The 68,609-nt window shown below is 34.7% G+C and overlaps 1 protein-coding gene across 1 annotated transcript; it reads left to right on the top strand.

The window, feature by feature from the left end:
• The first annotated feature begins 38,839 nt into the window (after positions 1-38,839).
• Ufl1 (UFM1 specific ligase 1) lies at positions 38,840-66,867 on the top strand. Its single transcript, XM_004862504.4, has 19 exons — positions 38,840-39,037; positions 40,185-40,330; positions 41,295-41,323; positions 41,986-42,083; positions 42,574-42,688; positions 45,087-45,217; positions 45,537-45,595; positions 49,206-49,352; positions 50,801-50,976; positions 52,040-52,219; positions 53,523-53,643; positions 57,354-57,473; positions 59,933-60,050; positions 61,188-61,351; positions 61,431-61,561; positions 63,311-63,391; positions 63,683-63,768; positions 64,307-64,487; positions 65,131-66,867. The coding sequence occupies exons 1-19, from the start codon at positions 38,961-38,963 to the stop codon at positions 65,344-65,346; spliced, it is 2,376 nt and encodes a 791-aa protein (XP_004862561.1). The 5' UTR covers positions 38,840-38,960; the 3' UTR covers positions 65,347-66,867.
• Positions 66,868-68,609: the final 1,742 nt, after the last annotated feature.

The raw sequence follows: 68,609 nt of genomic DNA, 5'->3' as shown, positions 1-68,609 counted from the left end.
AACTTCTTACTATTCTATTTACCTTCTATTTCACTATTTATTTGTATATATATATACATTTATATATATATTTATATATAAATTTCTAATTTAACAGAAACTATGTGATATTTAAGCTTGTGTGTCTAATTTATTTCACTTTCTTTTTGTTAATATTCTATTTGAATAAACAAAACAGGAGACTAAAATATTTTAAGTCATGTTAGATTGCAAAATGGCAGGAGGTATGTAAGGTGGCATAACAAAGCACTTCTGAATCAGAAACTCAGTCTCCCTCTCTCTCTCTCTCCCTGTCTCTCTCTCTTTCTCTTTCTCTCTCTCCCTGCCTTTCACAAACACACACACACACACACACACACACACACACACGCACACAGTAAATGAAAAATAATGAGAACTACAGAGTCATGCTGAAGTAAGGCATCTTTAAAGGTGAGTCCAGAATAGGTATTTTAAAATTTATTCGCGGTGGGAATGGTTTGGCCAGGAGTCTGTCTGGATTCCCATAAGTGGTGTACTTTTTGCAAGGGAATTTTTGGTCATTTCTTTTAGTGGTTCCATACATAAGAGCAGGGAAATAATATAAAAACTATGCCCAAAAATTGTTAAACTGTTTTTCTTCATTTGAAGTTACTTTGCACCACTCAATAATTTATTAATTTAACAGTAATTCTAACTATGTTCTGTATAATGCATTCAAATTGTATTGGGCTTGCAGAATTCTGAACAATATTACATGTATGACCTCTTTGCTCACCAAAATCCTAATAGTTATGAATAGAATAGGATACATGTGACTCAAAATAATATAAAAAGACTAAAACTGTGAGAAATCAGGATTTAATGGATGCCTAGCATTAGTATCCACAAGAGTTTAATAGCTCATATCCAACTTAAATATTATCATATTTCTCCCTGAAATGATCTAAAATATAGTGTCATCTTGTCTTCAGATTGCAAAATCTTATTTTGTACTGTTTCCAGGATTTCCTTTGATAAATAGAAGTTCCTAGCTCTACCAGGGTGAGGTAAGGAAATTTCACTATGATACCCACTTTCATGGGAGTAGATTATACATTATCACAAGAAAAACTCAAAAGAGTGAGTTTTTCCCTAAAGTTTTTTTGCCACCTCAAAATATATTCTCCAATTTCCTTTCATTTCCAAACCAATACAATCTCCACATATTAAAAAGTTATCAAGACAAGTACAAGAGCTAGGTCCATCCGATGTGCTTATCTTGTGGCGCAGCATATTGCCAATTAACACTATAAGGCTTCCAGAGTCACAAAGGTGCTCCAGATATTTTTGGTACCTGAGTTACAAAAATTTTTCATAACAAATAAGTAAAGATAAAAATGTGTCTCAACTTTATCAAAAAGAAGGCTGAGATAAGTCTGAAGCCAAAATAAAATGCAGAATGAAACTCTCTGTGGAGGCATAATAATTATTTTTATTAATAAACAAATCAAGTTTTTATGGAAAGCTTGCATCCACCATGAACAAAAAATACTTAATACAGTTAAGTCAACGATGGACTTTTAAATTCTGTGCACCTTCTCTTGGGGACCCAATGAAGTTAATCTCAATTGAGTACTTGGATATTAGAAGTTAACTAGGGTCACATGAAATTTTAGCAAAACTTTTCAAATACTCAACATGTAATTTTCTCAAATAGCTCTGCAATTCATATTACCATTACCTTATTTGCTTTATAAAAGTAGACCATAGTGAATGTACTTTTTCTTACATACAGCTCCACTTTATTCAAGTCCTTTTCTGCCTATACAAAAAGAAAAATAAAAGGGTCTTCTCCCCCCCTAATCCAAGCAACATTTCAAAAGCAGATTAATTTTCATAAGATATTTCCACTATGCTTTCTCCTAAACTATATCCAGTGGCTGTTGGTGGTTGTCAGAACAATGTACCCTGCATTTCTTGCTTCCCATAACGGTTGTCCATTTTGCCCTTCCTATCATAGGCCCTGACACATGTCCACTCAAATCCTCTGCCATAGTTGGGCTTCTCTGCCCTTTGCAAGCACAGTATGTAGATTCACTACAGTTCTGTACTGTTTCCAAATTTTCTCTTTTTCTCCCAAGTTTACTCTCCTTTTCTCTACCAGTCCAAAATCCACCCCTGGTTCCAGGTTCAATTGAAGTAACATATTCTCTCTGAAGCTTTTCCTAATCAATCCATCTCACAATTGTCTATATTTTCTAGAGGCTCATATTATTTTGCCTTTGCTACCCAATATTTATAATATTTCTTGTATTTTTAATTAAGTACTTGAATATTTATGAATCTTCCTCCATATATGTAAATTTAATAAGAACAAAGACACTTTAAAAATTTTATTTTGCTTTTAATGACCTTTCCCCAGTGGACTGCAAATAGCAGGTGTTCAACAAATTCTGAATTTATTCACATAAACTCACAGAGTAGCAAAAGGGATTCAGGATACATATAAAACATTTTTTTCAGAGAAACCTGCTAAGCATTGCTTTAAGTTGCCAAGAGGAATCTTGTCCCCAGGGTGTCATTAAAAATAGATACACACTCTTTTGTGTTGGATGATATAAAGAAAAGTATAAAGACCCAGAAAAGAAATAACCATGGCTGTACTAGCCCCAGATCTCTGCTTCATTATTCTTTAGATATTTCTGTGCCTTCTAGACTATAAACATCTGAAAGAAAGAGATAACTTAAGACCTGTATGAATGATTTTGTTTCCAGTGAATGTTGGAAATGAAGTAAACCATTAACAATACTAGGTTCTGTTTGTGGTTCTAAATTACACCTGATGCACCTATGAAAGCTCTAACATATATGATATAACAATAAGATATCATGTCATACAGTCTTCATGATACATATTTTCTACTGAACCTTAGCCAGACCTTATCACCAGCCTTTCTAATTCATCCTTTTCATTTCATTTAAACAATTATTGATATAGTTAACTATAGTACAGTATTGTATAACTATAGTACAGTATAGTATAGTATACAGTATAGTATAATTAACAATAGTACAGTAACTTTCTATTTGATGTTCATTTGCCCTATTTTTAAAATTCCATTGTGATTTTCCTCTCTTAATTTTTTTTTAGTTCTTTTATTGGTACATTTTAGGTATACAATTCATTTACATTTATCATTGGGTGTTTGTACCTGTACATGATGTATCTTGGTTCTTATTTTTCTTCCCCCATTACCTGTGCACATTTCACCCCATCTGCCCTTCTGTATTTACATAGATTTCATTTCCATTTTTCTTCTTTTTTCAAATTTTTTCCTTTCCTTCTTTTTCTTTCTCCTTCCCCTCCCTTCACTCCTTCGTCTTTGGACCTTTTTTCCTATTTCAATTTATCAATTATTCATTTTAATCATTTTAACCCTTGTTTACAGTATCAGTTTCTCACACTAGTGAAACTATTCAGTATTTACACGTTTGTCCTATTTACATCACTTAAGAGTATGGCCTCGATATGCATCCATTTAGCTATAAATGACTCTAGTTTTTCTTTCTTTATGGCTAAGTAGTACTCCATTTTATTAAAATAAACCACATTTTCTTTATCCAGTTTCCAGTTGATGGGCACTTGGGCTGCTTCTAAGCTTTAGCTATTGTAAACTGTGCCGCTATGAACATGGGTGCACATATATCACTGTGGTATGATTCTTTTAATTTTGGGAGGAAGATACCCAGCAGGGGAAAACCTGGGTCAAATGGGACCTCTAGTCCTAGTTCTTTGAGGTATCTCCATACTGACTTCTGCAGTGGTTGCACCAGTCTACACTCCCACCAGCAATGGAGAAAGGTTCCTTTCTCCCAACAACCCCGCCAGCATTTGTTATTGGATGATTTTTTGATAGCAGCCATACTTTCTGGGGTGAGGTAGAATCTCAGGGTTGTTTTCATCTGCATCTCTCCAATGACAAGTGATGTTGAACATTTTTTCATATATTTGTTTGCTGCTTTTACTTTCTTGTCTGAGAAATGTCTGTTCATCCAGGTGGTTGGTTATGGGACTTTTCCATCTCATTTCCCCTAGGATTTACCCTTGGTGTGGTGGAAGTCTGAGTTTGTGTGTTTCTTAAATGTCTTCTCATTTTTTTTTTTTGGTACTGTCCTTGATTTAACTCCTGGGTTGATAGTTTGAAATTGCTTATTGTAGGTATCTTTGTTGCTTGTAATTAGAACCATTATGGAATGATTGCTTCTCAGAGGTGCCTTCCAGATATAGCTGGTCTTTAAGTTTTGAGTCTCTAATGACTCTGAGCCTATCTCATTTTCCTTATACTAGGAAGGTTCACTGACTAGATCAATAGCAACATCTTAGCCCAAGTGATACAATCAGCAACATCATTACATCACGTATATCTTTGAAAAATGACATTTTGTGGTAGTTATTAATCTGTCACCTTTAGCTCTGTGAATTAAATCAAGATCAAGGAGCAACCCAACATATAGTGAATAAACTCTTCAATATAACAACTTTACCCTTTGGGATGGGGAGTTAGAATGGATTGGGAAGGGAGGGATAGATGGGTAAAAGGATATGGGAAGGTTAACAGTGAGGCCAGACATCACAGGCAAGAAGGAAAAAGAGAATAATAGGAAAATAAAGAAGAACTCTGAATGAGGGCCAGAACAGGGACAAAAAGGGAAGATGAACAATGTGGAAGAGCAAGACAGCGAGTGTAAGAGAGAGAGAAAGGAAAGAGAAAAGAAAGAAGACAAGAAAAGAGAAAAGAAAAAAAAAGGAGAGAAAAACAAATATTTGCAAAGAGTAGGAAAAAATTAAAGATAAGAGGAGAAAAAGAAAAGAAAAGAGAAAAAAACAAACTAATAATACTAATTTTGGGAATAAAAAAAAATGATGTACGGCCTCTTTCAGGCTAGGTCTCTACTGTCACAATAGGCAATGCGGGTTGCAGTGTGCAGATATAAGTCAATGAGTCTCAGCAAGCTAGTTGGAGACCCATGAGATTCAGGCAGATTTCTGGCTGCAAGTCCCAAGTTGAGCTCCCTGTCCTCCTTTAGGGTTGAACTCTGCAGAGTTGTATTCCAGGTTCTAGCTGCTCTTCCCCTGAAGATAGTTCCGGTCCTGATGGGAGGTGAAAATGACTCCAACTTACCCAGTACAGAGGTCTGGTGGTCCGGTGTCCCCTGCATCTTTGTAGTGTAGAACCAGGTGGCCCTACAGAGAAGCCAGAGGAGTGGGGGTGAGGGGGGTCCAGTGGATTGTTGCTGGGGCACCAGCTGATTCTGTGCATTCCCATGGGACTTGTGACATTGCTATGGCATCTGCAGACCTGCCTGTCTGCAGTGGGCTGATTCTGCATATTCTGCAGGACTCTCCTCTCTTAATTTTGTAAGGAAAGAATTCAAATAATTTTTAGAGTATCATTTTCATTCATATATTTACTTTTTAGCTATACCTATTTGTATTATTTCTGAGTGGTTATTCTAATGATAATCTTATGGTTAACTGAGGCTTAATAGAATACCAATTCATATAAAATTAGAAACTTGTAAACTTAAAATTCCATTTGCCTGCCCCATCCTTTTTGCTACTATTTACAAATATTTAAATTTACAAATATTGATCTATGTTCTATATATTTTATTAACCTCAAAAAGTCAATTATCTTGTAAACAAAATAATAAAATAAAATGACATATAATTTTCCTATTTACCTCCTTATTTACCATTTCTTTTGCTCTTTTTCCTTTCAATATATCTTATTTTCATAGGAGTTACTTCTCTCTGTCCTAAAGACTATACTTTAGCATTTCTTAAAAGTGCATAACTGATGATAATTAGCTCCTATTTTGTTCATCTGAAAAAGTTTTTTTTCAGTTTTAAAGAATAGTTTTATTAAAGATAAAATCTTACACTGAGTTATTTTCATTTTTTCTCTTAATATCTTAAAAATTTTGTTATTTTAGTCCTCCAATACTTTTGATGAGCAAGCACCTGCCATTTATGTCACTGTAATTGTTTTTTCTGATCAGTTTTAAAACTTTAACTTAGTCTTTTTTCTCAGAACTTTGACTAAGATGTGCTAAAGATGTGATTCTCGAGCCACTGTCCATCCTGCCATTCCTGGCCCAGACGTAGGGGCTTCTGAGCCACTGTCCCACTTCTCCTGGTCCAAAGGAAGGGGCTTCCCAGACACCATCACTCCCACCACTCCTGGCCCAGAGGAAAGGGCTTTTGGGCCACCATCTGTCCCACCTCTCCCAGCCCAGAGGAAAGGTCTTTGGGGCTGCCATGCATCCTGCTGCTCCCAGCCCAGAGGAAAGGGCTTTTGTGCTGCTGTATGTCCTGACACTCCCGGCCCAGAAAAAGGGGCTTCTGGGCCACCATCCCTACAGTCTCTCCTGGCCCCTATCCCACCTCTCCCAGCTCAGAGGAGATGAGCCACACGGGTGCCAACAGCACCCCCCGTCCCCCCCAGTCAAAATGAGAAGACACGTAAATAAGTCTCAAAACCAGACTTCCAGATCACCTACAGCAACCCCAAAGGGAAATGAGATGGAACACTCTGACACTCAACCACATGGACCCACTGAACTGGCAACAAAAGGGGATCTGGAAAAAATGAAATCAGAAATAATTTCACAGATAACAGGAGAGATTGTGCTCCTAGTGCAAGACATGATTAATAAATCTAGAGAGGAGCTGAGGAACATGATGGAATCCCAACACAGGAAACAAATGGAATCCATAAAACAGATGCAAACAGATTTCCAGGAGAAGAAAACCTCTATTGAAAGTCTACACAGCAGAATGAGCCAATGTGAGGACAGAATTTCAGATATAAAAGATTGCAATTAATAAGCAGGAAAAGAAAAATTGCTTCAAAATTATAAGAGAACATGAGAAATCAATCCAGCAACTGCTAGATGATGCTAAGAAGAATAACATAAGACTGACTGGAGTCAAAGAAGAAACAGGAGATAGTACAGATGACATAAAAATACCCTTCACAGAAGTAATGGCAGAAAACTTCCCAAGCAGGGGAAAAGAACTTGACATAAAGATAAGTGAGACATATAGGACTCCAAATAGCCTTGATAAAAACAAATCTACACATAGGCATATAATTGTTAAGATTCCAGAAACTCAACAGAAGAACAAAGTTCTACAAGCAGTTAGAGAAAAGAAACAAATCACATACAAAGGAAAGCCCATCAGAATCACAGCAGACTTCTCAACACAAACTATCAAGGCAAGAAGAGCTTGGAGTGACATATCCCAGGCCCTAAAGGAAAACAGCCTCCAAACCAGACTGATGTACCCTGCAAAACTATCTTTCAAAATGGATGGAGAAATAAGATACTTTCATGACAAAGAGCACCTTAGGAACTTTGTGAATACCAAACCAGCACTTCAAAAAATTTTACACAATATCCTAGGACCAGACATTGAGGATCACAACCCCAAGAAGCAAAGCAGAATGAACCCATCTGGCATGACAAGAAATTAAATGTAAAGGGGGAGAATCCAACAAAAAGAAAAAGTCATGGCAATGACAAGTCAATACGTTTCAGTTAAAACCATCAATGTTAATGGTCTCAATTTACCAATCAAAAGAAATAGACTGGCAGAATGGGTCAAGAAGCAAAATCCAACAATATGCTGTATTCAAGAAATACACTTAATTCAAAAGGAAACTCATAGACTGAAAGCTAAAGGGTGGAAAACAATACTCCATGCGAGGGGAACCTGAAAAAAAGCAGGAGTAGATATCCTCTTTGTAGATCAAGAAGATTTCAAACCAACACTGCTTAGGAGAGACAAAAATGGACACTACATCCTTGTAAAGAGAACAATCCAAGAGGAAGCGATGACAATAATAAATAGCTATGCACCAAACACTAGTGCGCCCAACTATATAAAAGAAATACTAACAGACATGAAAAGTCATATATGCACTAATACAATTGTAGTGGGGGACCTCAACACCCCACTGTCACAAAGAGATAGATCAATTACCCAAAAAATAAATAATGAAATACTAGAACTCAATCGAACTCTTGAACAAATGAACTTAACAGATGTTTACAGAGTCTTCCACCCCACAAAATCAGAATACACATTCTTCTTAGCTGCACATGGGTCATTCTCCAAAATAGACCACATACTCACACACAGAACATGTTTAAGTAAGTGCGAAGTAATTGATGTTATCCCCTGTATATTATCAGACCATAGTGCGATGAAATTGGAGATCCATAGCAGAAGAAACTCAAAAAATTTCATAAACACATGGAAATTGAACAACACACTTCTGAATAATCAATGGGTCACAGAGGAAATTAAAGAAGAAATCAGACAGTTCCTTCAATTAAATGACAATGACAATATAAAATATCATAATCTATGGGACACAATGAAAGCAGTCTTATGAGGGAAATTCATAGCAGTGAATACGCATATTAGAAAAACAGAATGAGCCCAATTAAACAACCTGATGCTAAACCTCAATCTTCTAGAAAAAGAAGACCAGGACAAATCCAAAGCTCATATGAGGGAGGAAATTATAAAGAGCAGAGCAGAAATCAATGCAATGGAGACTAAGAGAACAATACAAAAAATCAATGAAGCCTAGAGTTGGTTCTTTGAAAAAAATCAACAAAATTGACAAACCCTTAGCCAACCTTATCAGAAAAAGGAAAGAAAAGGCCCAAATCTGGGCAATGAGGAATGAAAAGGGAGAAATAACAACAGACCCAGCAGAAATCCAGAGGATCATCAATACCTACTTCCAGAACCTATATGCCAATAAGATGGAAAACACAGAAGAAATGGACAGGTTCCTAGATAAACATGAATTACCAAAGTTGATTGAAGAAGACCTAAAAATTCTAAACAACCCAATGTCAACCAATGAAATTGAAAATGTAATTAAAAACTTAGCAACTAAGAAATGCCCGGGCCCTGATGGCTTCCCTGCTGAATTCTACAAGACATTTAGAAAGGAACTACTGCCACTAATGTTTAAACTCTTCAATGAAATTGAAAGCGAAGTAATACTCCCAAATTCATTCCTGGAAGCAAGCATCACCTTGATCCCCAAAGCAGAGAAAGACCCAACCGAAAAGGTGACCTATAGGTCAATCTCATTAATGAACATAGATGCAAAAATCCTTAATAAGATACTGGCAAATAGAATGCAGAAGATCATCAAGAAGATCATACACCCTGATCAAGTGGGATTCATCCCAGGGATGCAGGGATGGTTCAACATATGCAAATCAATCAATGTAATACACTATATCAATAGAGCCAAGGACAAAAACCATATGATTAACTCCATAGATGCAGAAAAAGCATTTGACAAAATCCAACATGCATTTATGATAAAAACACTACAAAAAATTGGAATAGATGGTCTCTACCTCAAACTGATAGAAGCCATCTATGAAAAACCAACAGCCAATATCATACTAAATGGTCAAAAACTCAAATCCTTCACACTAAAATCAGGAACAAGACAAGGATGTCCACTATCACCACTCTTGTTCAATATAGTTTTGGAAACATTAGCCACAGCAATTAGGCAAGAGAAAGAAATAAAAGAAATAAAGATAGGAAATGAAGAAGTCAAATTGTCATTATTTGCAGATGACATGATACTGTATATAGAAGACTCCAAGAACTCCACCAAAAGTCTTTTGGACTTAATAACCAAATTCAATCAAGTAACTGGATAGGTCAACACAAAAATCAATAGCTTTCATCTACACGAATGGCAGACTCACTGAGAGAGAAATAGGACAAATAATTCCTTTCACAATAGCATCCAAAAAACTGAAATACCTAGGAATCAACCTAAAGATAGAAATCAAAGACCTCTTGTATGAAAACTATAGCACTCTGAAAAGAGAGATTGAAGATGATATCAGAAAATGGATAGACATCCCCTGCTCCTGGGTAGGAAGGATTAATATAGTGAAAATGGCCATATTTCCAAAACTGCTATATCGATTCAATGCAATTCCAATTGAGATCCCAGCCGCATACTTCATGGACCTTCAGAAAACAATCCAAGAATTCATTTGGAACAAGAAGAGACCCAGAATAGCAAAAGCAATTCTAGCTAACAGAGACATGGCAGGGGGTATCACAATCCCCAACCTGCAACTCTACTACAAAGCTACTGTGATAAAAATAGCATGGTACTGGCAAAGAAACAGACTTGAGGACCAGTGGAACAGATTAGAAGATGCAGAAACAACGCCAGACACACTCAGCCATCTCGTCTTCGACAAAGGAGCCAAACACCCTCACTGGAGGAAAGATAGCCTCTTTAATAAATGGTGCTGGAAAAATTTGGCTTCAACTTGCCAAAGATTAAAACTAGACCTATATCTCTCACCATGCACTAAACTAAAATTGAAATGCATTAAAGATCTAAATATTAAAATAGAAACTCTGAACCAGTTGGAACAGAGGTTAGGTAGAACTCTTGAAGGCATCAGTGTAGGAAAAATTTTATGAACAAAACCTCCGTTGCCCATGAACTAGCACAAACAATCAACAAGTGGGATCTCTTCTTATTAAAAAGCTTCTGCACAGCAAGAGAAACCACCAGCAGTGTGAAAAGACAACCCACAATGTGGGAAAAAATCTTCACCTGCTTTTCCTCAGACAAAGGTCTACTATCTCGAATCTATAAAGAACTTGAAAAGATCAGACCTCCCAAATTTAAAGACCCAATCTGAAAATGAGCATCTGAAGTCAACAGACATTTCTCACACAAAGAAATAGAAAGAGCAAAGAAACACATGAAAAAATGTTCAACATCACTGGTCATTCAAGAGATGCAAATGAAAACAAGGCTGAGATTCCACCTCACTCCAGAAAGAATGGCTGCTATCATGAAATCAACCAATAACAAATGCTGGCAGGGCTGTGGAGAAAGAGGAACCCTGCTCCACTGCTGGTGGAAGAATAGACACACAAGTGGTGCAACCACTGTGGAAATCAGTATGGAGATACCTCAAAGAACTAGGACTGCAAGTCCCATTTGACCCCGCTATTCCACTGCTGGGGATCTTCCCCAAAGAATTAAAAGAATCATACCACAGTGATATATGTGCACCCATGTTCATAGCAGCACAGGTTGTAATAGCTAAAACTTGGAAACAGCCCAAATGCTCATCAACTGGAGACTGGATAAAGAAAATGTGGTTTTTTTCTAAGATGGAGTACTACTCAGCCATAAAAATGAGAAATTAGAAATATTTATAGCTAAATGGATGCACATTGAGGCGATACTCTTAAGTGAAATAAATAGTACACACATGCATAAATACTGAATAGTTTCTCTGGTGTGAGAAACTGAAAGTGTAAATAAGGACTAAAACGTATAATAAGTAATGTGAAATAGGAAGAAAAGGGGCAAAGGGAAAGGAAGTGGGAGGGGTAGGGGAAAGGAAAGAAGGGAATGGATTTAATATGAGAAAATGGAAAAATAGGAACAATATCTTTGTAAATAGGGAGGAATGGAGGGGTTGAAGGGAGGGCTGGGCAAGGGTGAAAAATAAGAACCAAGAGAGACTATGTAAAGGTGCAAATTGCCAATGATGAATATCATTATATTGTATACCTAAAATGTACCAATGATTAGAATGAATAATCGATAATGCTAAATAGGAAGAAACGGTCCAAAGGGGTAGGGGTAGTGGGAGGGGCAGGGGAAAGGAAAGAAGGGAAAGGAAAAATGATGAGAAATGGAAAAAATGGAAATAAAGTCTTTGTAAATAGAGAAGGGTGGAGGGGGTGAAGGGAGGGCTAGGAATGGGAAAAAAATAAGAACCAAGATACATTATATAAAGGTACAATTCCCAATGAGAAATGTAAATGTGTTGTATACCTAAAATGTACCAGTAAAAGAATTTAAGAAAAAGAAAAAAAAGATGTGATTCTCTTTATATTCATTCTGTCTGCAGTATGCTGAGCTTCCTAAATCTGTACATTGATTGGGGCCACTATTTATTGATATATTTTCATCCTCATTCTCTTTCTGAAATTCAAATTAGACATATTAGATCACTTGATATCATCTCATAAGTCATGGAAGCTATCCTCATTTTTCCCCAATTTTAGTTCTCCCTCTCTACTTCAGATTGGATAATTTTATTAACTTGTTTTTAGTTTACTGACTCTCTTCTGCTTCATCCAATCTGCTGTCAAAACCATCAGTGAATTCTTCATTTTAGGAATCATACTTTGCAGTTCCCAAATTTCTAGTTTATTTTACATAAGTGTCACTGTTACTGAGATCACCAATCTGTTAATTATTTTTAGGATGAATTTTATTTACAAAACAGTTTGATTCTCTTGTTTTACAAAAATTACAAAACACAGTGACTCTTAAAAATAGATATCCCATCTCAGACTCTTGTGAGCTACTTTTAAACAGCCAAGGGGCTGGAACTCAGGTGCTTTCTTCATTTCGAGAGCTGAAACAATCTGTTAATTTTTTATAACATTGTTTTCCTTAGGTCCTGCAACATATTTATTTTTCTTTTTAAATTTTTAATTTTTTTATTTTTATTTTTATTAGTATATGTTTGCAGTACATAATATATTTACAAAAGCAAATTTAAAGTCCTCATATGCTGCTTTTTCCCATCTGACTCATTTGCTTTACTTTCTTGATTATAGGTTACATTTGCGGGGAAACATTATCTCTCATCATAGAAATATCTTCCTTTAAAAAGTGTGGCTTTTTTCCTGTCAGAGAGTTGTTTTTTGGCTGGTCACCTAGAACTTGTAGAAGTTTGGTGCTACACTTTGCTGGAATGAACTGGGGCTTAAACTGGAAGGGCTCTAAACCTTGCCTTCCTCACCTTGAGGAAATTCCCATTCTCTGTCCTTTCAGCTGTTCCTTCCTAGTGGGTTTCTTTGTGTCTCTTCCATGGATGCATATTTCAGAAACTAGTCATGGATACGTGGGTATTCATTGAGGGGAATTCCTCTTCACCTACTGGGGCTCTTTTTTTCTATAAGTTCTTCCATTACAGGTATTCTTAATTTTCAATCATTCTATCATCCTTGAACTCCACTTTTTGATCCTTAAACCAATTATGACATTGATTTTCTGTGTAGGTCTAGATTCCATGTCATATAGACAGCAGAGTGATTTATATATTATTTAAAACCATATAAATGTGATTCTCTTCTAGTGAATATGAGTATTTTCTTTCATTTGCTAAAGTCCCTCCGTGTTGTGCCTGCTCCTGTTTCTTCAAAACACTCATACACACCAATATGAACACAGACACATATTCACACATAAACTCTCTCTCTCTCACACACACACACACACAAAGGTACACACAAAAAATATATAAACATGTATATATATATGTACTATTTATTACTCTTGTCTGTGGAAAGGTGGTCTAATTCTTTGCAATTACTAGAATGAGAATGCCATTATCAGCATTTATTTTCAAGCTATGACTCAGAGCTACAGCAAGAAACTCTAACTAGGTCTCAAGAGCATTTAACTCTTTTTGACTCAAAATTTTTCCCTCTTCAGTGGGAAGAGGGAAATTCAATATCCATAGTTATTTTATTAAAATCACAATTTTCATCATGCCACTCACCTGAAAACTGTTGCATAGCCTCTCCAGAATTCTTAATATGTCCTTTAACAACTTGGAAATTTACTTTCTGTCTCACTCTCCCACTTCATCTCTGCCAGACCACTGTCCTCCTACTCCCTATATAGGTCACTTCACTTAACCTTCAGGTTTTAAACTAAATAACACTTTCCGACCTGATTCCACATATTATATTAGTCAAGTGCTATAGTGAAATGCTCCATGTACACACTTTTGGTAAGATTTCAGTGGGTGTTACAAAGAAGAAACCATAATTCCTAATGAAAGTAGATTCATTAGAAGAGAAATTATATTTATAATATGTTAAAGAGTAAATTAAGAGACTTGTATGTTCTTATTCAGACATGGTATCAAAACCCTACTAAATGAATTTTTTATTAATTCACAAAGGAGAAAGATGATAGCATAATTTAGGAACATAGAAAGTTTAAGAATAAAATAGAAATTAATTTCACAGAATTGAAAAAAACTGGATAAACAAAAATCTTAATGTGACACAAAGTTTGCAGACCTGCAGAAAGGCTTAGGAATTGCAAGGTCAAGTGCCTGATAGTGGAGGTATAAAGTTCACAGAAAGACTGAATAAATGTCCAAGTAAAAAGAGTCACTCCCTTATCCCTCACCCCCACACATAGATTCATTGAATAATGGGAGAAGACAGGTAGAACCAGGCAATTCTAAAGAATATGAGCCAGGCAAGATTTGGTGATTGAATCACAGTTGAGGGGTTCAGTAAGTTATGGTACTTAAAATAAGAAAAGCAACAAAAGTCTACATTTTTAATGGTGAAACCCCAGTATCAGTCTCTTTCTTGACTGTGAAAAAAGTGGCTAGCCAGATTTCATGCATCACTATTACACCTCTAAAACAAGACTGAAGGAATCTATTCACAAAAGAAAGACTTAACAAATCCTTCTTCACTTGTGTTCCCCATTGAAAATTCTCAGCGGAATCACCCTCCAGAAAACCCCACAACCCTCAACATATGGAAAGAGCTTCTTGTTGGCTTTTACAGCCTCACTCTCTAATGTGAGCAAACAGTGAAGAACAGACTGTTGATGAGAGGGAACAGGATGAAGGATGAAAGGAAGAGAACAAAGGAGATTGCAAAAAGGAGCCTGCAAGAGACATAAATTCTGGACAAAAATGAGCTTAAAAATCATCATCAATATCTTCATAAAACTAAGATATTGTAGCAGGAAATTTTTTAAAAGGCATTGCGATTTGATGAACATTAGACATTAAATAATTTAAGGGCAAACGCCTAGTAGAGCTTAAATATTTCCAAGTGATGTGGTTGAAAACTAGTTGGACAATTCTAAAACCTACATAGAGAGTACTAATGGGTTAACAGTGGGTTTTGAGAAAGGATTTGGGAGGGGTATATCTTTGGGGATTATTGCTAGGATGCTATAAGCAAAAGAGGAAAGAGTATCTTCAATAGAGGCACTCAGGGAGTTTGTTATGTGTTACAGAGTTAGGAGGACCCAGTGAACTGTAGCTGGCTCCTGTCCAGGAACTTTGGAGAGCAAAAGGAAGTTGGAAGGCTGCTTTGGTGGTAGCAACACTGAGAGATGCAGTAGCATATTGGGGGCTGAAAAGGATGTGACTGGTTGAATTAGTTATGTTAGCCTAAACCATGAGAGCCATACCAAGGAGTTTGGTCTCTAAAAATACACTAAACTGCTCAAGAAAGGAGGAAAAATCAGAAATAAATCCCTTCTAGGCTTACCAAAGGGAAGTCATCCTGGGGCTGGATCAGTTATAAAATGATTACCCAGTTGCACAAAGAATACAGGTAAGGTGTCCATAGAATTAATGTTGATATGATTACTTGTTGCTCTTCCTTTTCATATAAGTTTCTCTGAAAGATGATTAAAGGTTTTTGTAACTTTATGAAAAATAGTGGGAGATAAAATACTTACCTAGTGCTTATTATAGTTTTATGAACTTCATATTAACTCATTTGGTCTTTACAACCCTATGAAATAGATAATATTCTTACCACCATTTTGCAAATAAGGAATCTGTGGCCCAGAAAAGTTAAATATCACCAAGGTCACATAGTTAATAAGTTGCGTAGCCAAGATTTAAGCACCTTACTCTGGCTTCAGTTTATTTTCATAAGGAATGTATTCTGTTGTCATTCTAGATTGATAAACTATTCCTAGGCTTATCCTTCATTATAACAGCTCTTACTAATAATATTCTGATGTGTTTTCAACCTCATTTCAACCAAATTTTAAGAAAGTAGATCTATTTCTTCTGTTGCCTTTATTTTTATTACAATTCTTCAGAAGCAAAAGGAATCTCTGGTACTCAAGGAGTATTGGTATCATTGGAATTAGCCTCCAGAGCACAGAAACACCAGCTCCTTCATGTTGAATTAAGCCAATCAGCAGATTTTTTACTTGATGAGCAGCTTGTTGGTTGAGACAATATTTAGGTAAAGTGCAATGTAATTTAGAGTTAAATTTGATTAGGGCTATGTTTTTAACATATAGAGTGTTTGAAAGGTAAATCTGGCTTAAGAAGTCCACAAAAAGACATCAATTTTCTATGTGAAGGTCACCATTTGGAATACAGATGAGGGGACCCAGGGATTTGTATGTAATTTGTGGTTTTGTAGTTCGTTGCAATTCTGGGTGTCAAACACCAGAATGATAAAACAATAAAAAGATGATATTGGCAAGCTGTGAAATCCTCAGAACCCAAACTAAGTTAATAAGTTAAATAAGTTACATAAGGCTCTGTATTACAATGCTCTTCATAAACTCCCCCAGAGGAGTAGTAAGCAGTTAGCACCCTCCAGAGGAGAACTTCTTGCCAAAGAGCTACAGGAGATTCCAAGACCACTGGAATCAGATCAACTCCTACTTCCTTTGACTCTGAGTGCTTACCAAATTTAACAGTCTCACCAGTTTTTGCAGATTCTTCTTCTCATATCTGAATTTTATAATTTTTAAGACTTTTCCAACTCAGTTTTACCTGTTATTGTTTTAGATCCCATCTTTTCTCCTTATTTTGTCTCTTATTTCAGGATCTCTTTTTTTCCATGCAGAACCTGCTGAGAGCAAAATCAACAAAGATCACTCATCCATACTTAATTTTCTTCACAGCAGGTGCTGTGGTGCAGCCGTGATTCTGGACAAAAATATGAAAGGACTTTTTTGGCACCTGCCATACTACTTTCCAGAAGATCAATAAATGATTAGAACACCTAACACAGTGAATGATTCCAATGCACTGAAATGATGATATAGGAAACCACTTAAAATTCATACATATACTTTTTCTTCAGCTGTCAGGGTTTCAAATTTAACATGCACAGTGCCTAGTCAGTTTCAGAATATTTTGTTTGAGTTTAAAGGTTGATTTTCTTTTGTTTCTTACTTTGCTATATCCATTTAAAAAAAGAAAGAAAGAAATTTTTGGCAATCAGTTTAATCATATTAAAGGAAAGAAATTCGGTGAGAGTTCATATAATCCATGTAATTTTCTGGATAACTAGTATTTTCTCTTTCTAATATAAGAACTTTAAAATATTTAATCATTTCAACTTCAACAAGAGCTTCCAAATTTCTCATAGACAATCCATTCTTTCTTAAACTCTGAATACTAGAAATAAGAATTCTCGCCATTTATTTGCTTTTGCTCTAAACGTGAAGTGTAGATTTGACAAGTTACCCTTCATCCCATGGCTGACAGAGAATCCCACAGTCTCATAGGATGAGTATGGTTCAAATTTGCATGTCAAAATTAGGTCTCAACACTGATCAGTCATCCTTCTACTTTTTCTTATTCATCTTCCTTAGATTCTTAATTAAGAATCTAAACTTTTAACCATGTCCTCAAGATTCCAATCCAACTATCCACTCTCACCTCACTCACATCTCCTATTATATATAGAAAATACAGGCACAAGTCTTTCAAATTCTTGTCTATTTCTAATTTAACATTTCAATATCAGCTTCCCTTACTCGGGGATAAACAGCCCTTCTCCCTTCAACATCTGCTCCTATTGTTCTCTCTTCACATCTACTCCAAGATCCCCATCAATTATCCCTCTGTTACATTTTAGATCTTTTTTTCTCTTAATCCACAAACATTCTTAAGTCTATTCTACCTTAAGGAAAGAAACAAAACTGTCACAGAAGTTTTATAGCATTTCTGATTTGACTGGTGTTCATGCTGATTTTTACTAATGAGGTTTGTTTCTTGAATCTTTATAATTTTCAGCTCACTTAACCTAAGACTATCATAATGAGGGAGTCTGAGTTAAATATGAATATTTCCAGAGAATAATTTTGTGATTTCTGTAAAATATCTGTCGCTAAATTAAATTAATTTCTTATTTTAAAATTGTACAAATCCAAACAGCAATTCCACATGAGGTTGGGTTATATTTAGGGTTTCTTAAGAAATGCATTAGGGGACCGGGGATTTAGCTCAGTAGTTTCGCTGTCTGCTGCGCAAGCGCAAAGACCCAAGTTCAATCCCCGGTACCAAAAAAAAGAAAAAGAAATGCATTAATTTAGGCCAACAATAAAAATGTGATATTTTCACATATCTTGAGGAAAGACTATTTTTCTTTGCTTGTCTCTTTCCCTGAGAAAATATCCCTTTATAGGAATGAAATATATATACCAACTTACATAGGCACAGGGTATTTTGGAGATACAAAAACACAAATTTAGTATCACCTTCAGAAACAAAAAAATCTGCTATTGGCTTATCAACCAAATTCCTCATTTTTATTTATTTTTAAATAATGGGGTCCCCTTGTGAAATTCAAGAAGCTGTTTTATTATACACAAAACATTTTGTAATAGGTGATTTAGTTCTTCATATTGCTAAAAGTAGAAATCACCAAGCTTCTCTATTAGTAAAGATTGGAATCCCACCTACAAAGGTAATGTCAAAATCAATCAATGCTTTTGCAGAAAGCTCTAAAATACCATGTTCCATATACCTACAAAGCAAGACATTTATTTTAACTCATTTTTTGGTAGAAAGAAAAAAATTAATCCAAGTTTTCTAAAAATTTAGATTAAAGAAATGGGTTTTTTAAAACCTATATTACAGAGGCAGGTCTGCAGACCCCGTAGCAAGGTCATGAGTCGCGCGGAACACGCCGATCCAGCTCACGCGCTGGCCTCTTCTCTGTACTGCCACCTGGTTCCACACTAAAAAGACACAGAGGACACTGGACCACCAGACCAATGTACTGGGTAAGTTGGAGTCATCATCACCTCCCATCAGGATCGGGACTATCTTCAGGGGAAGGGCAACTGGAACCTACAATACAACCCTGCAGAGTTCAACCCTACAGGAGGACAGGGAGCTCAATTTGGGACTCACAGCCAGAAATCTCCCTGAATCTCACAAGTCTGCGACTGGCTTGCTGAGACTCATTAACTTATATCTACACACAGCTTTCCACATTGGATATTGTGACAACAGAGACATACCCTGAAAGAGGCCCTTCATCTTCACTTTTATTTTTTATTCCCAAAATTAGTATTATTGGTTTGTTTTTTTCTCTTTTCTTTTTCTCCTCTTATCTTTAATTTTTTTCCTACTCTTTGCAAATATTTGTTTTTCTCTCCTTTTTTTCTTTTCTCTTTTCTTGTATTCTTTCTTTTCTCTTTCCTTTCTCTCTCTCTTACACTCACTGTCTTGCTCTCCCACATTGTTCATCTTCCCTTTTTGTCCTTGTTCTGGCCCTCATTCGGAGTTCTTCATTTTCCTATTATTCTCTTTCTCCTTCTTGCCTGCATCCTCTGGCCTCACTGTTAACCTTCCCCTATCCTTCTACCTATCTATCTCTCCCTTCCCAACCCCTTCTAACTCCCCACCCCAAAGGGGAAAGTTATGTTGAAGAGTTTATTCACTATACGTTAGGTTGTTCCTTGATCATGATTTAATTCACAGAGCTAAAGGTGATAGATTAATAACTACCACAAAATGTCATTTGGGAAGATGTACTTGATGCAATGATGTTGCTGATTGTATCACTTGGGCTAAGGTGTTGTTATTGATCTAGTCAGTGAACCTTCCTAGTATAAGGAAAATGAGATAGGCTCAGAGTCATTAGAGACTCATAACTTAAAGACCAGCTATATCTGGAAGACACCTCTGAGAAGCAATCATTCCATAAAGATTCTGATTGCAAGCAATAAAGATACCTACAATAAGCAATTTCAAACTATCAACCCAGGAGTTAAACCAAGGACAGTATCAAAAACAAAAATGAGAAGATATGTAAGAAATGCACAAACTCAGACTTCCACCCCATCAAGGGTAAATCCTGGGGGAAATGAGATGGAAAAGTCCGATAACCAACCACCTGGATGTGCTGAACTGATAGCAGAGGAAGTAACAAAACAGATGAATGAGGCTCTAGAAAATTCAAATCAGAAATAATCTCCCAGATATCTACAGAGATGGTGAACAGAGTGAAAGACATGATTAGAGGATCTAGAACAGAAACAGATAAAAAAAATAGATGAGCTCAGAAACATGCTCGAAGCCATGAATACCCAGCATAAGAAAGAAATGGAAACCATGATCACCCAACATAAGAAAGAAATGAAATCCATGAAACAGATTCAAACAGATATTCAGGAGATTAAAAACTCCATTTTAAGTATCCACAGCAGATTAAGGGAATCTGAAAATAGAATATCAGATATAGAAGACAGGATTGTGGTTAAGGACCATGAAAACAGAGATTTCTTAAAAATAGTAAGGGACCATGAGAAACCAATCCAGGAACTGCTAGAAGATGCAAAGAAGAAAAACATAAGACTGATAGAAGTCCATGAAAATGAGGAGAAAGCACAATTGACATAAAAAAACTGTTCACAGAAGTAAGAGTGGAAAACTTCCCAGGCAGAGGTAGAGAATTGGACATACAGATAAGTGAGGCATATAGAACTCCAACTAGCCATGATCAAAAAAAATCTACATCTAGACATATAATAGTCAAGATCCCAGAAACCCAACAGAAAAACAAAATCACACAAGCAGTTAGAGAAAAGAAACAAATCACCTACAAAGGAAAGCCCATCAGAGTCACAGCAGACTTCTCACAAACCCTCAAGTCAAGGAGAGCCTGGAGTGAAGTATTTCAAGCTCTAAAAGAAAATAACTTCCAACCTAGACTGTTGTATCCTGCAAAATTGTCTTTCAAAATTGATGGGGAAATTAGATACTTACATCACAAGGAACACCTGAGAAATTTCATGAACACCAAACCACCACGACAAGGAATTGTAAACAATATCCTAGAAAAAAGCAAGGAAGGCCACAACTCCATGAGGCCCAACAGAGGGAAGCCACCAGGCAAGGTAAGACACTAAAGAGAAAGGGGGAAAAATAAGAAATAAGAGAGCCAACCACAGTAAAACATCATGACAAGGATAAATCAATATCTATCAATTATAACCATCAATGTTAATGGTCTCAATTCACCAATCAAAAGAAACAGACTGGAAGAATGGATTAAAAAGCAAAATCCAACAATATGCTATATATAAGAAGCATACCTAACTCACAGAAAAACTCATAGACTGAAAGTAAAGGGATGGAAAAGAGTTCTCCATGCCACAGGAACCCAGAAGAAAGCAGGGGTAGCAATCTTATTTGCAGACAAAGTAGATTTCAAATCAAAACTCATTAATAGAGACAAAGATGGTCACTACATCCTTGTGAAGGGAACAATCCAAGAGGAAGAGATGATAATCCTAAATATATATCCACTAAATATGAATGCCCCCAACTACACAAAACAAATATTAATGGACATGAAAAACCAAATAAACACTAAAACAACTGTAGTGGGGGACCTCAATACCCCACTATCAGAAACAGACAGATCATCTAGACAAAAAGTTAACAAGGAAATTCTAGAACTGAACCAAGCTATTGAACAAAAAGACTTAATAGATGTTTACAGAGTGTTCCACCCCACAAAATCAGAACACACATTCTTTTTGGCTGCACACAGGTCATTCTCCAGAATAGACCACATGCTAGCTCATACAACATGCCTAAGTAAATGTAAAAGAATTGAAGTTACACCCTGTATATTATCAAACCATTAGTGCAATAAAATTGGAGATCAATAAGATAAGAAACCCCAAAACCCCAACAAACACATGGAAACTGAATAACAAACTCTTGAACAACCAATGGGTCACAGAAGCAGTTAAAGAAGAAATTAAACAGTTTCTACAAGTAAATGAAAATGCCAGTACAACATACAGGAATCTATGGGACACAATGAAAGCAGTTCTACATGAGAAATTCATAGCCGTGAATATCTATATTAGGAAAACAGACAAAACTCAGATAAATAACCTAATGCAGAACCTCAAGCTCCTAGAAAAAGAAGAGCATAACAAATCCAAAGCTCATACAAGACAAGAAATTATAAAGATCAGAGCAGAAATCAATGCAATGGAGACTAAGAGAACAATACAAAAAAATCAATGAATAAAAGAGTTGGATTTTTGAAAGAATAAATAAAATCAATAAACCTTTAGCCAAACTTATCAAAAAAAGGAAAGAAAAGGTGCAAATACATGCAATTAAGAATGAAAAGGTGAATTCACAACAGATCCAACAGAAATCCAGAGGATCATCAATACCTACTTTGAGAACCTGTACTCCAATAAAATGGAAAACACAGAAGAAATGGGCAGATTCCTAGGTACATACGAATTGCAAAAGTTAAATGAAGAAGATATAGAAATTCTATATACCCCAATTACAATGAGTGAAATTGAAAATGTAATAAAAAATTTACCAACAAAGAAAAGCCCAGGTCCAGGTGGCTTCACTGTTGAATTCTACAAGACATTTAAAGAAGAACTATTGCCATTACTCTTTCAACTCATCAAGGAAATTGAAAGGGAAGCAATACTTCCAAATTCATTCCTGGAAGCAAGTGTGACTTTGATTCCAAAACTAGGGAAAAACCCAACCCAAAAAGAGAATTACAGGCCAATCTCCCTAATGAACACAGATGCAAAAATTGTCAAGAAGATACTGGGAAACAGAATACAGAGTGTCATCAACAAGATCATACACGCTGACCAAGTTGAACGTATCCTAGGAATGCAAGGATAGTTCAACATTCATAAATCAATAAATGTAACACAACATATTAACAAAGTCAAGGACAAAAACCATATGATCATCTCAATAGATGCAGAAAAGGCTTTCGACAAAATCCAACACCCATTCATGATAAAAACCCTACCAAAAATTGGAATAGAAGGTCTTTAACTCAACCTGATTAAGGCTATCTATGAAAAACCAACAGCCAACATCATACTAAATGGTCAAAAACTGAAAACTTTCATGCTAAAATCAGGAACAAGATAAGGATGCCCACTATCACCACTACTGTTCAATAAAGTTCTGGAACCATTAGCCACAGCAATTAGAAAAGAGAGATAAATAAAAAGAATAAAGATAGGAAAGGAAGAAGTTAAACTGTCATTATTTGCTGATGAGATGATACTTTACATAGAAGACCCAAAAAACTCTACCAAAAGAGTTCTAGACTTAATTGATAGATTCAATAGAGGAGCTGGATACAAGGTCAACACTCAAAAAACAATAGCCTTCTTGTACACAAATAACCGACTCACTGAGAGAGAAATCAGGGAAACAATTCCTTTTACAATAGCATCCAAAAAAATGAAATATCTAGGAATCAATCTAACAAAGGAAGCAAAAGACCTCTACACTGAAAACTACAGAACTCTGAAAAGAGAGATTGAAGAGGATACAAGAAAATGGAAAGACATCCCTTGCTGCTGGCTAGGAAGAACCAATATAGTCAAAATGGCCATACTTCCAAAACTACTATATAGATTCAATGCAATGCCAATTGAAATTCCAACAATATACTTCACAGAACTAGAGAAAACAATGCAAACATTCATTTGGAACCATAAGAGACCTAGAATAGCTAAAGCAATTCTAAGAGAGACATGGCTGGGAGAATCACAGTCCCCAACTTGAAACTATACTACAAAGCTACTGTGATAAAAACAGCATGGTACTGGCAAAGGAACAGACCTGAGGATCAGTGGAATAGATTAGAAGATGGAGAAACAACTCCAGACATACTCAGCCACCTCATCTTTGACAAAGGAGCCAACCACCCTCATTGGAGGAAAGATAGCCTATTTAATAAATGGTGTTGGAAAAACTGGATTTCAACCTGCCAAAGATTAAACTAGACCCATACCTATCACCATGCACTAAACTAAGATCAAAGTGGATTAAAGATCTAAATATTAAGACAGAAACACTAAACTTGCTGGAAGATAAGTTAGGTAGAACTCTTGGAGATATTGGCATAAGAAAACTTCATGAAGAAAACTTCAGCAGCACGGGAACTAACAGAAAGATCAACAACTATGATCTCATCTTATTAAAAAGCTTCTGCACTGCAAAAGAAACCACCAACAGAGCTAATATACAACCTACAATACGGGAAAAATGTTTTTAGCAGACAAAGGACTATTATCTAGAATATATAAAGAATTGAAAAAAATCAGACCCCCCAAATTCAAAGACCCAATTCAAAAATGGGCATCTGAAATGAACAGACATTTCTCAGACAAAGAAGTAGAAATAGCAAAGAAATATATGAAAAAATGTTCAAGATCACTGGTCATTCAAGAGATGCAGATGAAAACAACACTGAGATTCCACCTCATCCCAGAAAGAATGGCTGCTATCAAGAAATCAACCAATAACAAATGCTAGCGGGGGTGTGGGGAGAAAGGAACCCTTCTCCATTGCTGGTGAGAGTGCAGACTGGTTCAACCACTGTGGAAATCAGTATGGAGATACCTCAAAGAACTAGGACTAGAGGTCCCATTTGACCCAGCTATTCCCCTGCTGGGTATCTTTCCAAAAGAATTAAAAGAATCATACCACAGTGATATATGTGCACCCATGTTCATAGCGGCACAGTTTGTAATAGCTAAAGCTTGGAAGCAGCCCAAGTGCCCGTCAACTGAAAACTGGATAAAGAAGAGGGGTTTTTTTTATACAATGGAGTACTACTCAGCCACAAGGAACGGGAAACTAGAGTCATTTATAGCTAAATGGATGCATATAGAGGCCATACTCTTAAGGGAAATGAATAGGACACACATGTGTAAATACAGAATAGTTTCACTAGTGTGAGAAACTGGTAGTGTAAACAAGGGTTAAAATAATTAAAATGAATAATAGATAATTTTGGAATAGGAAAAAAGGTCCAAAGACGAAGGGGTGAAGAGGGGGGAAGGGGAAAGAGAGAAAGGAAAAAGTATGAGAAAAGAAAAAAAAATAGAAATGTGTATGTAAATAGGGAAGGTTGGAGGGGGTGAAATGCGCACAGGTAATGGGGAAAAAATGAGAACCAAGATACATCGTGTACAGGTACAAACACCTGATGATAAATGTAAATGAATTGTATACCTAAAATGTACCAATAAAAGAACTAAAAAAAAATTAAAAATAAATAAATTAATAAATAAATAAACTTATATTGCACACTATGAAAATAATAACATAATTTCTATCTGAAAAAGATGGAGAGATTAAACCTCAAAATGTAAGCCAAAAAATCACACAATAACTAAGGAATAAATCTAGTGTATAAACATAGAGTCCTCGTTTTAAAGAACTCATAATACACAATAGGACTCTATCTGCCAACAATTCCTAATGATACAATTGAAGACACTGCAAAATAACTATCTTTAAAATAAAAATAGACGACATGACAGGAATCCAAGACACATAAAAGAAAATGAATTTATGGAAAGGAAGGGTAAATTATTTTTAAATAGGAATTTGTAGAATGAAAAATCTTGCAACTTCTCCTGACTTCCATTTGCAGTTATCACAGTCAACCAGATGAAACTTTATGCTAAGAACAACTATTAAAACTGACAAATAGATTTTTAAGTTTTCTTGATGCTATTTGAGGATGAAAGAGGCAGTAATGAACCATTCTCTAGGGAAGGAAATGAAAAAGGCAGGAGAGCACTGCATTTGGAGCCATTTTTCTTGGATATGTAGTGCTTGAACCAAAAGAGGTGTCTGACAGAATCAGGAGCTGAATAGAACTTTGAACAAATTCATGTTGCTAAAGGAACAAAAATTGGAGGAGATAGTTCATAGTAAACATTTTGGCTTTCATTTGGGAATACAAAGAATACACAGTAGAAATGAGAGTCTATCATAAAATGACAGATTTTAGAAGAAATAAAGTCATACTTTGATTGAATTAAGGGTGATTTGGAATTTTCAGTCACCTGAAATGAAAGATAACAACATAATATACTTAAATTATCTCTATTAATATGTATGAAACATAAACTATGCATTTAAATAAAAAAGATAACGAGACAACACAGCATAATCACAACTAAGAAAAAAGATAAAAGAAAAAGACAACAGGAAATAATAGAATTATGTGAAGCAAATTTTAATAAAATCAAATAAGTAAAAGACACAAATAAAATATTGACATATGATTAAAAATTGCAAGTGAATATCAAATGAAAATTCTGGATATGCAAAATGCAATAACTGAAATCAATAACAATATATAGGTTTATAGCAAATTAATCACAGATGAAAACTAAGTCGGACACCAGAAAACAGAGCAGAAGAAAATATCCAGAATGAAGAACAGAGAGAGAAAAGCACAGAGCAATAGAGAAAAATACATTGGAGACTCATATGGCACACAGTGAGAAGTTCTAGCAAATGTGTAACTGGACTCCCAAAAGAAAAGGACATCAGGGCAGAAAAATGGTTGAAAAGTCTATGGTTAGCATTTTTCCATAACTGTCCAAAGTAGCTAAGCAACAGATTTAAGTAGCATTAGGAATCCAATTAAGCTTTTGTAAATAAGAAGAGTAAGAAGGGTAGATGGGAGGGGAAGATAATGAAGAGAAAAGAAGAATCAAGATATATTATGTACAGGTATAAATTCTCTACCATGAATGTGATCATTACATGTACCAAAAGTATACCAACAAAATTAATTTTTTAACAAGAAACGATAAATGCAAAGAAAACTATAGACACATAAAAATGAATTCACTGAAGAATGAAGGATCTCTTAAAAATCATAAAATTATCTGTCGGGAAGGAAAAAGGACTAGCTTGATGGAATTGTAATAACTCATTGATGACTTTTTCAATGAAAATAATGAAACTGGAAGACATTGAAATAGATTTTTCAAAGCATCAAGGAAACTACCAATCTTCAATTCTATTATCAACGCTAATATCTTTGGAGAATTATTTTAATTTAGGATATTTTCAGACCAAAAGAAGATTTCTTGTCAGTAGACCCACTGATGGTGGCAGTGGACTCCACTGGTGGAAATATTTCAGGCAGAAAGTCATGGTGATTGAGAGCAGATGAGGGGGCTTCTGGATGTTGGAAAAATTCTATATATTGCCCTAAATGGTATTACCTTGTAATAATTCATTAAGATTTTTTTACTTTGTGTAGATACATTAAACAGAGAATTAATAAACTGGATATAGATCTAAACAAACTACTCAGAGAACAGCAGAGGAAATAAAGAAACATAAATGGAGGGGACGTTTAGATATGCAGAGGCTAGAAAGTCTAATAGCAGGCACAAAAGGAGAGAATTGAGAGAAGGGAGGAGGCACAGGCTTCAAAGAGATAATGGCTGAGAAAAGATTAATATGAGATAAATCAGAGCCTCTGTGTTGAATGATAGCAACTGTCAGTCTAGAACTCTATACCATACCAACTTACACATCAATGAAGATATTTGTGTTCATTCATTCGCATGTTTTGTTGTTGCTCTTCAACAACTACTAGTGAGCACCTACTATGTCTAGATATGGGTGAACGGTATTTTTTTTTCAGTATTAAGGATTAAACACAGGGCCTTCACACTGAGCTACATCCCCAGCCCTTTTTTTATTTTGAGACAGTCTCACTAAATCACTAAATCACCCAGGCTGGTGTCAAACTTGTGATTCTTCTCCTGCTCAGCCTTCCACAGTGCTGAGATTACAGGCATCTGCCATTATGCCCAACTCTGGGGTGGTACTCTTAAAAACAAATGATGTCCCTTCTTGAACATTTTGAGAGCTCAGAATCCAAAATGAAGCTCATGGGTCTAGAATAAGGGTGTCACCAGGACTGGTTTCTCCTGAGTCTCCAGGGGGATCTGTTCTTTGAACCTTCCAGCCTATACAGCTGTTGGCATTCACTGCCTGTGTCCACACTTTACTCTCTTGCTTTCTTCAATCATATTTCCTTCTCTCCTGCTATGATTCCTTTTTACTCTCTTTTATAAGTACCCTCATGATTACACTGACATCTCTCAGATAATCAAAGATAATTTCCCTATCTCAAATATCCTTAATTTGGCCACATCTGTGAAATTCCTTTTGTTACATTTAAATGGTCCAAGGAGAATTAAAATGTGGACATTTTATAATGTCATTATTCAGCCTACCACAGAATGTTTGCATTTCTGTTGCACTGTCCACTGAAGAGAAATATTAGAGTATAAAGTATTCATTGTACCCAGCATTAGATGATGATCTCCAACAGTGTTTCTAAATTTTATTTATACTTTCACCAGCAGTGTTTGACATCATCACCAACCCTTTGTTGCCATCACTCTTGGTTTAGCTACTCTTGTGGATTTGATTGTAAACAAATAAAGACTATATTCATTTTACTACTAATAACCCTTTGCAGAAAGAACAAGTCCACTGTATAGCAAAGAAAATGGAACCAACAAAGAAAAGTAAATTAAAGATGAAACTCAAAGGAAAGAAAACTTTTCTAAAACTTTTCTAAATTATAATTAACCTGGGAAGTAAAAACAGTGAAATTAATTTTTAAAATCAAATAAGTAGGAAAGTCGACATTTTCTAAGGTTCTTATGTTGTTCAAGAAGAGAACAGATAAAAAGTATTGGAGAAAAGAGGAGGGAGAAACTTACTTTGCCAGGGATTAAGAAGAGAAAGAGGGTATTTCAGAAAGGTAAACCATCCTGTGTAAATAGACAGAGCCCAGAAGGAACCTAGCACATTTCTAGCAGGGCAACATGTCTCATGTCACTGAATCCAAAGGCTTTATGAAGGGTGATAAGGAAGATGAGGCCGAAGCTGGACTAGTAAGCTAGGGAAAGATGTGTAAGGCTATTTCAGGAGATTTTTAGGAGTCTGTACTTTATTTGTTTGACCAATGAAGAGCCTTAACCTGTTAAAAAATTAAAATCACAACTGATAGAACTTGTATTGTTTTTAATACAAGTATGCTTTTTAATATCAATGTCTTGTAAAAATTTAAATGAATCACTAAATAGTTAAGTAATTGTTATAATGACCAATCCACATAGTAGCAATTTACTATTTCATCCAAGATACTGTGCACGTATGTTAGAAGCAAAACTAAGATCATTTCCTCTAAATCCAGGTAACTTATAAGGTTGGTGGTTGTTAAGAGAGAGGAAAGGAAATGAAGGAAATTGATATTAGAGGCAAAGATACTTTATGTTTCTTAAAGTGCTAAAAAAATGCCTCTAGGGGTTGTTTATCCTGCACTACCTAACACTTTCCCACACACACACACACACACACACACACACACACACACACAATGTCCCTTACCACTATTTGGCTTCCATGTTGCTAAGCAAATGTTAATCAAGGGGAACAAAATATTCTATGTTACAGCACGATTTCATGCTGCCTGTTGAGAACTTTCTAAATTTGTTAAAGATAACCACGTATCAAACTTCTGAAACCAACCCCACAAATAACTGTTAATACCTTATGGACTTTTAAACATTTCCTATTTCTTATTGTATTTTCATATTTATTTCTACCAAATTATCCAAAAGAATACTACTAAAGATAGAAGTAAAATGTGTGAAGCCCAAGCCCCTATGATTATTATGACTTTACATGGTATAGTTCAATCCTGCCTCTAGTGCTATAATCACAGGCTTAATTAGAACCACTGAATCTTTTTCGTCTATATTTCTATCCAAGTGTGTATCATTTGTTGAAAGATGAGTGTCTCATATTTCAAGGAGCACAGATGTGCCTCTCTTTTTCAGCTATAATGATGGAAAACTCCAGTAAGCAATTAGTTTGTGAATGAATTTTACAGAATGCCAACTGATGGTGCAAAATTAATTCATCCTTCAGTTAACAACAAACATCATCCAAATGTCCCCCCACCTGGATAAGTATGATGACAAACACAAGACTTGGAAAAACAATGTATTTACCAAGTTCTGAAGCAATATTCAATCATGACAATATAACAGATTTTTATGAGGACAATACATCAGAATTTAATATGTTGCAGTGTATCACAAACTAGAACATTGTACTGTTACAATATTTCAAAGAAGCAATCTTGTTATGAAAATTATTTTGATCTCAGGAAGAGCAAATTGGAAATTTCTAACTTATAAATATTATTCATACCTTGAGTAGCTGAGTATGTCATTATTAACCCATCATTTCCTATCTGACTCAGTATTTACAACTATATACATACTTAAAGATCTAAAATAATAAGTTTTACTATATTTGAATTTTAGCCTAAATTCTAAGTTATCTACAAATAGATAAATCAGAAATGGTTTGAGACATTATTATTTGTGAATGGAACAGTCTCTAATTACTCAATTACTGCATCACTGTGGCCTCCAAGATAATCAATGTGTAAATATGCTTACCTTTGTACACAATGTCTGAAAGGAAGAAATTTCCCTTCTGATATCCAAGCTCAGCCCATCCGTGTTAGTACTCTGTGGCTGCTGTAAAAAAATTACTTCAAACTTCATGCCTTAAAGCAACAATATTTCATTCTCTCCTCAATTCTTCTAGCTTCTGGTGGCTCCAAGTGTGCCTTGGCTTGAGGTCACATCACCTTGTCTCCTTCCATGGGTCTCTTCTCTGAGTGCCTGTCTCAAAACTGTCTCTGCCTTTCTCTCACAAGGATACCTGTGACAGTGTTTAGGGCCCACCCAGACAATCCAGGGTAAACTTTTCCTCCCCAGAGCCTTAAATCTATCACATCTTTTATCACATAAAATCACAGGTTCCAGGAATTTGACATGGATATCTTTTGGTACTATTTTTCAGCCTACCATCTATCTGTGTTTTCATTCCATATTTTTCTGCCATTTCTGAGATTCTCTCCTTCGGTTCTCTCCTCTCACTCTGACTCCCTCACCCTTTCCCTTGTATATTTGCCTTCTTTCAGTGGCTGTTTCCCACATCACATAACCATGTGATATTAGTTTTTTAAGGATGTCACAACAAAGGATATCTGTGAGGTTAAAACCTACTTTCAAAACAGTATTTAGACATTCTTTTGCTTTTGCACTCTAATTTTCTTATGAGCATACAGGAAAGTTTTCCAAAGGATACATGATATATTACATCATAGCATAAACAAAGGAGCTACTAATATTTTACCAAGCTGAATACTAAAAAAAAAATTACAAAAAATAAGACAATGCCACTTTTCTCACTAAATTTTTATTTTTGAATAAATTTTAATTCTAGCTATTTTTGTAAACTATCTTTGATGGAAATTTACTATTGTTATTTTTAAGAACTATGATACTTTTTCTTTCAGTTTTAATTTGTAACATGATACTGGTAGATACAACGCATGTAAACAAAAACTCTTTAAGAGGTCCTTAGAGTGTTTAAGATTGCAAGTTCCCTAGGATCAAAAAGTGAAAAACACTGACTTAAAAGAGCATCTTCCTCTATGCTGTAGGAAAGCAAAAACAAAAAACATTTTCTTTTTTACTACTCTATTGCATCATGCAGTACAGAGAACATCCCTGATATGGTGTCACAATTAGGCATCACCTTGGAACACAAACACACTCACAAACACATATACTCAACAGAATAAGAGGAATCTGAGCAACAGCTACCTAGATAGACAACCTGTGAATCTACGGATACAATCCCAAAGTTTTTATTTTCTTTTTAACTTCTATCCTACACCTACCCCTAAGTCCAAACAAGAATTATCTTCTCTCAATTCCTAGCCTTTGAGAAAATAAGATCTCTCTATATTTTTTTCTGGAACTAACCTCCATTCGAAGGGATTCATGACATACTCCATCAGTGACCCTCATATTTCTGAGGCCTCTGTCCTAGGTTTCTTTACATGAGGCTATTTCTCAGGAGTATGGCCTTGTTCTGGGATGGCAAATATATTTCATAGCGAGTGTCAACTCTAATATATTGTTAGCAACTGGCTGGAATATTATTGGGAAGCTATTTCCTGGCTTAGCAAGACAAATGCCATAGTTGATTAGTGGTCTACCCTGGGTACAGAAGAAGTTTTAGCTCATGTGTTGTGCTTTTGCTGATCCTGTGAAATCAACTGGATTTGCTGAGGTCAAACAGATGTAGAGCAAGACAATAAATGTCCAGTCCATGTAAAAACAACATAGAAATTAACTACTATGATGTAAAATAACAAGTATCAGCAGTAATACCTCCCTCAGAAACACAGTTGATCTGCTTAAAATATAAGCATACCTTTTATGAGTCAAAGAGACAAATGCATGAGAATCTTGGACTACTTTGGACACTTATTATAACATAGCTTGTGAATCTATGTATCTAAAGACAATTTTACCTACATGAACTTAGATGACAGATACTATTGATGTTGTCATTTTCAACAACTTGACCAGAATTTTCTTTCAGAAACAATCTTCTCAGAATGGAATCTAGGGTGATGAATTTTAAGAACAACAACTGTGGCTCTTAACAGCTCCCAGATGTTGCATTATTGCTGGAAAAGTATGCAGCATCTGCTACAAGTGCTCAATTTCTTTATAATATATCATCTTATAGGTATAATTGATAACAGATGAATAGAGAAAAAACAGAAGATGAAGGAGGTGAGGAAGTTAAGGAGAAAGAGAAGGAGGAAATGTAGAGAAGAGAAAAAGCAAGAGAAAAAGGAGGATACAAGTTGTTCCTAGAGACTTGAGCCAGTCTGGGTTTTTCTTTGCTTGGCAGGAAGCATAGACACTATATATTTCTCCAGAAACTGTTCCTGTGACTATCAGCTCTGCAGTGACACGCTATTGCCACAGTAGTGGTACAAGCTGGCAATATACTTTTAAATCACATTTTTTTAGTGAAATAAAATAATTTTTAGCTCTTCTGAGAACAGAATCCAAGCACTGACAAGAATACTAACATGTTCCTCTGCTGATTTGCCTTTTTGTCATTTTGCCTGAGAGTTATACTAAGGAGAAATATAAACCAAACCACAAGTGATGCCTGGAGCTAATGAGTCTGGCTCTAAATACAGCATGGTGAAGAAATTTGAGAAAAAAAAAATAGAAAAGACTAATATAGAGTTTGTTCCCTTGGAAACAAAAGAATACTTTCTGCTTTGGGGAAAATATACATACAGAACAATATTCACAAAGATATGGCTTTAAAATGAAAATCTGACAACAGACACAAAAAACACTAGTGAGGAATAAGTGGACTGTAAATAGAGAGAAATAATTTTATAGTTTTAAAAGTATTTGCATATGTTTAACTCCATATGCAAGACTACAAAGACCATATTCAAAATGATAAAATGACGTGAACCTAAAGTGATGCTGCTAGTCCTTGCTTTCCTAAGAAAGGTTACAGTTGACAGTGAGGGGAATCTTGCTCCTCACCCTTCAATGAAACCTGAAAAAAATCAAGAGACTTTTAAACTTTTTTAGTAGTCAAAAGGAAAAATATAAGAGAGCAAGAAATGTTCTAAAACAAATTATTAAAAGAATGGCTCTTTAGGATTTAGACTAAGAAAATGGTGATTATTAAGAACAAATCTGAGTTCCTTAAGATTGATTCTTGAAAAACTTTCCCCTTGGAAGACTGATAAATTTGAATTCTGTAAATTTGAGTTTGATAAATAAGATGGCATTCTTATCTTCTTCTTGCATACAAGAAATATAGTATTAAAGACAATAATATGCAAAAAGTATTGATTGTCTCCTATACAATAAATGAAACAGACTGTTAGATGTTTTCTAGCTCCAAAAGCTTTAAGTCTAGGGTCCCAGTGAATCAAAGTCACACGCTTATAACAGGAATAGAACCCTGATTTTCTCTTAATCAATCTTGATATTCACTTGAATAAAACCAGTTAAATTTACCAATTTGTAGTGACAGGTGATGGTAGACAGAATGTGGAATGCAAGATATAATTTTTGGGGGTGGGTGGGTACTGGAGATCGAACTCAGGTCCTTGCACTTGCACAGCAAACAGCAAAACCACTGAGCTAAATCCCCAGCCCACAAGATATAATTTTTAAAATGATCTCAACTAGATTGAACAGCTTTTTCTCCATGATATCCCCAGGGCATAGCACAAAGACTGCCATGCAGATCTTGCAAACTTACTTTTCTTTGTGGCAAAGTATACATATCACTAACTCCCCATGTGGGAAGTAGTCATTATACTGCAAATGTACTAATAAAAATAAATAAATAAATGCAAACTTTATTGAAAGAATGAATCAATTAATCAAAGCCAACAAAATGAAATTTAACAAATAAAATTAATTTGTTCAGATAAAGAAAAGACTAAACCTGGTTTGATAGTAATTTAGATAAATATCAAACAATTGCAGTTCATTACTAACTCAATTTAAGCCAAGAATCCAATTAACAGAGGTAAAATACCTAGCAAAATTAATTTCACTGCAATTTGTTCAAGTCAAAGTAGTAAAATGCAGAACAATTATTCTTGTGGCAATAGGCCATTAGTATGGATGCTTTAAAGACCCTTCATTGGCTAGATATTCTGATCCTATGATCCTGACGGTCTTGCTCCCCCCCTTCTCCATTTTACTTTTAGTGTAAATACTAAATTCCATCTGGACATCACCTTCTGAAATTGACATTGGCAAACTAGTTGTTCAACTGTTCTATACTGTCTGGGTAGTCAGAAAATTAATAGATATGGGAATCTTGTCAGGGGATATAATTGAAGTATCTGTTGTTGTTGTTGTTGTTGTTGTTGTTGTTATTGTTGTTGTTTTAACTTGCAAAAAGAAAACAGGAGAGGCCTGCTTCAAATATTTGAATAACTGTCTTAGGAAAGATACATCTCAGTCATTCTCTATGTCACCCAAGGAAAGCATATAAAAACTACAGAGAAACAGATCTTGCTTTAGTGCAAAGAAGGGACTTCTATCAGTTAGATCTGTCCAAAAATGAACTATCCTACCTTGCAAAGAAAGGAACACTTCATCACTTTAAGAGTTCAAGCAAAAACTAACTAATCTACAGAGATTTTGCAGAACAATTATTCTTGTGGCAATAGGCCATTAGTATGGATGCTTTAAAGACCGTTCATTGGCTGGATATTCTGATCCTATGATCCTGACGGTCTTGCTCCCCCCCTTCTCCATTATCATAATCTCGTTTTATGAGTTGTCTTCTTCCAATTTACTGCTTAATCACCTATCTTTATTCTTATTCCAGTTATTCCTATTTACTCATAAGATATTCCTTCTGAGAAGATTAATTTTATGTGTCAGTTTGACTGGGGTAAGAGATACCCAGATAACTGCTAAAAAGTTATATGGAGGTGTCTGTGAGGGTATTCCCAGATATTAGCATTCAGGTGGCTAGGCCATCACCAAGGCAGGTAGGCATAATCCAATCTATTGGGAACTGAGTGGAACAAAATTATACCGGAAGAATAAATTGATTTTCTGCTGAAACTGGGACATCCATTTCACCTCCATTCAGATATTAGTTCTCCTGGTTCCCAGGCATTTGAAACTTGGACCATATTATAGCACTGGTTTCCACCGTTTTGCAGTTTACAATTTGTGGGAGTTCTCAGCCTCTATAATAGTATCAATCAATTATTCCTTCTGTCTCTCCCATGCCCCTCTTTCTCCAAATGATAGATAGATCGATGATAGATAGATGAACAGAGTACCCCTGGGTTCAATCCACAGTGCCAGAAAAAAAAAATCACAACATCTTTGCTGTAATAATCAATGGTTAAAGCATTTATTTTCATTCCTCTTGCTCTGTAGAGGCACTGTTAGCTATTTCTTTTTACTCTCTTCCTTTTCCAATCATTTTCATTTCTTTCAATAATCTCTTTTCTTTCCTTCTATTCACAACTCATAGCAGTTTCCTAAGGTACTAGTGCTTTCTATATATAGGTTTTTGTTACCATTTTTGATGGCAGGATTAAGATAAATCTTAAATTCTTAACCTCAAAAATGTCAGTGATACAACACAACTAACATTGTCTGTATCTCAAAAACTAAAAGAAAGAATATCAAATGCTTTCACCACGAAGAATGACAGATGATTGAGGAGACCTGTTTAACATGACGTAAATGTTACATGATGTGTACATGTGTATACATATATCACATGATACCAACTACTATGTTTAATTTTTGGTTTTATGTATCAATTAAAAAGCAAAGTAAAAAATGGGAATGTCACAAATCAGTACATCGTATACCTGAAGATCCTATCAGTCCTCTGCACATTACCTACATTTCAAATTTCACCTGAAGTTGTAGAAACAAACACAGCTATTAGCAAATTTTGTAGAGAATGAAAACTCTATTCCCGAAGTATTTACAAAGTTCATTCTTCAAAGAATTCTCCCATTTCCTATCAAATAGCCACTTGGGTTTCTTATCATTATTCTAATCATACTCTATATTGCTTAAAGTTTATCTAAATTTGACCAGATATTGGCTAAAAATGAAATATCCCCCATTCAAAAGTTTCCTCCCCATTCAAAATCACTGGCAGTGCAGTTGGAGTATGTGGTTTCCAGGTGGATATAGTTTTTTTACATGTGAGATCTCAGGGTCTGAACAAATGTGCATCCTTTATAAAAGGTCTAGGCAACAGCTGTACAATGAAAATTTCTGAGATGAAAATGTTTTTTTCTATACTGTTCCATACAAAGCCGCAAGTCACAAGTGACTATTGAGAATGTAAAATGTAGTTAGTACAACTGAAGGAATAAATTTTCAATTCTTCTATTTTTAAAAGAAGAAACATAACTGATAACATTAACATATTACTATTACTGTACCATAATATAATGTAGCACCAAAACTGGCTTATCCTTGTAACAAACATTTATAGAATACACCAGTACTATATATAGGTTGCCATGCTAAATGAGCAGCTCAGAGACAATTGGATACAATAAGTAAATAAAAATTACAATAATATAGTTTTATTTGCTATTAGAGACTTTTTCTTTTGTGGTACTGGGGATCTAACTCTGGACCTTACGTTTGCAAGGCAGGTGCCGGAACCACTGAGCTAAATCCCCGGCTCTAGAGACTTCTTAAAATTGTTGGGACACAGGACACAGCAAATAGAATATTGTTCATGGGTTTCATTAAAAGTTTTATTTAAGGGCCAGGGATTTAGCTCAGTGGTTTTGCCACCTGCTGCACAAGCACAAGGACCCAAGTTTGATCCCCGGTAACAAAACAAACAAAAAAGTCTTATTTAAACTGGGATAACATGTTGCAAAGTAAAATGGAAAGAATGGGGACTATTGTAGTGGACAGGCATTGAAGAAAATGGATGGAGTCCTGTAAGGGTTAAGGTGTCTTTTAACTACAAACTATTCCATATGCATCATGCAGCAGCAGCAGATGTTAACAGGAAATAGGCTCCAAGCTGACCGTGAACATTTCAAATGGTAAGCAAAAATTCAGAGCCAAGTGATCACATAATACAGTATACTTCCATTATTATTTTTGTTTGTTTGCCTGCTTGCTTTTTTCTGTACTGGGGATTGAACCCAAGGCCTTCACATTGAACAACCCTCACCTCCTTCCACCAATACACACACCTTTGTTGAGACAGGGTCTTGCTAAGTCCCTAACTTGCTCAGGCTGGTCTCAAACTTGCTACTTCTTGTCCCAGTCTTCCAGAAGCTGGGATTACAGGTGTGCACCACAATATTCTTTGAATGTTTATACTTTATGTACTTATTTTTTAAATCCACTTTATTGGATGTGTTTTGTTGTGCTATGTTCTCCTTATCCACCAGTGTACTCCATGATTAATCATTCAGTACTTGTTTATGAATAAATATTTCTGCTTGTTCTGCAGCCTGATACTGCTTGACCCAGACTACCTGCTTCCAAGTTACCTCTTTGACTTCCAGGATTCCACCTGTTGATCCAACGTCAGACTGCCAGAAAGCATCAGTTTGCTATTATGCTCAGTGAAAGTTTTTATGACAGAGCTCTAGACAAGTTAAAATAAAGCTGAAAAATAGAATAAGTACATTCGTGGCCCTGGATGTGAGTTATTCAAAATGATAGATGGGAAAGGAACTGAAATGACTCCTTACCAATTGAGCATCCGATGAAAAGGAATAACGTATTTTTTGAAGAGTGGGATATAAAAGTAAAACAGCAAGAGAAAGGTACTCCAGAGTAAATATCAACTCTACTTATCCTAACGTCGAGAAAATGTGGTACTGTAGTAGCCAAGAACTGATTACTTTATGTTTAGATTTCATTATTTGATGAAGCTAATCTTCCCCATAAGAGAATTAACAAAGGCTCTAGTATACATGAAAGCACTCCAACAGCATTCATGACATCCAAATTTATTCCTTTTGCGTGAGCCACAGTAAACTGTGGTTACCTTCAGGCGTGGGCCCCGCGTGTCTCCCAGAAATGTATTTCGCGGCCGGCCCAGTAGAAATCAAAACGATTCCCTAAACAAAGTGGACTGGACAAAGTTAACAGGCAGAGAAAGAAGAGGGGATGCAGATCATAGGCGTGAGCACATCTACACCCCGCCCACTCCCCCTAAAAAAAACAAAGAACCGAAGAAAACAGTGGCTAATTATCACTCTGCAAAAGCAGTAGGAATAATGCAAACATCTGTAACAACACTCTACACACGCCACGCGGTCTCTCTCCTCATCGGTTGGGCATCATCCCATACCCTTCCTGAGGTCTCCTCAACCCCGCCAGCCAAAGTAGAGTGAGAGCGTCCGCGGAGGGTGGGCGGGGCCGAGATCACGGCTACGCTCTCGCGCTGGGCTTGCGCGTTTGGTATTGCGTCAGAGGTGGAGATTCTTGTCCCTGCGCGCGGCCCGTCCCGTCTCTGTGCCTCCACGACTGTGCTCCTGGGGTTGACGTGTCGGCAGTTCCTCAGAGTCGGCTAGATAGGTCGTGATGGCGGACGCCTGGGAAGAGATTAGGCGGTTGGCAGCTGACTTCCAACGGGCGCAGTTCGCCGAGGCTACGCAGAGGTGCTGGACCCTTCCTCTCCATTGTGGAATCCAAATTAGGCCCAGGGTGGTCTTGTCTGGAACTGAGACTAGATCTCTGGTGTTGGACTCCGGACCTTCTCTGCCTTGGCCAGGTTCTCTTCCCTTCGCCCGAGCCTGGACCACAGTTCCGAGTCCAAGCGTCTGCCCGGAAACCCGCTAGCTAAGACGCCCCAGAGCCAGGGCCCCGCTCCAGCCCGGTGTTGGCGCCCCACCCCAGCGATGGCCCAGGCTGGTGACTTCGGGCTGTTGAGTGTCCCTGTGAGCCTGCGCACCCACCCTCCGCCAAGACCTCGTGGCATTATTGCTTGCTGCGCTTCTGGTCTAAATGAGTATGAAAGGAGAGACGAATTCCAAATACAGTACTTTGCAAAGAGCACGTTCATTCTGTAAATTTTTTTCTACGTTTTTGTGTATAACAGATGTAGGCCAGACCCATGACGCCATCTGTCTTTTTAGGGACTCCAGGCCACTGACATTTTCTACAAACATATGAACCCTTGAGGGATGTATCTGAAACACCCTAACATTGCTCTTCTTCGTTATTGTGCATAGCGAACAGAATCCTTTTTATCCAATAACCCTATGTGGAATTTTACTCCTGGACCCGAAGACAGTAACCTCTTGATTCTGTGCTTTGTAGCACCGAGAGGTAAAAACAAACTGGGGCACAGTGTGTGACTGTCCAGTAGCAGTTATGTTTTTAGTAGGCCAGATCTCCTATCTGCAGACTAAATGAATGACTGAGACCAGTATGCACTTTTATAAGAGAAGTTTAAACTAAAAAGTGAAGTGAAACTAGGGCAAGTGTTCTTCTACCTAAATTACATCTCCTCAATTTTATATTCATATTTGAAGATTCAAAGCAAGCCTAGAAGAAAGCAAATTTGCCATTTCTAGAATGATGTATATCGGTTAAGTAAATTATTTAAGTGTGTGTAAACCTGCTTACTCTCGAGATTTTTTTAACTTACTGAATCAGTATTGTATAATAAAAGGTATAGATTTTGTAATATAAATGCAATGACTCTTTACTCAAACTTTTTGAAGGCCTGTGTTCATACGTTCTATCTTTTATTGAGTATCAATTTATCAAAATTTTCCGAAAACTTTTCTTTTTTTCCCTCAGGTTGTCAGAGCGGAACTGTATTGAAATTGTGAATAAATTGATTGCTCAGAAACAGCTAGAAGTAGTTCACACGCTTGATGGAAAGGAATATATTACTCCAGCCCAGATTAGTAAGGAAATGAGAGATGAGCTACATGTCCGAGGTGGTAAGTAATTTCTCAGTAGTTCCCTATTCCTGGATTTGGGGGAGGCTAAAAAAAAAAAACCTACTTTAAAATCACTAAGTAAATGAGTTCTTTAGAGGTTATAGAATACCTTTCTCAATTTTTTCCTTCCTAAAATTCCTGGGGGAAGAATAATCCAGGGCTTCTCAAATGCTAAGCAAACTCTCATTGGACTATAACCCACTTCTCAATTGTAAACTTGGTAATTAGCCTTAATATTTTCAGTAGGTTCATGCTCAAATATTATCACGTAATAAAATAGTGTTTTTTATTAGTTTGTATTATACATACTGTATGTGAGTTAACTTGTTTCTTTTTACAGTTCATTAGTTTATTACATGACCCAAGAGAGGGTGCTTAGCTGCCAATTATCAGGTGGTAATTGTGGAAGAGAAAAGGGATTTTTAAAAGATTATAGATTAAGGATTATAGGTTGTTTTCCTTTGCCTTTTTAAAATTTGAATAAACTACTGAGCAAATTGAATACAGTCTGATTAAAGTAGAACCAACTCTTTACTACATGTTTTAGAGTGTAATCTTGGTGTTTTTTTTTTTATCTTCCTGCAAACTTCTAATAATGTATGAGGTATAGTTTGTAATACTTAACAGATTTTCTTTTGCTATCAGAAACCTACCTTTTAGTTTCAAATAATTTGAAAAGAAATTCATCTTAATTTAGTTATCAAAATCTCTTTGGTCACAATAGATAAATTCAGAGTTGTGATGTCAACTTTATGTAATTAAAAAAAAATGGAAAATAAATTATTGCTTATGGCTTTAGCCATAGAATAGCAAATGGTTTACACTGAAGACATTGATGATCATGGCTCTTTGTACTTTGTAGAAGGATTTGGACTGTTCAGAACATATCTATTAGAATTTAACACTGCTTGGCTAGTTTGTACAGACACATAATTTCAAATAAATGAATGTCTTTTCTTTAAAGGTCGAGTTAACATTGTTGATCTACAACAGGTAAATTTTATAAAGTTTTTGCTTTGATTTCTCAAATTGTAATGTTATGAATTTGTTCAGTACTTTTAAAGGTATTCACTAATACTTATATTTTGAATATTTGTGAAGATAATATTGATATGTTTAGTATCTACATTTAGTAATATTGAAATATTTAGTAAGTTCTGATACATTGGATTGATTTAATGAGTTCTTCTTTATTGGTTGATTGCTTAGCACTTACCAAATCAACTCAAATACCATTTTATGTAGCTGCAATTTTTGTAATTTTTGGAAGAAAAATTACTAGAGTTTCATATTTATGTATTTAGAAAGTGGAAGTAAGAAAGTAGAAGATATTTTCAAAAAATGCATATGTGATTGCCAAGGTACGTTATATACAGGAAAGTAGAAAATCTGTAAAATGGTGTCTATCATATGTAAATACAGTATACTGCTTAATACACATTTTGGTAGCAATTGAAAGTAATTCTTCAGAATTGAAAATAAAATAAGTAATATATCTCTAATTTTTCATTTGACTAAGGATTTTAAAATATTTCATATCAATTCAAAATTTATCCAAGAGCAAATAACTTCTTTAAAAAATATAATTCTAAATGAATTATTTCAATCTTAAACATTAAAAACTTATTTTAATAGAATTTCTGTTTATTTTCCAGGTAATTAATGTCGACTTGACTCATATTGAAAATAGGATTAGTGACATTGTTAAATCAGAAAAACATGTGCATCTAGTTCTGGGACAACTAATAGATGAGTAAGTACAATATTTAGGAGGACTTTGTTTTCTTTAGTATTTAAATTTAGACCTGTTGAAGCCAGGTAGCCATTTTGTTTAGAGTTGATTTTCATTATAAGGATCATCCCACTTAAAAAGCAAGTGCATAATTATGTGGAATACATCCTCATAAATAATATAAACTTTTATCTTTTTACCTCTTTAAGTAATGCAAACATAATTCGTACAGTTTTTCCTATATGATCTTAACTTTGAAAGAAAATTTTTTTTCCAAAAGTCTTAATGAAAAATGACTGTAATCCCAAAATTTATCATTTGATTAACCTTACATTTAGTTACATTGATGACAAGAAAAAAACAAGTTTTATAATATGAGTAATGAATGGTGTTTACTCATTACTTTGGGGGCATATTCTTCAACAGAAATTAAACATAAAAGATAGAGGAAATGGAGGAAAACCGTTATTTCTAGTTGCTTTTTAATTTTCCTTCTTTTGCTCAAAATTAGGAACTATTTGGATCGGTTAGCAGAAGAGGTAAATGATAAATTGCAAGAAAGTGGTCAGGTAACCATATCAGAATTGTGCAAAACCTATGACCTTCCTGGAAACTTTCTAACACAGGTATTTTTTCTTAATAGTATAATGTGTCTTTTTAACAAATAATTTTAAACAGTGGATTTTAATAAGAGAAAAACACTAGATTTTCTTACCATCAGTTGATTTGTTGCAAATCTATGACTTGATAAATGTTGTAGCTATACATTTGGGGAGTATTTCCTATACGTGGATGACTCTGAAGAGACTGTTCAGAAATACAATGTTCCTGAACCATTAGATACTCTAAAAACAATTAATACACAGAGCTCTAGCACTGTCTTGATGCAACAGCAAGTACACCTAAGTGCATGAATTTATTTAATGCTTTTGATATCACCTATACAGAAACTTTAGCCAGGATATCTACAGTTCTGATTGCCCAGTTATATCTTAAGAAATAACTGCTGAATATTGTGATTTAGAGAGGGTACTACTGGCACATGGTAAGTGAAAGTCAGGGATCCTGCTAACCATGATACAGTGCAAAGACAGCCTCTTCGGCAATGGATTTTGTTTGCAAAAATGTTAATAATACCAATGTCTTTTTTTTTTCTCTCCTCTAAACTGACAGTATAATTGGAAGACCAGCTAAAAAAAATCTCACCTTCTCTTAACTTTGGGTACTTGTGTTAATACACACATTAAGTATCTTGATTTATAGTGTAATAACAACAGAAGCTATATCTTTGAGTTTTTTTTAAGTAGTTTGACATTTTAGAATTGTAAAAGCTCTTTCAAGATAGTAGAATGTGCATAGGCTTTGAGTTAAACAGCTTGATTTAAATCCTGTCTGAGCCACTTATTTGACATTAAGAAAATTATTTCATTTTCTTTGTTCTTCAAGTTGCATATCTATAAACTGGAAACAATTACATCTGTTTTCATAGGCTTCAATGAGATGTGTCTAGTGAAATATCTGGCACAGTGAAGGCACTCAGTAAATCATCGTTTTGTTTTTATTTACTGAAATGAAGGAAAAGCCAAATTTTACCTGCATATCATTTTAAGAAAATCCAACTTAGAAACTTACCAAATCATAATTGCATGAGATTAATTTGTAATGTGAACAAACTTACTCAGCTAAATTAAGAGAATGAGTTTCCCTACTTCATTTGAAATACCATATAAAGAGTACAGATCCATTTTATATAGCATTTCAGGAGCCTAAGTTCTGTTTCACATGAGCCAGTACATGTTAATCACAGAAAGCAAACACTGTGTTTTGAAAGCACTTTAAAAATACCAGACTTGAATCTAATGATTTCTTATAAAACTATTCTCCTGCTTACATAGCTTCTTTATATTTTTTAATTCTTATATTTCTGTATCCTAAAAACTCATTATGATTATTTATTTATTTATTTATTTATTTTTCTCTATCACAAAAGTACCAGCAGAGCTATCTTCAATAGATTTAACTTATTTTGGGATATGAAATACGTCCAGATCTTTTCATATGTACCTGACCCCAGGCATAGTATAACAGTGGAGAAATAATCTCTTGAGTCTGAAAACAGAGTAAATAAGTCCCCGATTTACAAATGAATTTCATTCCTGGTTGGATTCATTTATAAGTCTGACAAAGTGAGTCTTATACACTTCAGACACCAACATACAATGTATATTGCTTTGTACTTCCTAGAAGTACCGTTTATATCACCACTGCTTTTCTTCTTGCTTCTGGACACCCTGGGCTCTGATTGAGCACTGTACTACTGTACACTATCATACTGTACAGTAAGCACACAGCTGCACAATTGTGACAGTGTCCAGCCAACACGTGAGGTACTTCTGTGATCTACTTGCATCTGTGAATGTTCATAATGCAAGGTCCATTCATATCTGTGAAAGTTCTCAAACGTTCATAAGTCACAGCTCAAATGTTCATAAGTCCAGGACTTACTATACCAAAAAACCACTTTAAATCTTCTACACAGAGATAACTGGTTAATATTTGTGTGAAAGAAAATTATTTTCCAGGCCCTATGTTTCCCTAAGTAGCAGAACCTTGGAATAACATTTATTCCCCACTGTTAGTGTTTGAAGTTTCAGATAGGGTCTTCTCTGATACCCATGTATAAGTCTTGGCTGTTTTTGTTGGAAGCTGCCTAAATCTAGAAAATTAGTTAAATCAGTCACTTTTATTTTACTGGAGAGATAGAGCTTATTAACCAGGGCTAATATGATTGTTAAGCTTTTAATCACATGAGAGATTTGACTCATTTCTTAGCTCTGCTATTAGGAAATTTACAAGACTCTGAACTTTCATTTTACCTTATATATCTTATAGTTTATGCTTATTAAAATTTCTCAGTCACATGATTGATACATAAGCATGCAGCATGAATTGAATATGATTATATCAAGCATATATATATTTCTGTATTTTCACATTAATGAAAATTTACATATTTATACCCAGGCACTAACTCAGCGACTTGGTAAAATTATCAATGGACATATTGATCTTGATAACAGAGGAGTAATTTTTACTGAAGCTTTTGTAGCTCGACATAAAGCACGCATTCGTGGACTGTTCAGCGCTATTACCCGGTAAGTATGTTTTAAGTATATAGATTTGTATATAATTTGGGGGTTTGGTTTTGATTTTTTTCTAGCAGTGGATTCTTTTTTTTTTTGAAACAAAATCTCTGAGGATCCCAGTTTACGAAACCAATAGAAGGGGAGTTTCTATGAAATGAAAGTAAGGCTACTAGAGTCTCATACAAATGCAGCCTTCATTTTTCCTTTTAAATTAATAGGTTTTTTCCATAAACTCTAATTTGCATAGTTGTTTTTATAAATTCCTATTATAACTATAATGAACTAGTTTCAATTCTCCATTTTTATTTTTATTTTTTCTTTCATACAGGCCTACCGCAGTGAATTCTCTGATTTCAAAATATGGATTTCAGGAGCAGCTTCTTTACTGTGAGTTTTGTTTAAACTGTGTATCACTTGGGCTCAGGGTGCAGCTTCCTGGTAGAGTGCTTGTCTAGTGTGTTCAGGGCCCCAGGTTCAATCCCCAGCACACATACACAAAAAATATTATGTCATGTTATTAGCTGCTTGTGTTAAGTCAGCTTTCAGACACTAAAATGAAATATCTTAAGTAATTAACTTAGAAAAGGTTTGGGCTCGGGCTATAGCTCAGTGGTACAGCATTTTAGACATTTGCCTAGAATGTGCAATGACCTAGGTTCAATTCCCAGCACCCAGCACCACAAAAGAAGAACAGAAAGGAGGGGTGCTTATTTTGACTCATGGTTTTTGAGTCTCGAGACCAAGATTGGGGGCACTCATTGCTGTGGGCATCTGGTTGGAATGCCAGGTAATGGTAGTGGGGAGCCTGTGGCAGAGCAGAACCACTGACCTCAGGAGCCAGGGGACAAGGACAAAGAGGAGGTGGCTAGGGTCCCACAGTCCTCTTTAAGGGCGCCTCTCCCACCCCGTAACCTCCCACTAGACCCCACAGCCTGGAAACCAAGCCCTTAGCACAGAGACCTTCAGGAGACATTCACTGCTGAGCAGACTGTTAATTCAAAACTTAATAATTTTAATGTTTTTTCCTTTTTTAATCTTAAGACAATGTTATTAAAGTATTTCACTGTTTGAAAAAGTTTCTATATGTTTTCATGGATTTATCTGTCTGGTATGCTTATCAAACATTAGTATTGGCACCTTCAGAGGAGTAGAATAAAAAAAATGTATGTACAAAATGAAAATCTATGTGTATATATATTTTACATTGAAAGAGACATTAAAATTTATAGGACTATGAATAATTTTTACTTTATTTCTTAGGATTTTTTTATTAAATTTTTAACATGAAAGTAAATTGTATTTTCTTTTTTTCTTTTTTTGGCACCGGGGATTGAACTCGGGTCCTTGCGCTTGCGAGGCAGGCAGCAGAACCACTGAGCTAAATCCCCGGCCTGTAAATTGTATTTTCTACAAAAGTTTTACAGAGTTTGTAGCCATCAAAATATGTATTGTTAAATTCTTAGCATGCAAACAACATATTATCTCCAAAATATCTTGGTTCACTATCTGTTGTTTGTATGTTTATGAAGCTTTTATAGGATAGTAAGGGTTATTTTTAATGCTATACTAGAGCAATTTTTTATAGCAGGATATCTGAAATTTAAGAATTGAACCTTTCTTTTTGCCAGATATCTTTTGATTGTGCTTGCTGATTCACTTAGAAGTAGCTGTTTTACATCTGCTTTGTCTTTTTGAGAGAATTTTGATAGTTAAAGCAAGAAAATGTTCAGTTACATTTTGAGTTTTAAATAAAAAGTGTAAATTTACATGAATGGTTGTCCTATCCAGTTTTCAAACTTGCCTCAGTCTTATGATGGATGGTGATGTTGGTATTGCATTTAGTTAATATTTAGCTTAGCAACTACTTACTATATACTAACTACTGTTCCAAGTACTTTACTTGAATACAGCAACCCTGTGACATAAGAATTGTTATTGTCCCCACTTTAGAGATAGGAAAATGGAAACATAAAGAAATGACTTCCTCAGTGTTACAAAGCTAGTTAGGTTGTGGAGATGAGATTTAGACTTATGCAGTGTGGCTCCAACATCATCAGTTCTTTTAACAATGGCATTTTACTTCTCTTCTTTTTTAATTGGTACATTTTATATGTACATAATAATAACATTCAGCATAGGGAATTTGTACCTGTACATGATCTATCTTGCTTCTTTTTTTCTCCTTATCTTCCCCTCCCCTCAACCCCTCTTCTCCTTATTTACAGAACTTTGTTTCCATTTTTTTCCTTTTTTTTCTTGTCCCTTCCTTCCTTTCCCCCTGCCCTCTCCCTTGATTCCCTTCTCATTTGAAAATTTTCTTCCTATTTCCCAATGTCTATTACACATTTTGGTCCTTATTTACACTTTTGGTTTCTCACACCAGACAAACAGTGTAGTATTTAAATGTGTGCCTGATTCATTTCACTTAAGAGAATGGTCTCAAGATACATCCATTTAGCTATAAATGTCTCAAGCTTATCCTTCTTTATAGCAGAGTAGTACTTCATTGTATTAAAAAAGAACACATCATTTTTATCCATTCATCGGTTGGTGGGCATGTAGGCTGTTTCAAATATTCAGCTATTACAAACTGTGCCGCTTTAAACCTGGGTGTGCATATATCACTGTGGTATGATGCCTTGAATTCTTTTGGGATAATACCAAGAAGGAAAGTAGTTGGGCCAAATGGGACTTCTAGTTTTAGTTTTTTGAGGAATCTCCATACTTATTTTCACAGTGGTTGCACCAGTCTACACTCTCACCAACAGTGAAGAAAGGTTGCTTTTTCCCCACAGCCCTGCCAGCATTTGATATTGGTTGAAAACTAGATCTATATCTTTTACCATGCACTAAACTAAAATTGAAATGCATCAAAAATCTAAATATTAAAACAGAAACACTAAATCTTCCTGTAGAGAGAATAGGTAAAACTCTTAAACACATTGGTGTAGGCAAAGACTTTATGAACAAAACCCTCATCACACGGGAAATCTCAAAATCAACAAGTGGGATCTCTTCTTATTAAAAAGCTTTTTCACAGCAAAAGAAACCAGGAACAGAGTGAAGAGATAACCCACAGTGTGGGAAAAATTTTTTCCAGCTGTTTGTCAGACAAAGGACTAATATCTAGAATATATAAAGAACTCAAAAAAATCAGACCCCCCCCCAAATTTAAAGACCCAGTCCAAAAATAAGCATCTGAAATGAACAGACCCTTCTCAGAAGAAGTAGAAACAGCAGATTAATATAAGGAAAAATGTTCAACATCACTGGTTATTGGAGCGATGCAAATTAAAACAATGCTGAGGCCAGGGATTTAGCTCAGTGATTTTGCCACCTGCTGTGCAAGTGCTAGGACCTAAGCTCAATCCTTGGTACAAAAAAAAAATAAAACAATGCTGAGGTTCTGTCTTACTCCAGAAAGAATGGCTGCTATCAAGAAATCAGCCAATAATAATAATACTTACCTTATAGATCCAGTTGAAATGTGTTCCTTTGGCTTAAACTGTGGAAATGTAATAGCATAAGAAATATTTACAGCTTTATTTCACACTCCTGATTCTAATATGGTCCAGGGGTCTTGATTTTTCTAAATATTAGAAAATTGAACTTGGTAGCGCTTAGTGATTGCACCTTATCTGTTCTCGAAGTATTTGGTCATTCACTCTAAAACAAAGTATGCAATAAATAAATAATGGCATTTTGGTTTTTGTTCAAGATTATCCAAACTAATAAATTCTGGAACGTTAATATTAACTATTTTGAGTTACAAGTTCAACATCTCTAGTTGCTAAAAATTTCCCTACATTTATAGCTTGAGTATTTTAATAAATGGCAGGAAAATTCTGTTTAAAATATAATAACTTCATTTATGCTATTTAAACTTTTAAGTTTTTAAAATGGTAAGATTACATAGAATGTGAAATAATAAAGTATTTCACTTTTTAAGATTTATACTTGTTCTGACTTATTTGTGTTTGTATGGGTTTATTTTAAGCTGTACTTGAGGAACTTGTTAATCGTGGACGTTTACGAGGCACTGTGGTTGGTGGAAGACAGGATAAAGCAGTGTTCATTCCTGACATCTACTCCAGGACACAGAGTACTTGGGTAGATTCTTTTTTCAGGCAGAATGGCTATCTCGGTAACTATGTTTTTTTCTCTGAAACTAAAATTTCTAATACTAAAACATTTTTGACATTGTATTTTCCTACCAGATTACAGTGGTTTCCTTTGAGTGTAAAAGTACTCACATTGAAAGTTTCTGTGGATCTTAGAACTGAGCTTAATTCCGTAGTTACTAAACAATTGCAATATAGAAAGGATAAAAGCTGATATTATTATTAACCTTCCAGTTATATTAAACTGATACCAAACTTTTAAGTGTTTTTTTAATTCATAAAAGTGATTATATTGCATGAAGATGCCCACTTTTTCAGTTAATCATTTCAGGAATATCTTACTGTCAACTTTAGTGTTCATTTTTGTCAGCTATGTAATACTTCAGAAACATTGAAATCATTCTGAATTCTGTTTTTAAAATTAATAGACTGAATTTAGTCATTCAAAGATCAAAAATATATATTAAACTCATTTAGTTTGATTAATTTATAGCACAGCAAACTATGTTCTCAGTAAAAAAATGAAACAAAAAAAACTTCTAATGAATGATGGCACATGGCTGCAAGCCCAGCTACTCAGGAGCCTGAGGCAAGAGGATAAAAGTTCAAGGCCAGGCTAGGCAACTTAGTGAGACCCTGTCTCCATTCTTAAAATTATAAAGAAAAATATGAAGAGCTGAAGGTGCAGCTGGGTGGTAGAGCACCTGCCAAACCTGCGTGAAGCCCTGGGTTCAATCCCCAGTGCTACAAGCAAAAGTAATGAATAATTACTGCCTGTACTACCCATAATGAATAATTTAAACATATGCTAGGTTCCTAGGATTTGTTTATATGATGTTTTTTACCTCCTACAATATATTTTTCAGTATCTTCAACCACAGAACTTGGATTTGAATTTCTTTATAACTAGTTTTCCTAAGGATTATTTCCAGTAAGGGTTGGAGAATGAGGAAAGTTGATATCTTCAATAACTGTTATTTGTCAGTTTAAGTCTGTTTTTATGCTAAACCTTTTTCTAGTTTAAATGAAAATGGAGAAGCTCTAAGTTGCCTGGTGATACATTTTGAAAAATAAATTTTATTCCTTTAACTGTAATAAGCAAAACAAACTAGTTTTGGTTTCTTCACCTAAACCATCATGTACCTTCTTTACCCATATTTTCAATTTCCATACTCTGTAGTCTTCATGTTTCTTCATGTTTTCCTTTGGCCCTTCAGTTGGAAAATGAATAATATCTAGTATTCAGGAAGTACTTGAACCAGTTTTTCTAAAAATATTTTTAATAAAAATTTGGGTTGGTAAAATTAACAGGAAATAAGCTACAATACATTTCTGTTTTATTCCTTAAAAACATTGGAATATATTACATATATAATCAAATAGTAAGTTTTGTTAGAACTTAATTTTTCCTGATATTTCTAAATGGCATAAGTCATTTACAGTTCTATCCAACTTTGTGATGTGTTTCTAGAATTTGATGCTTTGTCCCGCCTTGGAATCCCAGATGCTGTAAACTATATAAAAAAAAGGTATAAGACTGCACAACTCTTATTTTTGAAAGCAGCTTGTGTTGGTCAAGGACTTGTGGATCAAGTGGAAGCATCAGTAGAGGAAGCCATCAGCTCTGGAAGTTGGGTTGATATTTCAGTATGTTTTCGCCTCTTAATTTTTCTGTAAACCAATAATAAGTGATATTTTGTTAATATATGGCTGTTTAAAAAATTTGAATACTTAAAAGTAGACTTTAGAGTTGAATTCTAGCAATTTCTGTTCAAAATAATTGTATTTTATGCTTAAAGTCCTTCTAGCTTTTGAAGTAGAGCAAGCTTCCTTTTAAAGTACATAGTCAACATCCAGAATTCTATAATTTTCAAAACAAACAGCTTAACATTCTTATAAATCCTGACATGAAAATTTATGAGACATTTTACATCTTATCGAAGCCTTTACTTCTTGTACTGGCATCAGGCATTGTGTAGCATTTGTTTATCCCTTATCCATTAATCTCTTAATGTATTAAGGTAAGCTGCTTTAGCACTGATAGTGTTTTACTTCATTGTTCAATGTTGGCCTGCCCTTCATTATGCCAAAAGATAAGTATAGGTAAGATAAACAAGTGGCTAATCCATTATTTTCTAGTTAGGGCTCAGAGCCTCTATAATTTAGCAGAAATTTTCCTGTTTTAGATGCTAACATTTCAGAGATTTTTTTGTTTTGTTTTAGTTCATGCAACAAAACTTATTTGGTGCTTTTTCTTTGCAAGGCATCAACTTTTTGCTCTTGGGAGAGGATACTTTCATTGGGGAGAGTTATTAAAATGACATCAGATAGTAGAAAGAGCTAAAAGGAAATATATTTTGGAAGTAAACTGCTAAATTTGGATTTGTGTGAGAGGAACCAAATGTGACTTGTAGGTATTAGTATTTTGGACAGTTTTGAGATGCCTGTTGACATACAAGTAGGTAAATTAGGTAGGAAATAGGATATATGATTCTAGAGCACTGGGTAGTGATGAAACCAGAAGTAGAATTTGAGAGATTATCAGTATAAATATGGTTCTGAATGCCACTGGACTTAAATCACCTAACAACAGCATATGTATGTACATTAAAATATATTCACATACGTGTGTGTGTGTCTTCAGTGTATATAACAGTTGGTTTATCCGAATCACACTGTATTTTCACTTCATTTTCATTTGTTATTCTAGCCCCTGCTACCCAGTTCTTTATCAGTGGAAGATGCTGCCATGTTGCTTCAACAGGTGATGAGAGCATTCAACAAACAGGCTTCAGGTGTAGTCTTTAGCAACACGGTTGTGGTCAGTGAAAAATTTATAAATAACTGTGTAGAACTGTTCAGTGAACAGATGCACCAAAAAGCGGAAAAGGTATGTCAGATATCCATTCATCATCAATCTTAACAACATAGTCACATTAGAATCATCTGTTGTCTGTTGATGGGCTGAGTAGTCTACGCAGTAATGAACACTTTATGTCATACATCATTTTCCTTTAAGGGATCCTTCCTATTTTCTCTCTCAGATTTTTTTTTTCTTCATTCTCATCAGAATATATGTTAGAACTCAGAGAAATAATTTTAGAAATTAAAATCACATAAGTGAAATTACTTAATTTTTAGCTAGGTTATCTGGGGGTATTGGTTCAATTACTGCAGAAAAATAATATGTATGGATATATATAAATATTCACTTTATATTGTATATGGTATAATATGTATAACAAATACATTATTTACATATTTAATAAGCCTGAATAAATTTATTAACAGTTTATTGTATTAGGGAGCTTGTACCTAAGAGCAGGCTTTATAAAGAGATGGTGCAAATTGAATACTCATTAATATAGAACTGGTGTTAACGCTACTTCAAAATACTTAGATAGCAGTTGCTCTGCAAACTAATCAATTTGCTAGTAACACAATTTTTTTCCATCTGTAAATTATCTTGTTTGTATACCTCAGCTCGGTAAAATTATGAAGCTCTGCTAGACTTAGCAGATACTAAATCTCTCAACTTGGAAATAGTTCATTGTTCTTAACATAAACGTTTAAAAAGCAAGGATCATCAAGAATGAATCTAAAGGAAAAATAGGTTTATATGGATTAGTGTACAGCTCATATATGATCATTAGTGTGGGATATGGCAATTTCATTATCTTTCTTCCAATCTCAGTTATCCAGGTGACACTGGACTTGGGAGTCTCAAAAAGAAGAGGGTTAACCCATTTATGCAGGAGATTGCCATTTTTTGAAATTCGTGTTACCTAGAATAATTCAAGGAACAAGAATTTGAAGAGAAAGATTTCTTTTATGTTGCATTGTTATGGGCATTCCGAAAATGGGGCACTATGCATAAATGGGTTAAGCAGTGGTAATACTAGACAGTAACAGCAGAAGAGGTGCTGTGTTCTGTGTGCTTATGCTGTGTGACCTTTGTTCATCACGTACACTCATTAGCTAATCGATACAAAAAGCCAAGAACACCAAATAAAGTTATTTTTACCAAGGAGAAATAGCCTCAGAGTAGCAGTTGTGAGACAAGAGTTTCTAGTTCCTCACAGCAGTGAGATGAAATAATAATTAGAATGTAAATGAATACATGAGCAACTCTAATGTATTTTGAAATGCTATGTATTTTTGCCTGTCAAAAAAAAAAGCATGTTTTATTTCAGGAAATAAAAAATAATCCTGTGCATTTAATCACTGAAGATGATCTGAAAGAAGTCTCCATTTTAGAAAATGTTAACACAAATAAAAAGGATAAAAAAGATGAGCGCAGGAGGAAAGCAACAGGTAAATTATTATTAGTAAGAAAGATTCAAAGGTGAGGTTTTTTTATTTGTTGACAATAAACTTTATATTTACTAGGCCCTCTGAAAGACCTTTTATTTGATCGATTCTCCTTTACTTTTAACTGCTAATATCAACTAGATCTTTTACTAATGAATTAAATTTAATCATACAAGTTGAAATATTATTGATTATATATTCTATTTTCTTTTGTGAAACAATTTAATTTCATAGATGTGTTGTCCCTTGTTTCCCTCCTTCCCCTCTTCCCCTCTGTGTTCCAGTTCAGACAGTACTATTTTTTTTTTTTTTTCATTTTGGATTCTGAAACTTGCCACATTTATGCTCAGCTCCAGGCCTTTGCACTGGCTGTTCTCTTTACCACTGAAATAGCCCTCATGAACATCAAGTAACTAACTGGTTCCTTCTTTTTATCTGGAGCTCAACATTAAAGGTCCCTTCCTCAGGGAACTTCCTAACTCCTCAGAAGAATAGCCACAGTTGCTCCCTATCATAATATCTTGCCAGTTTCTTTCATCTGTTTTCACTATGTTGTATTTTGTTTGGGAACCTTGTCCATATTATTTAGTGTTCTGTGCCTAGAACCTAGACAACCACTTGGCGTATTTTACATAGTCTCTAAATATTTATTAAATGAGTAAATTTTCCAATGAGATGTTATTTTTTTAATTAAAACTCAAATGAAATTATTCTATGTGAACCAGTATAATAGTAACTTGCATTTTTTTTTAAAATATGTGTATTTTCTACATTTAATGATATATTGGGATTTTTAAAATTGATATTTATCCTTTCTCATTAATAAATTTAGCCACATTAAACATACATCCTAAAAAACTCAATTTTTGTTATGAAAATTCATTCCTATTTCTTTGAGATTGTTTCTTTTTTCTTCAAAAATATTTTTTCTAGGACCAGGGATTTAGCTCAGTGGTTCTGGCGCCTGCCTGGCAAGCGCAGGGTCCCGAGTTCGGTCCCCGGTACCAAAAAAAAATATTTTTTCTACAAAATCTTTTATGGTATTTTGTAGTTTCTCCCTAGACTTCCATGAGAACTCTGGTAAATCACTGCAGTAAATCATAGTAATAGTCACACCCCCACATGTTTTATTATATTTGAATCCATAGTTATTAATGGGTCTAATTAATTGGTGACTTTTAGTCATTTTTTTTTGCTTTAAAAACAATTTTAATTAAAAATGTTCTCCCAAAGAGGAAGTTTTAGGAGGAAATGGTAGATCTCCACTTGCTTAGCACATACTTTCCTTTTTTTTTTTAATTAATTTTATTGGTACACTTTAGGTATACAGTATAATGACATTCATCATTGGAAATTTGCACCTTTACATAATCTCTCTTGGTTCTTATTTTTTCTTCATACCCCCACCCTCCCTTCAACCCCTCCATCCCTCCCCATTTACAAAGACTTTGTTTCCATTTTTTCATTTCCTCATATTAATTCCATTCCCTTCTTTCCTTTTCCCTACTCCTCCCACTTCCCCTTCCCCTTTGCCCCTTTTCTTCCTATTTTACATTTATCTATCATAACTTTTAGTCCTTATTTACACTTTCAGTTTCTCACACTAGAGAAACTATTCAGTATTTACACATGTGTGTCCTATTTATTTCACTTAAAGAATATCACCTCAATGTGCATCCATTTAGCTATAAATGTCTCTAATTTCTCATTCTTTATGGCTGAGTAGTACTCCATTTTATAAAAAAACCACATTTTCTTTATCCAGTCTCCAGTTGCTGGGCATTTGGGCTGTTTCCAAGTTTTAGCTATTACAAATTGTGCTGCTATGACCAAGCGTGCACATATATCGCTGTGGTATGATTCTTTGAATTCTTTGGGGAAGATCCCCAGCAGGGGAATAGTGGAGTCAAGTGGGACTTGCAGTCCTAGTTCTTTGAGGTATCTCCATACTGATTTCCACAATGATTGCACCAGTCTACACTCCCACCAACAGTGGAGCGGTGTTCCTCTTCCCCCACAACCCTGCCAGCATTTGTTATTGGTTGATTTCTTGATAGCAAACATTCTTAGTGGGGTGAGGTGTAATCTCAGCATTGTTTTCATCTGCATCTCTCGAATGACCAGTGATGTTGAACATTTTTTCATGTTTATTTGCTATTTCTACATCTTTGTGTGAGAAATGTCTGTTCATTTCAGATGCCCATTTTTGGATTGGATCTTTAAATTTGGGAAGTCTGATTTTTTAGGTTCTTTATAGATTCTAGATAGTAGTCCTTTGTCTGAGGGACAGGTGGTAAAATTTTTTCCCACATTGTGGGTTGTCTCTTCACTCTGTTGGTGATTTCTCTTGCTGTGCAGAAGCTTTTTAATAAGAAGAGATCCCACTTGTTGATTGTTTGTGCTAGTTCATGGGCAATCATTTTTATTTTTTTTGGATCAACTAGTGCTTTGTTCTCATTGATAGTGCTGTTATTTTGCAGCAGTTTTATTGCAGTACAAGGCATCGTGTGGAGCATGATGGTCTTTTGCAAGGAAGTTAGCAAATTTTAAAAGTACATTCATTTCAGACAGGTGCTTTTGAAAACAGTATTTTTCCATCATAAAAGCAAGAGGAAAGTAAATTAATAGAAATTTTATTTCTAGGTTATGATAAAATCTAAGGTAATTCAACTTAGAATTTAGGAAACATCTTTAGTTTATAGAAATCACTTTAATTTATTGAAACAATCTTCTTTGAAGAAAAACAATTTCAATATTTTTCATTGCTTACAATACACTTTATTCTATTTTATAGAATGGGTATTTTAAATTTAAATATCTAATGACGGGGAAATGAATGATATCTTGTGTTAGCCTTCTGTCAGTGTGACAGAATACATGAGATAAACACCATGATAGGAGCTCATAAGCTCACACAATCACTTGGCTCCACTGTTCCTGGGCCAGCAGTGAGGCGAATTATGACAGAGAGTACAGTAGAGCAGAGCTGCGCACCTCATGCATTTCAGATCTAAACTGTAACACATTTTAAAATTTTTATTTACAGTGTTTGAGTTTGTTTCATAATTTATATTTTTATATCTAACTAGATGACAATGATTTTTTTATATAAACAATTTAATATTCATAGTCAACATTTATTGAGCACCTGTTGTGTTTCAATCATTGCTGTAACCTCAAGCACACAAACACTGAGATACTCTCCTTTCTCTGAAGAAATTCATGATCTGCTTGAGTGCTTGGTGAGGCTTATTCATGATGTCTCTGCAAAGCATGGGTAATCTGTCGATCAAGAATGCAAAACCAAGTAGACTTAAATTTGCAGAGGAATCTAGTAGAAAGTATTAATGAGGCTGTGATAACAGATAAGCAGATGGAGTAAAAGAGGAAGTAGAAGAAAAGAGAAAGGATCAATGTAGCTAACCACAAATAAGACGTAACTGCAGAAAAGAGATGACATTGGAGAAAAAAGAGACAGTATTTGAAGCAGGCAGGCTATCTAAAAATATTACTTAAATTCAAGCAATTTCCTATTTTTATTGATTGAATTTACTATTTGTATTTAAATAAATAGTACACTTAAAAAGAATCTCAGATTTTTTTGTTTTGCCTTGTGTTTTTCTGCTGTAAATTTAAATACAACAATATAGTATCATCATTTTCTAAAAAATGGTATTTAATTACATAATACTAACTATGTCATTTTCCACCAGAGGGCAGTGGAAGTGTGAGGGGAGGAGGCGGGGGCAATGCCAGAGAACACAAAATTAAAAAAATCAAGAAGAAAGGAAGAAAAGACGATGATAGTGATGATGAGTCCCAGTCATCTCACGGTGTGTAGCTATATTTTACTTTTTCCTTTATGCATAATTTCTTTAACATATTAAGAGGCATATAATTAGGTAACTATCTTTATACAGGAAATACTTGCTTTGCCCACTTCCAGTGGCCGTAAATTTCATTTACCACAGTTTGGTTAAGTAATAACCAGTCTACCAGCAACATGATTCAAGCAGTTACCAAGTGCCCCTGGTACATTAACTGAATAATTGCATAAGGTACTGTGCAGATTTCTTCAGGCCACAGACCACTATAAAATAATGGATGCATGTTGGGATCTTTGATAGTTGGGTCACTTATTTTGAGGTTGGTCAGTAATTAAGCACTACACATCTGTCAGTTTTTATGCTCAAACAACAAAGAAGATGGTTGTATTGTGTCTGTCTCCTAGTGATAAACCCATGTGATTTTATAAAAATTCATAATTAAAAGAGGAAATTAGCCAACAGAGATGAAAGTGCAACAAAGATGTGAAAAGTGATAACACTGGAAGTAAAATTCGGAATCAAGCATAATAGAGTAATAAAAGGAATGGCTCCACAAAGAGGAACTTAGTAAAGGCACACATATTAACATAAATGGGAAAAGTGGTTGTGACAAAATGGATGAAAATTTCTTAGATAACATGACATAGGCAAAATGTTCACATTAGAACTCTTAGAAATACTTGAAGCCATTAGAAGTGCAAAGGATAAAATGTTGGAAACTGATCCAGAGAGTATTAAGCATCCTAATTTTTATAACACATAAGTTCCTTATGTCTAAGGGGGAGAATTCATTAAGTACATATTTCTTTTCTAAACTTGTTAGTGTTTGACAAGGTTTAGTCTGCAAGAGATGTGATGTTTTGTTATTCTAAATAAAATGTTTTTTCATTTTTCTGTTTTAAAAAGCTAATAAAACTGTGATACTGCCCTCATCTTCATTCCTGCAAAAGGAAAATTTTTTAAAATCTTCAAATAATAATTTGAGGTTTTTCCTTTAATTCATTACATATGAGCTATAGCCAGGATGTGCAGACATCAAAGGAGGTGGCCGTAGCTGTTAATGTGCTACTTGTAGTAGCACAGTTGCTTAAAATTTTAAAAATATTTTTAAATAGTGTTAATTAAAGGGGAAGTATCTTTGTAGAAACTATTTGCTCTATCTACCCTTATTTTAAATAGCATTGAGACTGTCTTACATGTTTTTTAACTTTCCACTGATAAATTTCCTTTTTCCCCAGAGGCAGCGTGGTAAAGAAGCATTTAAAAAATACTTCTGTAATATCTGTAATTCTAAATAGATGAGGCATGTGATACTTCTTTTGTGCATAGATTATTGAGAGGAGCTATAAAAGTAGTAAAACCATTCTACCTTAAAAAATGTAATTCAATGCCTTTGGAAAAGGGTTGTATTATAATCTTGGAAATGGAGGATGAAATTAGATTTTCAGCTTAAAATACAGGATCCATTTCAGTATGAAAGATTCCTGAAATGAGATATAATTTTAAAACTTCTAAAAAGGCAGCTAGGGAGCAAATGGGAGATTATAGACCACTTACTTTGACCATCAAGGTGGACTGCGGATGTCACAAAAGAAGGATAGTATTTATCCGTCTATTACCTGTGATTTCAACTGCTAACATCTTCATATTGAAAATTGATTTTTTGAGACATATTATTTTTATTGCTAAGGTTTTACTGCAGCATAGATAACCTAATTTAGCTGGAAATAATCACTTTCAGACCTTTACAATTTCTAACAGAAATATTGTTAGCTTTCTTTGTCTGCAGCCTATGCTTTTTCAGGTAAATGGATAGGCATGGCATTTCCACAATTAATAATTATTTCCACTATTTTAGCTGCACACCAATTTTCCATAGTATAGAATCATTTTTATGGAGCAAAAATAAATTTTGAGTGTAAAATTATGGAGGTTTTTTTTTTTCATCTCTGCCTTTCCAGAAAGGTAATACTTAAATAATTCTGTTGGAGTTGTGGTTGTGATGATTATAAAAACTTTCTGAAGATACTACATAAATCACAAGGATGATTTAATTTCTAATACCCATTTATGTAAAGGATATTCTGTTCAGTATCCATTTTTTAACAAAGAGAAATTCTTTTTTCCTGAAATTGTTTTGATTTCCACCTTTTGCATCATCTAAGTTAGATGAAGGAAAAAAATCATCTTTTTTACTTGCTGATTGCCTTTTAGGAAATAATTTTTAAGTGAAGCTTTAAAATAATCACTTAAACTGCATATCCCAATTTTTAAATTATTTTCTTACTGGTATTTGACAAAGAATTTTATTGACATAAAAGTTTGTTTCAGAGACTCTATAGTAGACAATGAATGGATTACCATCTTATTAACATTTGTTACTGGAACCTTACTTGCTTTCTGGTTGCTTACATGTTTTGGTGTTCATCTCACCCTCTCCCCACCATTACTTGTGCTTGTTATAGGAAAGAAGAAGCCAGAGATAACTTTCATGTTCCAGAATGAGATTGAAGATTTTTTAAGAAAACACGTACCAGATGCCCCTGAAGAATTTATTTCTGAACTTGCTGAATACTTAATAAAGCAAGTATAAAACATATTTTTTTCTGTTTTATGAGAGAAACTTACGTATAATTTTGGGCAAGATCTTAGAAAAAAAACATAAATTTTAAGTGTTTTCTTTTCAAAGTTTGAAATTCAGTCTCACAACTAAATTCCAGATTTCATTTGCCCACAGAAGCAGCTCAATTTAACAAGCATTTAGTATTTTGGTAAAGACAGTATAGGGAAAAAAAAAAAATGCTGAGAACCTTTGGAAGCATCCTTTTAACTGATCTTACAATCTTAATTCTTAGTGGAAGAGAAAATCACCAGTACTAATCTCAGGTTGATCTTGTCCATAGCATGAAAAATAACATCCACAAGGAAGAAAAGTTCATTTTCTATTTTTATTTGACAGAAAGTGGGAAGAAAGTGAGGAACAAATTGGCCTCAAAAAGAATAAGTTTAGACACTCCTACTTTATGAATGAGCCAAGGCTAACTTTATATGTAAGAATAAATGAAATTATATATAACTTGACCATTATTAATCAAACCTGGTCTTCCTTCAAGTTAGTCCCAGTATTTAAGTTTTCATAAATAAAATCCAGGAATCCACGGCATCTAACTTTTTATTTTAGAAATACAGCTTTAGTAATGAGAATTATTTAAATTTAAATAACTTTTTGTGCAAAAGTCCATTACAGAAACATATTTTTCATGTGTAAAGAAGATGAAATAGTTACTAGTCATTTACCATTACTTTTTTAAATGCTGTATTTTAAAAGTTCAGTATAAAAAGATGTATTCAGCCCATTATCTTATAATACTTTGGAAACTGAGAATTTGCTTAAGTTGTAATTCTTGAGAAGGGGAATAGATTTATAGTCTGCTGTTCTCCACATCAACTTTAAAAAGCTATTTTTGGTTTGTCAAGTGTTGGTTATTGTTGTTCTTATCATCTTTAACTTTGAGTACTCTAAAATTCAGAAAAATAGTCCATTTAAATTATAATTCCTGGAACTGGGAAAGAAATTCTTAGTGAACTTTTCTCCAAATTAGTTTTATTTGTTTGAAAAAGAGATCTTTTTCTTAAGCCTTATTTCAATACATGTAAAATTTCTTATTTGCATAAATGCAGTACATTTTAATAAACTAATTATATTTATCTTGTGTACAGACCTCTTAACAAAACCTATCTCGAGGTGGTACGTTCAGTATTCATGTCTTCAACTTCTGCTGCTGGAACTGGTAGAAAACGCACAATCAAGGACTTACAGGAAGAGGTTTCAAACCTTTACAATAATATTAGGTTATTTGAAAAGGGGATGAAGTTTTTTGCAGGTATACTTAATGCTGTTTTTCACTGATCTCATAATTCTGCCAAGGAGGTTAGTTTTAATAAAGTGTCTTTCTTTTTCAGATGATACACAGGCTGCTCTTACCAAGCACTTGCTGAAGACAGTGTGTACTGATATCACTAACCTCATTTTCAACTTCTTAGCTTCAGATTTAATGATGGCAGTAGACTCTCCTGCAACCATTACAAATGAAGTATGTTAGTAATTTATTTGCCACTCTTGATGTATTTTGAGTCTGTGCACATTTTATTTTTCCTCATTTGAAATAGCTTAAAAGAAAAAGAAAATTTAAGAAAAAGTATTTTAGAAAATCATCCAAAAGATTTTTAGGATGGATGGATGGATGGTAGACATTTCTGGCAGAATTGGTAATATAACCATTCTACTAAAAGCAGTAGTGCTTAACTGCTTTGGAATAAGCACATTTGTTTAAAATTCATTCACATCTTCCCCTTTCCTGTTCATGTAATAGTTCCTTAATATCCTGACCCAGTGTTCATATCTTTGTAGTCATTTTCATTTAAAACTACCATCTCGGGCCGGGGATTTAGCTCAGTGGTTTCGCTGCCTGCTGTGTAAGCGCAAGGACCAAAGCTCAATCCCCGGTACAAAAAAAAAAAAAAAAATCTCATTTAAATACTTACATAATTCTAATTCTTTTTTTAATTCTAATCTGAGACTAGAATTTTTTTTTAAAAGTTTGTCTTTTCCTTTCAATGTAAGATAAAACTGTGGCTCCTATTTGTCTAGAGAAGGAAAGTTGTAGTTCAGTGATGGTGATTTAAAGCTTTCAGTGATAACAAACAGCCCTGCGGCATGCATGCCATAGGTCACCACCACTATTGTAGTCTGTCCTTAATATAAAAATGACAATCACTCTTCCTTCTCTTCTTTTCCTCCTCTCTTCTTCCATTTCTCATTCTTCTTGATCCACTTAAGGTTAGAGATGTAGAGACAATGAGGAGGTGAACTTGTCTTCATTTGACAGACTGTGTATAACTGACTTTAAACTAGGTCAAAGTAAATCAGCCTAATCTTTATGACCTCTGCTAATGTTCTTGTTGCCAACTCGGAAGCATGCGTTTTCTTGAGGTATTATTTAGTTTCACATGACTCCTTTTTTTATAGTAAGCAACAGCTTCCAAACCTTCAAGCTGAAGTACAGTTTCTTCTCCCCCTACCCCGCCAATGTGCTGGCCACCTTCCCTTCTTTAGCATTTGCAACAAATCCCCAGTTGTCCCTGTGGACAATTCTATGTTTTCTGCCCCTCCATCAGTTTCTGGTTTAAGAAATAAAGGTCTTGTTCCTTGCCCCTAAAGGGCCACAGAAGGACTGGTGCAAAGTGAGACAAGAAGATACTAAGTTGCCCCCATCTTCCCAAACTGTGCCCTTCAGGCACTGTTGTTAAACCATTTTGTCAGGCCTCTTATAGAAATTTTCCACTAGAAGGGACTATCTGACTCTGGTCAAGAATACCACCAAACTACACAGAATATGTACATGTGGAGAAAGATGCTGAGAAGTCTTCCTCTGGTACAGCATAATAAGCATCTGTCCCTGGACAAGACCTCGGCCCCCGTCCCCATTCTGTAGGCACTTGATCTTTTAAGTGACTCCCTCTTCACCTGGCATTGGAGAAGAAAAAGCACTTTGTTCCCACCCCAAATATTCTGCTTCCCACAAGTCTTCTTATATTGCTGGAGCAAGGGGAAGAAATAGCATTTATCTAGCCTTTTTGGCTGAATAACTATTGGCTAGCTCTCTGTAGAATGTTTTTAGCATACCTCTATCCATGTTTTTGATCTAAAATTCAAGAACAGATGAATTCCACTCAGAATTCTATTACAGTAACAAATACACTTTGTTTGTTTGTTTTGCTTGATCTTATATATACCACATGTCCAAAGCACAATGCTAAAAGAAATTTTTTTTCCCCTACAGGTAAGAAAAAAAATTTTAAGTAAGTTGCCAGAAGAAACCAAAGTAATGCTCACAAAACTCCACAACTCTCTGAATGAAAAAGTAAGTAAAGTTTGATTCTAGTTAATTGCCACAGCTAGAACTTTGTTTTATAAAGTTCTTCAGGTACCATAAAAAATTTAAGCCAAACTAAAACTCATATTCTGCACTCAGATATCTCTTTGGTAAATACAGGAGACCAAGCTGAGAATGTTTTACCATTTGTTTCCCTAAATGACAGTTGCTAATTTAATGCCAAAGTCCCCGTTTTAAAATTTTTATTTAGAGTATAAAGTAACATTTCTTTAAGCACCTATATATAAAAGTAAATTATAGTATTAAATATCTTTTCAGAGCATAGAAGACTTTTTTTCTTGCCTAGACTCTGCAGCAGAAGCTTGTGATATTATGATGAAAAAGGGAGAGAAAAAGAAGGAAAGGTAATGTTGAATTAAGCTTTATTAATACTTTCATGTGAGACATTTCATATTTGAAAGTTGAATATGACTGACTACCTTTCTGTGATGAACTGTATCTGAATGGATATAGATACTCACACATTGATTCAGAGTCTTAATACAGTTAATTATTGTTCTCTGACCCTCATGATGACAAAGCAGACTTCCTTAATCCCGTAGCTGATTAAGTCTGGGACTTTTTATTTGCTTTGGAACCTTTCTTACAGAAAATCTTATTTAAGTATGGGCAGTTCTGCTTGATCAACAGCAACTTAAAACAAAAAGGTTATTTTGAATATCTCTGTCCTGTACATTTTTCTATAATTTTCTAACATATTATTTTATTCATGCTTATATATATATATATATATATATCTCCCATATTTAAAGGATCCCTTAAAGTATTATGGAATTAGAACACTAAACTAGAGAAGCTAAAAAAAATGAATGCAGAAGGTAAGAATGGAGGTTGGTGAGAATTTCTTACGTCACGCTTTTGTGTGGTTTTATTGTTTTTTAGGCAGATACTGTTCCAGCATCGACAAGCACTGGTTGAACAGCTAAAAGTCACAGAAGACCCTGCTCTTATTCTGCACCTTACAGCAGTCCTCTTGTTTCAGTTCTCAACCCACAGCATGCTCCATGCACCTGGAAGATGTGTCCCACAGATCATTGCTTTTCTTAATAATAAAATTCCAGAGGTATAACATTTTCATTAGATTTGAAGTTTTTCAAGCTTTTAAATTCTGAATGTTTTGAGTGAGTAGATGTGAGTCATTGTCAATATTCAGGGACAGAAAACCATACTAATATTATTTACCTGCTTCCAAGAATGTGAACAGTTAATTAGGGACTGATTTTTAAATTTTAGCATAGCTCAGGAACCTTTCAGTATCTTATAATATTCATAGTAAAAAATATGGTGAATTTGGAAATTATACTTTCAGAAAAGATCGAAGAATGTCAGATCTTCTTTTTCATCCTAACTTATTTAATAAGGACTGATTCAAATGTTTTGTCCTATACACATTCTTAGGAGAAACTCAATCCCTCAGCTAAAAAAATTTGCCTTCTTTGAGCCTCCTTATCATTTTGATTTTATCTTTAGTAATTGTTCCTAGCTAAGTCAATTTATAGTAAAATGATCTGCATTCATGTTTTATTTTCCCTGAAGTATAAATTCTGTAAAATCGGGGGACCTTGTTAGATTCAGCTTTCTACTTACGTGGCCAATCTTTTGTAAAGTTGAAGACCTTCAATGTGTATTGCCTCAAAAAACTCTACTTTATCTGTTCCACAGAAAATTTAATTGTGCTTATTACCTTTTCTTACTGCTTTTCACAGGACCAGCATACACTTCTGGTAAAGTATCAAAGTTTGGTTGTAAAACAGTTAGTAAACCAAAAGAAGACTGGGCAGGGAGAGGATTCCTTGAGTGAGGAATTAGACAAAGAACAACATGATGTCACCAATACCACTCGTAAAGAGCTCCAAGAACTTTCTTCTTCCATTAAGGACCTTGTTTTCAAATCCAGGAAATCATCCGTGACAGAAGAGTAATATCTTAATTTACTTTTGTTCTATAGTGAGCATTTTTCCCAAAGTTAAATGTGAGTGGTCAAAAATATTGTCACTCACAGCTCCTTTCTTCCCCCATCAGCCTCCTCCCCCACACATAGTTCAGATAAAATAGTAATGTTGTATTAAATGTAAATCTTTGTGTTTTTTTGTTTTCTTTTTGGTACCGGGGATCGAACTTTGGTCCTTGTGCTTGCGAAGCAGGTGGCAGAACCACTGAGCTAAATCCCCAGCCCAAATGTAAATCTTATAAAGATGTGAATTTTGTAAATTGAATTCTCATGGAACTCTTCATTTTCACATAAACTTTATGTGGAATTTTTCACATAAAAATTATTTTCACATAATTCTAAGTAATTGTATGTTTCTGGTTTATTTTCTTCAAGATGGTAAACAATAAATTTTTTGATACTTTTCATTTCTTAAGAAAGGACTTATGTGCTATTTGATTTTCAAGTACTATTACTATATTTGTACACATTTAGGCAGAAACTTAAAATGTCATGGCTTTTAAAAAAGAAAAATACCTTTGGTGTGTGAGAAATAAAATAACTCATTTTAAAATTAATGGAAAAATGTTTCAAAACCAAAATACAGAAATTTTCAAATATATATATATTTTTTTCTAAGCCTTGCTCTTATTAAGTACCTGTGTGATAAATAATTAATCTGCTTTTTCCTATGGTGAGAGGATTTAAATCATTAGAACTTTCTTTTCCAAAAATAGAAACCTTGTTTATTAAAAAAAAAAAAAAAAAGATATTCTTGCCTTCTAAAGATTACTAGTTAAAAGTAACTAAAATGGTTCTTTGGAGTAATCATTTCAACCAAAGGAATTTTAAAGAACAATTTTATTGTTTATCAAAAGAAATTTAGTTATTTTTAATATGATGATAAATTTCAATTATTAAAATGCTATTTTATATAATTCCTTGTATAACATTTAAAACTATATATTTATTTTAAAATGTTTAAATACAGTGATCAGAGTACCTCTACTCCATTTTAGACAGAAGTATTAATCTTGAGTGAAAGTAACTCATGTAATTGCTGACTAAGAATCACTATTAAAGTTGTTAGGGTTATAACATTAAGTTTAAAAATGTTTTCCCAGGGGTAATTTTCTATTATACTGTTTTATGAGCAAAAGAGAAAAATGACAAATCCTCTGTAACTATAGACCCCAATTTAGATTTGTTTATTCAGCTTCCATAATATTGAACACCCAACCAGTTACTCAGCCTTCGCTGAGAAATCTTATCATTTCTGTTTCAACATATACCAAAGTAATCTGTTTGTGCTAAACTAGATCGTAGAAAACAGAAGTGACAGTGAAGCCATTAAAATACTTCTGACTTAATTTGTGAAAATAAGAGACAATGAAGCAAATAAAAAGTTCTTAATCTCTTTGCATAAAACATTTTTCATTTGTCAAAACGGTTTTTATTTTTCCACACTAAAGAACAGGTTTTATTGTTTTTGAAAATAAAATTACATAGCTAATTTTGTATGTGAAGTTCAAATTTCATTAATAAAGTAAAAATAACAGTGTTTACTGTGATCGTAATGGACAGTGTTAAGAATATTATTTACAATAAAGTTACCCATTCTATTAAATGTTAATGGCACTTCCAAAATTTCATTATATTAATTAATGCTAAAGTTGATTTGTGGATTCATTCTGTGGAATGTATTTATATTTTCAATTTTCATTCTGAATGTCATTAAAGGATTTGATTTTTTCTTACACATAAATAATTCCATAGTTCTCAGTGTCTTTCATTACTTAGAAATTTCCCATTCATGAACCATTTCATCATAGTAAATCACTTCTCAGCCAGATTTCAGTAGATGCATAGCTATATTCTTCTATCTGCTACTTTCTGTTATTGCAGTTACAATAGAGATTGGAAAACATGCCCTCCTCTTCATGTTCAGGTGTGTTGCAGCCACAGAGCCACCTGTTTTTGAAGAAAACCCACTTCTGGCCATCTGAATGATAATGCCATATTAGAATCTTATATTAAAACAATTAAATAATAGTTGCTTAACTTAGAGAACCATTTTTAACTTTCTAGAGAAGTGCTTTAGTAAGATCAAAAAGGACCAAGGATAAGGTTAAGATGTCGCAGTGATGTAGAGGATACTACAGTCTGTAGATTGACAAGAAATGGTTCATTGCTTTTTCAGAAATGCCACTCAACCTATGCCCAAATGTGACTGCTTTCTACCAATGACATAACTTATGTTAGGTGAATATGGGAGGATGGAAAGTTTGCTTTCTTTTGCTATGACCAATGAAGCCTTTATCCCAGTTTATATGGGACATGAGATAAAAACAGACACATAAAATCAGGTGGACATTTAACACAAAATCTGGAATTTTTACTTTTTTTCTTAACAAAAAAAAGCCAACCCAGGGCTTCACACATGCTAGGCAAGCACTGTACTACTGAGCTGCATCTTCAGCCCTGAGAACACTAATAAAGTGGCTGTTAGAGTGACCTGCAGAATCACACAAGTTGGACCTTGAAGGCTGCATGAAGCAAATGAAGAACAAATAGAAGAGATCTGCTCTAGACTGATAATGTAACCCTGACCTTCATGCTTTCAGAAAAAAGTTTTTGTCTCACATCACAAAAAAAACTACATTAAAATTGTATTAAATTTCTGTACATTGCTAGTGTTGTGTTGTTTCTCCACATTTGCCCCTAATTGGATCTCTGTTTCTCTTAAGTATAATTGGCAATCTTGCTGTTTGTTTTGAAGAGGAGGGATGGGGTTATGTTGATGGTGTAATGAATGAAAGAGAGGATTTAGTGGATTTAAAGCCTTGGCTTAGGAATTTCCTGGATCTTGTATTATAGCTGAATATGAGAAATACAAGTGCAAATTTTGAAAATATTCCTTATTTTCAAGCAGGTGACTGTAATCACCAATTAAAGTTTAATGTATTTTGACAGAAGTGAACAGAAGATGGTATGGCAGAAGAAATAGAATTCAGACTGTCGGCGGAGAGGCTGAATGTGACCTAAGTCTGTAAAGAAAAAGGATTAGCTTCAAACAAATAGGAGAAGGGAAAGGGTGTCTTTCTGGACAGAGAAAAGGAGGTGCAGAAGTACTGTGACATTAATTTTCATGAAATAATGAGACATTTGGGAAGCCCTAAAGTATGAGAAATAAGTGATCTGGAGAAGTAACAAGATGAAATGGAGACACCAGGGGAATATCCTGAAATGCCTTAT

Source organism: Heterocephalus glaber, unplaced genomic scaffold (assembly GCF_053883595.1).
Source record: "Heterocephalus glaber isolate CG9 unplaced genomic scaffold, H.glaber_assembly_v1.0 deba00001523, whole genome shotgun sequence".
NCBI lineage: Eukaryota > Metazoa > Chordata > Mammalia > Rodentia > Bathyergidae > Heterocephalus > Heterocephalus glaber.
The sequence above is the reverse complement of the archived record's forward strand: the minus strand, read 5'-3'. Positions and strand labels throughout refer to the sequence as shown.

Coding starts and splice junctions, on each gene's coding strand:
- Ufl1 (XM_004862504.4), top strand. CDS start 38,961: ATGGCGGACGCCTGGGAAGAGATTAGGCGGTTGGCAGCTGACTTCCAA. Junction 45,218..45,536: donor CTGTTCAGCGCTATTACCCG/GTAAGTATGTTT, acceptor TCTTTCATACAG/GCCTACCGCAGTGAATTCTC. Junction 63,769..64,306: donor GGAGAGAAAAAGAAGGAAAG/GTAATGTTGAAT, acceptor ATTGTTTTTTAG/GCAGATACTGTTCCAGCATC.